At 49.9% G+C, this 67,608-nt stretch overlaps 6 protein-coding genes across 9 annotated transcripts; 3 read left to right on the top strand and 3 right to left on the bottom strand.

Moving 5' to 3' along the window:
• The first annotated feature begins 10,349 nt into the window (after window positions 1-10,349).
• On the top strand, window positions 10,350-17,564 carry LOC132083445 (uncharacterized). The gene is made up of 8 exons (XM_059488136.1): window positions 10,350-10,469; window positions 12,055-12,393; window positions 12,691-12,975; window positions 13,499-13,825; window positions 13,983-14,046; window positions 14,874-14,983; window positions 15,967-16,016; window positions 16,619-17,564. Exons 1-8 carry the CDS (start codon window positions 10,427-10,429, stop codon window positions 16,817-16,819), a joined length of 1,419 nt encoding a protein of 472 aa, XP_059344119.1. The 5' UTR covers window positions 10,350-10,426; the 3' UTR covers window positions 16,820-17,564.
• Window positions 17,565-18,439: 875 nt separating this feature from the next.
• TREM2 (triggering receptor expressed on myeloid cells 2) lies at window positions 18,440-24,473 on the top strand. Its single transcript, XM_059488137.1, is given in 5 exon segments — window positions 18,440-19,023; window positions 19,025-19,122; window positions 21,518-21,856; window positions 23,094-23,148; window positions 23,267-24,473. Coding segments are annotated over 5 exon segments (798 nt in total). The 5' UTR covers window positions 18,440-18,931; the 3' UTR covers window positions 23,481-24,473.
• Window positions 24,474-26,313: 1,840 nt separating this feature from the next.
• NFYA (nuclear transcription factor Y subunit alpha) lies at window positions 26,314-42,708 on the bottom strand. Of its 3 annotated transcripts, XM_059487954.1 has the most exons (10): window positions 42,609-42,689; window positions 40,450-40,536; window positions 38,085-38,168; window positions 35,895-36,041; window positions 34,167-34,298; window positions 33,431-33,536; window positions 32,847-33,013; window positions 31,132-31,305; window positions 30,109-30,210; window positions 26,314-29,327 (listed from the first exon to the last, which is right to left on the bottom strand). In XM_059487954.1, the coding sequence occupies exons 2-10, from the start codon at window positions 40,522-40,524 to the stop codon at window positions 29,274-29,276; spliced, it is 1,041 nt and encodes a 346-aa protein (XP_059343937.1). In that variant the 5' UTR covers window positions 40,525-40,536; window positions 42,609-42,689; the 3' UTR covers window positions 26,314-29,273. The 3 variants fall into 3 exon arrangements, with proteins under 3 accessions (XP_059343937.1, XP_059343935.1, XP_059343936.1); XM_059487952.1 differs by lacking the exon at window positions 34,167-34,298; XM_059487953.1 differs by lacking the exons at window positions 34,167-34,298; window positions 38,085-38,168 and having other exon boundaries at window positions 42,609-42,708.
• Window positions 42,709-43,192: 484 nt separating this feature from the next.
• OARD1 (O-acyl-ADP-ribose deacylase 1) lies at window positions 43,193-46,306 on the top strand. Its single transcript, XM_059488005.1, has 6 exons — window positions 43,193-43,292; window positions 43,593-43,657; window positions 44,363-44,507; window positions 44,616-44,674; window positions 45,326-45,438; window positions 45,719-46,306. The coding sequence occupies exons 1-6, from the start codon at window positions 43,217-43,219 to the stop codon at window positions 45,819-45,821; spliced, it is 561 nt and encodes a 186-aa protein (XP_059343988.1). The 5' UTR covers window positions 43,193-43,216; the 3' UTR covers window positions 45,822-46,306.
• Window positions 46,307-47,228: 922 nt separating this feature from the next.
• APOBEC2 (apolipoprotein B mRNA editing enzyme catalytic subunit 2) lies at window positions 47,229-52,937 on the bottom strand. Its single transcript, XM_059488004.1, has 3 exons — window positions 52,616-52,937; window positions 48,158-48,705; window positions 47,229-47,762 (listed from the first exon to the last, which is right to left on the bottom strand). Exons 1-2 carry the CDS (start codon window positions 52,738-52,740, stop codon window positions 48,165-48,167), a joined length of 666 nt encoding a protein of 221 aa, XP_059343987.1. The 5' UTR covers window positions 52,741-52,937; the 3' UTR covers window positions 47,229-47,762; window positions 48,158-48,164.
• A 7,897-nt stretch (window positions 52,938-60,834) lies between these two features.
• Window positions 60,835-64,992, bottom strand: TSPO2 (translocator protein 2). Of its 2 annotated transcripts, none has more exons than XM_059488087.1 (4): window positions 64,859-64,986; window positions 63,375-63,578; window positions 62,563-62,701; window positions 60,835-61,418 (listed from the first exon to the last, which is right to left on the bottom strand). In XM_059488087.1, the coding sequence occupies exons 2-4, from the start codon at window positions 63,545-63,547 to the stop codon at window positions 61,236-61,238; spliced, it is 495 nt and encodes a 164-aa protein (XP_059344070.1). In that variant the 5' UTR covers window positions 63,548-63,578; window positions 64,859-64,986; the 3' UTR covers window positions 60,835-61,235. The 2 variants fall into 2 exon arrangements, with proteins under 2 accessions (XP_059344070.1, XP_059344069.1); XM_059488086.1 differs by having other exon boundaries at window positions 60,836-61,418; window positions 63,375-63,583; window positions 64,859-64,992.
• Window positions 64,993-67,608: the final 2,616 nt, after the last annotated feature.

The raw sequence follows: 67,608 nt of genomic DNA, 5'->3' as shown, positions 1-67,608 counted from the left end.
GAGAGAGGTTTGAGACTGACCTGTCAAACGCACCCTCTTTAAAAATGTATAATATATTTTAAACATTTTTTTCCAGAGGTACTTAAAGGTTAAAGATGTGCCAAAGAAGGAGGATGGATTTTTTTTTTTCTTCTCCCCCTTTTCGCTGAAGCTTTTTAAAACAATTAAAACCAAAAAAAAAAAAAAAAAAAGAAGGAGAGGGAGGAAAAAAAAATTTGAAATTAGGGATCATCAGTGTAAAAAATCCCCTGAAGATCAAAAGGAACACATTAGAATCACATTAATTCTGATTTAGGAAAAAAAAGAAAGGAAAAAAAAAGAGAATAAATCCCCTCTTTGAATGGGAAGAGAAACTTGGAGGACATTTAAATGGTGTTTCCATTGTCAGGATGTGCAGGAAGGTGGAGCAGAGTGTCAGGGAGAGATGGAGCCACGGGCAGAGCTGGAGCCTGGTGACACTCCGGGATATTCCTGGGCTTTTTAAAGCTTGCCTTTTTTTCGTGTTTCAAAATAGGGAAAGAAGGAGAGGAGAATATTTTTCCCAAGTAACCAAACAAAAGGAGCCATTTCCACGGGGGGGTTTCCAAGGAGCCACAAACAAACAATTCCCAGTCATTTTTTGACCAAATATAGATGGCAGAGAGCAGCTGGACATGGCCAGAGGCTCGTCCATGGTGCCACCACCCGGGCACGTGGCTGTGTCCCCACACACCCCTTGTCACTCCACAGGGACACAGGGGCTGGGAGCTGCAGGAATGCCAGGCTGGCATTTGGGAGTGCAGGATTTGGGTGTTTGTGGGGTCACAAGATGGGTTGGGTTGGGTTAAAAATCATTTTATCCCCCCCACTGCCATGGGCAGGGACACTTCCACTATCCCAGGGTGCTCCAAGCCCTGCCCAGCCTGGCCTTGGGCACTTCCAGGGATCCAGGGGCAGCCACAGCTTCCATGGACAACCTGTGCCAGGCTGTAAAAAACTATAAAAAAATTCCTCACTGTAAAAAAATCCCATTATTTATCCTGCTGCGAGTCAGGAGTGAGACCCCCACATACAAGGAGTCAGTCCCCATGGGACTGTGATTTCCCACCTGACAGAAACCAAGTGGGAGCATGTCCAGGTCCATCATCCACCTCCATCCCACCCCAGCAAACTGGGAATTGGAACTGGGATCTCTCAGCCCTGCAGAGTTTTTGGAGTCTTCATCTGCTGCTTGTCCAAGGAGCCAGGTGGGTTTTCCTCCCTCCTGAACTGGGATCTGCTCCTTGCCAGCCATGCCTTGGTGGATGGGTGACAGGTTGGTGGCTTTGGGACAAAAGGCTTGTGAAATAACATCTCTCCCTGTCCCACCTGCCATTGGAGGTCATTCCCATCATGGTTCCTCTCCCAAACTCACCAGGAAAAAATGGGAATTTCATCCAGGCTCTCAGCTGATCCTTCCAACCAAAGGCTGTGTGAAAGTCACAAACTAAAATCTAGTTAGGACTTTTAGAGCCAAAGGACAAAACCTTGGGGATTTTCCCAAATTGCTGATGACCAAATAGTCCCAATCCAGCAGCACCTGCAGACTTGCATCACCTGCACGGCTGGGCTGATGTTTCAGGCTTTAAAGAGCTTGGAAACAGCCCCTGATTTCCTTGGATTTATCCAAACACCAAGGCTGAGGGCACACCCAGTAAATCCACCCTGAATGGTATCAGCACAATCCAAGATAACCTGGCACCAGGCTGATAAGGGGCAGGAAAATCAACCCACCCCTGTGCCAAATTCCTGCCTTTCTAGCCCTCCTCATCCTGTGTTTCCAGGTGGGTGGGGAAATCGAGGAGTTTTGCAGCAGCAAAAATGTCAGATATGGAACTTGGGAATGGGGGGAAGTTGTGTGCTTATCTTCAATATTTAATAGATATCAACCTCTGAGCTGGGGGTGACCAAACTGAAAGAAAAATTAAAAAAAAAAAAACAAAACAGGGATGGGGACCTCCTTAAAGCATCCTGGCAAATGGATTTGGGAAGTGTCACAGCCCTGAGTGCCTGGGACCTGCAGGGTGACAGGGCTTTTGGGATTGCTCACTGAGAGTGAGAGCCAAACTGGACTCCTGCCCCAGGAATGCTGCCAGATTCCTGCTCTGAAAGGAACGATGAACCTTTGGGATGCTGCTCCTGTGACTGTGCACAAGCAGGGATCACAGCTCCTCATGCAATGGCTCCAGTCCTGCTTCCCTTCCATCAGAGGGGTCTTCCCAGAACCCAGTGACACCAAGGTGTGCTCCTGATGGCTCATCCCAAGGCTCCCAGGAGCTCTTCCTCTCATGGATGTCCTTCCAGGAAGACAACAAAGCCTTTCCCATCCTTTCCATCCCAAATTCTCCTCAGTCTGCCTCAGCCTTTCCAGAGGTGAGGTGGTGGTGGGGCTTTCCCTGGTGCCACCAGGAGCAGGATCTGGATCTCCTTGGAAAAATCCTTGTGCCAAAGCTGAATTCCTTATGGAAAACTCCTAAATTCCTTGTGGAAAGCAGCCCCCTTCCATCAGAAGGGTCTTCTCTGAGGAGCTGGCCTAGAACCCAGCAGTGACACCAAGGTGTTCTCCTGATGGCTCATCCCAAGGCTCCCAGGAGCTCTTCCTCTCATGGATGTCCTCCCAGGAAGACAACAAAGCCTTTCCCATCCTTTCCATCCCAAATTCTCCTCAGTCTGCCTCAGCCTTTCCAGGGATGGGGCTTTCCCTGGTGCCACCAGGAGCAGGATCTGGGTCTGCTTGGAAAAATCCTTGTGCCAAAGCTGAATTGCTTGTGGGAAGCTGCCAGGATTCTGCCCACAGATGAATCCAAACTCATGTGCTTTGTACAACTTCCTCTTAATCCAGCCTATTTTCCAGCTCATCTTGTCTGGTTTGGGATGAGTTTGGAAGGATTTGTCTCTCTCAGCCAGGGACAGCACCAAGAGGGCTGCAGGTGTTGGGAGGGAATTCCAGCAGTGAAAATCATGGATGTAGCTCTGAGGAGATAGTGGGGAGTGAGACACTGTGAGTGTCACCTGGTGAGGGGACAGCGTGTGACAAAGGGGACACAGATTCCAGGAGCTCCCATCCAAAGGGGAAAGGGAATCAGCAGGAGAAACCCCAAGAAATCTCAGATAAACCCATCCACGTGTGGATTTATCCTGTTAAAATCACAGAATGGCTGATCCAGACCACGGGGAGCAGCTTTTCCAGGGTTTTCTCAGGAGGGGAATTCTGCAGGGGGTGTGAGGCTGGTGGTGCCAGTGCCACCCTGTCCTGGGTGTCCCCACACTGATGGAGCTGCCCCAGGCTGGGCAGGGCTCTGGCACCGTTCCTGTCCCCAGCTGGGCCCCCCTCAGTGCTCAGCTCTGGTTTGCTTTGATTGATTTTGTAATTGCTCCTTTAATTGAACAGTTACAGCAACACTACCAGGGAAAGGTTCCAGGGCTGGGAGGGGAGGTGGGAGGGTGTGGGGGTGGAAGGGGAATTGGAGCTGGGGAAAGAGCAAAATGGGTTTTTCCCTGTTTCTCCAGATGAAAACACAGGGAAGAGGCAGGGGATGAGTTCCTTCAGCAGGAGCTGAGGAGGAGGAGGAGGAGGAGAGCCGAAAACAATAAATTACAGGAGGAGAAGAAGAAAAATGAGAAGTGGGTTGAAAAGTGTGGCAGGGCCAGAGGGTCCCAGGGACTGCTCAGCCTCCAACTGACATCGGCTTCCTGAGGGCTGGGAGTGCCGGCTGAGGAAAATGGGCCACAGGCAAGGAAAGGGGGAAATGGGAGAGCTGGGAGGGGGAACCAGCAGGACAAGGTGGGAAAAGATCTCAGCAAAACGTGCAGGAGCAACGTGGGGAGGAAGGGAAAAGGAAGGGAAAGGCATCCCTGTGTCTGAGGAGCCGCAGAGGGGAGGGAGAACAGGTGAGATCAGGGCTGTGCTGCAGAGGGATTTCTGACAGGGAAAAGGACAATGGCACAATGGGACAATGGGAAGGCATTGTTCCATGTGAGGGTGGGCATGCCCTGGCACAGAATTCCCAGAGAACTGTGGCTGCCCCATCCCTGGAAATCCCCAAGGCCAGGCTGGACAGGGTTTGGAGCACGCTGGCATGGTGCAAGTGTCTCTGCCATGGCTGGGGGTGATATTTAAGGTCCCTCCAACCCAAACCATTCCACAATTCCATGATTCCTTGATGTAAGCCCACACTGTGCCCGGCTGTGGGGCAGGCACAGTGAGCCTGGAGCTCACCAGGAGCGTGTCAGGAAAAGGACAGGAGAATCCAGACGGGGTCAGGGGGGAAGGTGCACGCAGAGGCCACGGAGCAGCTCCACAGAGGAGCAGCTCAGGTTTCAGGAGAGCCTGGAGCTGCAGGGGGACAGGAGGTGGGCTCTGCATTCCCTGGCAGGCAGCACAAGGCAGGTTTAAAGAATATCCTTCCATTTAGGAATTTGTTTATTATTCTTAACTGAGCGGCTCAGACAGGCAGCACGGCATCCACGCTGGCTGCCCAGGAAGGCAGGGAAGGGAGGGACAGGAAGGCACATTTCCACACTGGGGGCAGAGGGATTTGTGCCCTGCTGGGCCAGGGAAGGGGCAAAAAGCTTTGCCAGCTCTGTGGGAGAAGGGTGGAACGGACTCAGCTGGGGTGGGATCCAACTGAGTGCCCAGAGGGGTCAGAGCTGAGCTGCTGTCCCCAAACCCAGCAGCACCTTTGGGGTGGCTGCTCCTGTGACACTTCAGACCTTGAGATTTGAGATCTTGACTTGAGATTTTAATTCGAAATTCCTCAGACTCTGTAGCAGAATTGTTTTCTAGGGAGGAGGGAGAAGCGATCTCTCTGCTGGTAAAATCCACTCATTCTGTGAGGAGTCACGAGGCACCAGGACATTGGTGGTCATAGGAATCCCCTCACCTGGCAGGTGTGTCCATACTGGGGGGTCAGGGCACATCTCCCACCTCTGCATTTTGAATTTCTGGACTGTCTGGAATGCTTTCAGCTGGTGCAGGGAGGGCCAAGAACACAGCAACCCAGGCCAGGCTGGACATTTCCCTTTGTGAGGGTGGTGAGGCACAGGGTGCCCAGAGAAGCTGTGGCTGCCCCTGGATCCCTGGAAGTGTCCAAGGCCAGCCTGGAGCAGCCTAGGATGGTGGGAGGTGTCCCATGGTAGGGTGTGGAAGTGGAAAAGCTGTGTTTTTCATCCCAAATCTGCCAATATCTCTGACCCTGGTGTGCAGGGTGCTGCAGATTTGGGTGCTGGACACCCACCCTGGTGTGAGCACCAGCAGGACAGTGAGGGAAGGACAAACTGCCCTCCCCCAGTGCCCTGTGTGCTGGAAATGAGGGTGAGGAAGGTCATTCAGGATAAACCAAGGAGGGGAGTGGAGTGGGAGCCAGGGAGCTCTCAGCAGTGGGAGGCGGTGCAGGAGGAGAGAGCGGGAATGCCACACGTGGGGGAGCAGAAAATGCCAGGAATGGGAGCAGGGAAACGGTGGCAGGCAGAACAGGAGGCAGGAAAGGTCCCTCATCCTGGCCATAAGCAGGGCTGGGTGTTAACTCCCGGGATTATCCTGCCCCGGAGGCAGGAGGGCTCCACACCTCTGACAGGAAACCCTGCTGGGAACTCGGTGCAGAATGTCTCAGTGCTGGGAGAAATTCCTTCCCCGTCCTGGAACATTCCTGTTCCCATCCCTGGAACGTTCCTGGGAGCAGAGCAGCAGGTAGGGGAGCTCCCACCTGGCCTCCACAGCAGGGAGCAGAGAGCTGCCTGGTTAGAAATTTGTTCCCCATCCCTGGAACATCCCAGGATTATCCTGCCCCAGAGGCAGGAGGGTTCCGCACCTCTGACAGGAAACTCCGCTCTGGAAATTGCTGGTGCTGGGTGCAGAATGTCTCAGTGCTGGTCGAAATTCCTTCCCCATCCCTGGAACATTGCTGGGAGCAGAGCAGCAGGTAGGGGAGCTCCCACCTGTCCCCATAGCATGGAGCAGAGAGCTGCCTGATAGAAATTCCTTCTCCATCCCTGGAACATTGCTGGGAGCAGAGCAGCAGGTAGGGGGGCTCCCACCTGGCCCCCATAGCACGGAGCAGAGAGCTGCCTGACAGAAATTCATTCTCCATCTCTGGAACATTGCTGGGAGCAGAGCACCAGGCAGGAGCTCCCACCTGGCCCCCCCAGCTGCCTGTCATCCCCTGGCAGCCCCCAGCCCACCTTTCACCACCTCCCCTGCCACCTGTCCCCTCTCTCCCATTTTGCTCCCATTCTCCACTTCCCTTTCATCCCTTTTATTTCCCCTAGCAGTGACTCTCTCATCTCCAGGCCTCCCAAACTCATCTCACCTGTGCCCCATCAGCAGAGCTCAGCACTTTCTCCTGTGGCTCCAAAAGCCTTTCAGTGGTCAGTCCTCCCCCAGCACTCCCTGGACAGAGTCTCCCTCTCTCCCTGCTCCCTTCCCCCTCCTCTTTCTCTCCCTCCCATAATATTTTCCATATGAAGAAGCCTTCCTGAAGCCTCACACTGCCCTCTTGGCGAGTCTGAGGCGGGTTAGAGGAGACCCTGGGAGCCTTTAATCCTCTCTCTCTCTCTCTCTTGCTTTCATCCTCAGCCACAGCTGGACGCCCCATTGATGTGGAACAGACCAAACACCAGGCCCCTCACTAAGCTGCTGCTCTGGGGCCTCTCCTCCTCCCCAGGAGCCCTGAGCAGTGTCCAGCTCCTGAGCAGGGTCCAGCAGCCCCTCCACACCCAGCCTGGGGGTCCCAGCTCCCCCCTCTCACTGCCCCTGCTCCTTCCTGAGCCATCTTGTAGCATTTTATTCTGAGAGTTTCCCTCATCCCATTATCCCCCTTTGCCAGGACTGTTTGGGGTCGATTCCCCCCAGGCCCTGCAGAGCTGGGTGAGGGTGAGGAGCTGCTCTGTGTTGATGTAACTTGTGGTTATGTCCCAGGGAGGGCCTGGTGGGCTCCCCCAGCTCAGCACTCGGGTGTTCAGCCTGCAATCAGCTCAGACTTTTGGAGAAAAGCATTTTGTAAAGCCCACTGCAGGTGAGGCAAGGATATCTTGGAATTGAGGGATGGTTTGGGTTGGAGGGGGTGTGAAAGATCACCCAGTGCCACAGACACTGGGACAGGGATCCCTGGGGGTGTCCCAGGCCACGCTGGACGGGGCTTGGAGCCACCTGGGCTGTGGGAGGCGTCCCTGCCATGGCAGGGTGGCACTGGGGGCTGTGGCAGGGGTCCCAGGTGGCACCGAGGGTGGCACTGGGGTCTCAGTGCCATCCCAGGTGGTACCGGGGGCTGTGTTGGGGGTCTCAGGGTGGCACTGGGGATCGCAATGGGAGCTCGGGGTGGTCCCGGCGTGGCACTGGGGGCTGTGGGAGGTGTCCCTGCCATGGCAGGGTGGCACTGGGGGCTTTGTCAGGGGTCCGGGGCTGGCACAAGGGGCTCGGGGCGGTTCTAGGGTGGCCCTGGGGGCTGTGTCGAGGGTCCCGGGGTGGCACTGGGGGTGTCATTGGGGGTGTCACTGGGGGCAGTGTCGGGGGTCCCAGGGTGGTCCCGGGGTCTCGGTGCCGTCCCCGGCCCGGGGACACTCTCGGGGCTCATTCCTGAGCCTCCCCCGCCCCCTGGCGGCCGCGCTCCGCCACTGCAGCCCCCTCTGCTCTAAAAACCCCCAAACACCCCAAATCCCCGATATTTTCAGAAAAGTCTAACCCAGACACGCTTCTGTGGGTGTGACACAACCAGAGTGAATCAGCTGCGATCAGCTGCAGCTCCAGGGTTTGCTGGAAGGCAGCAGAGAGGGGATGGCTCCATCCTTAAGCTCCAAAGGAACTTTGGGGAATCCAAGAAGACAGGGAAGAGGTGGATTGATAACAGAGTTCAGAGAAAGGGCGGGGGGGAAATGATCCGAGTTGTCAGGAACACAGCTGAGGAGGGAAAATCAAAATATTTGGGATGCAACCATCTGGAGTCAGTCTGGAGTGGAAGGACTGAGGGGAGAATGGGAATGGGAATGATCTGATCTGATCTCTGAGGTCACAGTGGGTATAACGGCATTAAAGTGGAGCAAGGCATCAAAGCCAGGGAGAGGCAGAGCTGGGAGGAGTGTTCAGATGGCGCTGGTGCCTCACTGGAACAGGAAAATGCTGCAGCCTCAGCTGCTTAAAGAAATCTTTAGAGATGCCATGGACAGGCCTGATCCTGCTGTGTCACTGGGCTGGCTGAAGTGACCTCCTGAGACAGCATTCATCTCCTCCCCTGGGATTCTGTCATTAAAATCACATTGATCCTCTGCCAGACATGCAGCAAAAGGCCCAACTTCATCACATTCCTGCTGCTCCAAGATGCCAGGCCCTGGATGGGCATCTCCTCATGGCCTGTCCTGCCCCACAGAGCCTCTCCCCTGGGGCAGGACCTCCCATGGATGCAGCAAACACCGTGGGAAGGGCTGAGGAGCAGCTCTTGGCTCAGTTTGGAGGCAACCAGTTGCGGGAACTGAACTAATTGCAGCCTCCTGGGATTTGTTCAGCAGAGCCCGAGCGTGTTCCCCCTTCTCGTTACCGAGCATCAAGTGCCTGATGAGAGAGGGATTTGGGGACAAGACAATGCAGAGATATCTAGCACAAAATGATTAGCCAGAATGTATTGTTAATAAGCTGCTTATTCATATAATTGGAAATTCTTTGCAGCTGGGGTGTCAGTGGAGGCTGAGTGTGCTGCTCTGCTGGAGCGGGGCAGGTACCGGCCCAGGGGACGCCGTGCTGGCACAGCAGCTCCTGCTCCTCCTTCAAGGGCAGGGAAGGACACAGGGAGGTGAAGGAGAGGCAGAAAGGCTCAGCCAAGCCCTGCTGGTGAGGGGCACAATTCCCAGTGTGGAAGCACGGGGTGTCTGGGAGCAGGGAGAAGCACAGACCTTCTCCTTACAGCACCCAGAGAGAGAAGGGGCAGCTGCTGGGGAAGATGGAACAGGAAAGCCTTATAAATATGATTGTCTAGCAAAAATTTTTGAGAATATAGAAACTATGAGATGGAAATGAAAGCAAGCTTTGAGATCCCTCAGTTACTGAACAACTGGAAAACAATGGTGTGGCCACTGAAGGTGATCCCCTTTTGATGGAACAACACCCTCTGCTTGCAGACAGGCCCAAGGGTCAGAGCAGACCCTACAGCTTGGCAGAAGGGCCCAAAGAGGAGTTTTTAGGGTTTAAAATGTAACACAGTGTGGTAATGTAATGATTCTTATAGGCTGTATGGAAATGCTATAGAATTTGTATCTTGTACTAGATTGGTTAGTGAGAATCAGAATATTCAGCACAGAAGATGATTTATTGTATTGTAATGGGAACCTCTTACTCTCTTACCCTCTCATCCTCTTTCTCATCCTCTGTCCCCCTTCTCTTCTCTCAGTCCTGCTCTGAGCTGTGTTTGGCAGCTCCCAGCAGGGCCCTGCACCCAGGCCCTTTGCAATAAACCCCAAGTTCCAAGCCCAGAAGAAGATTTATTGTATTGTAACGGGAGCCTTGCCCTCTGATCCTCTCTTTTACTCTCCCATTCTCTCTTTACCACGCTCTTGCCTTCTTTCTCTTTACCTCTCCCTGTTTGGGGCCTGCTCTGGGCTGTGTTTGGCAGCTCCCAGCAGGGCCCTGCACTTGACCCTTTGCAATAAACCCCAAAATCCAAGCCCTGGCTTCAGAGATCTCTCATCTCCATCCACCCCCACCATCCCACCCCCTGACTCTCCTACATCCAGGGAAGCAGATCAGCCCTGACACTGCTCCTGCTTCCCCAAGCAGCTGTTTGGGACAGAACCAGCTGTGGGAGATCATGGGGGAGCCCCCCAGAGCTGCCCCCAGAGGGGGCTGTGGTTGTGGGATGCACACACAGCAGCTCCAGCACTCACCTGGAGCACTGCACAGCAGCTTTGTGTGGGTTTGCAGAGTTCCTCAGAGGGGCTGGGGGAAAGGAGGGAAAGAAGCCATTCCCCATTCCCCCTGTTAGCCCTGCAAAGCACCTGGGTGCAGAATCAGCTGCAGGAAACTCATGTGAAATTCAAACTCCAAATTTGGAATTTCAGATTTCAAACCCTGGAACATTTCCCTCCCACCAGCCAGGGAGGAAGAGGAGCCAGGTGTGCCGACCTCACCACGGGCCGGGGGGACAGGAGGGTGACAAAACCAATGCCACCAGCCAGGCAAGAGCAGCAGCAGCCTCTGGTACCAGGAGAGGCTGCGTGCTGGGCACAGCCACTTCCCCAAAAGCACCCCGAGATTGCTGTAATATTAATTTTGTAACAAAACATGGGGAGGTGTTTCCGCTTGAGGCAAGAGCGAGAACTCAGCACTTCCCCCCGAGCTGTGTCACTGCCAGGCAGGAGAGGCCAGGAGCACCCAGGCTGGCACGGGACACGCTGGGCAGCCCCCAGTGATGCCCCTTCCCTGGCCATGGAGCTGAGAGCCCTGTTCCTGCTGCCACTCTGCTTCCCAGGTAGGAGAAGGGCTCGGGGGACAGGGAGAACCGTTCCCACCTCCTTCCTGCTGCCCTGGGAGCTCCTGCAGCACCAGCACCAGGCTCTGGGCTGGGCAGTGGGCGGCAGGGAAGGGCAGTGGGCGGCAGGGAAGGGCAGCCCCAGTTCCCTGGCTGTAGGAGCATCGGGGGTGGGATGGTTGGGATGGATGGAGAGGAGAGATCTCTGAAGCCAGGGCTTGGAACTTGGGGTTTATTGCAAAGGGCCAAGTGCAGGGCCCTGCTGGGAGCTGCCATTTTAAACCCTAAAAACTCCTCTTTGGGCCCCTCCTGCCAAGCTGCAGGGTCTGCTCTGACCCTTGGAGCTGTCTGCAAGCAGAGGGTGTTGTTCCATCAAAAGGGGATCACCTGCAGTGGCCACACCGTGGTTTTCCTGTTGTTCAGTAACTGAGGGATCTCAAAGCTTGCTTACATTTTCATCTCGCTTATAGTTTCTATATTTTCAAAATCTTTTGCCAGACAATCATATTTATAAGGCTTTCCTGTTCCATCTTCCCCAACACCTGGCTACTCCAGGTTTCCAGGATGGTCCATGCTGGGTGCACAGAGCCTTTCCCACCACTCTGGCCCTGCTCAGCTCCTCTGAGGGCAGCCCTGGGTCAGGGCAGTGTCTGTGCTCACAGGGGTCCCAGGATGAAGGAAGAGATGAGGATTTGACTCCATGTTTCAGAAGGCTGATTTATTATTTTATGATATATATTATATTAAAACTATACTAAAAGAATAGAAGAAAGGATTTCATCAGAAGGTTGGCTAAGAATAGAAGAGGAAAGAATGAATAACAAAGGCTTGTGACTGACCAGACAATCCGAGCCAGCTGACTATGATTGGCCATTAATTAAAAACAACCACCTGAGACCAATCCCAGATGCACCTGTTGCATTCCACAGCAGCAGATAACCATTGTTTACATTTTGTTCCTGAGGCCTCTCAGATTCTCAGGAGAAAAGATCCTAAGGAAAGGATTTTCCATAAAACATGTCTGTGACACAGGGCAGGGGTGCTGTGGTCAGGGCATGGTCCCCATTTGGCTGCAAGGACGAGGGGACAGCTGCAGCCTCTGTGCCACACGTGGCTTGGAGGGTCAGCACCTTGAGCACCCTGTGAGATCGAATCCCCCGCTCAAATCTCAATGCTGCCCTTCCCATTTCCAAGCAGGTGGATTCAGCATGGAGAGGGATTTTGGGGTTTGGAGTCCTTCCAGCCACCGGTGTCCACGGGGGAGGTTGGAGGCAGTTTCCCTGTGTGCCTTGAGGGGCAGCCCTGCACCTTCACAGAAACGGTGATGGGGAAGGGAAAGGGCTGCCCAGGGAGCTGGGGGAGTCACCACCCCTGCAGGTGTGCAACAACAGACTGGAGGTGGCACTGAGTGCCATGGGCTGGGTGACAGGGTGGCGTGAGGACATGGAAGGGGCTTGCTGATCTCAAAGGTCTTGGTGATCTCAAAGGTCTTTTCCAGCCTTGTTGATTCTGTGATTCTGTTGTGCTGTGATCCTGTGATTCTGTGGTCAGCTCCCCTCTCCCTCACCACATCTGATCCTTCCAGGTCTCCAAGGCCAGGACCCAGAAGCCTACAGACGACGGGAAGGGGACACTCTGTACATCCAGTGTCCTTATGCAGTGGGGACTACTGACTCTGAGATAAAATACTGGTGCCTCCCCCAGGGAAGGGCGGGATGTAAAGAAGTCCTGCACACATACTCATATGAAGAAACCAGATCCCAGGATGGGAGAATTAAAATTAGGGATAACAAAGCTAGTAAGACTGTTTCTGTCACCATGAGTGGCCTCAAGGCAGAGGACTCAGGCACATATTTCTGTGCCGTTTATAGTTCTTACTACACATATCCACGGCTAAAGACGATCTCACTGATTGTTTTCAGGGGTGAGTACCTGTACCCCACCGAAAGCCAAGCCTTGTCAGGAGGCAGCATCACTCCTTCCCCTGCTCTACCCCCCTCTCCCCCACAGCTGAGCAGCTTCCCCTGGTCCCCCCAGCCCCATCCCCAGCCTCGCTCCCTGCTTTCCCTCCCACATAGGGAGAGAAGGAGCCCCACAGCCCTGCCTGGTCCTGCTGGCTCCCACCTCCCCTGCCCTGAGGGAGTTGCCCCAGGGCATGGTCTGTCCCAGGTGCCCCTGTGCCCAGTACTGACTGGGCAGTGCCACCTTTGGTGTTTCACAGAGCTGCTCCAGTGGGAGCTGGACACCCTGACAGTGCGGTGCCCAGAGGGGAGTAATGCCTGGTGCCAAGCTGGGTCCAAATGCACAGCCTCTAGGACGGGACGAACACCTTCAGCACGCAGTGAAATGAAATCCCTGCAGGACAGAGTATCAGTGCAGTATACTGCTCAAAGGGCTCTCATTGTCACCATGAAGAACCTGCAGATCCAGGACTCTGGTGTGTACTGGTGTGCACTGGACTTTGGGCACACCCAGAAAATGGAGTTTGTGCTCTCTGTGTTCAAGAGTGAGTACCTGCCATGTTCTCTATGAGTACCTGTCATGTTCTCTGTGTCCCCATGAGTACCTGCCATGTTCTCTATGAGTATCTGCCATGTTCTCTGTGTCCAAGAGTGAGTACCTGCCATGTTCTCTGTGTCCCCATGAGTACCTGCCATGTTCTCTATGAGTATCTGCCATGTTCTCTGTGTCCAAGAGTGAGTACTTGTCATGTTTGCTGTGTCTCTATGAGTACCTGCCATGTTCTCTGTGTCCCTATGAGTACCTGCCATGTTCTCTGTGTTCAAGAGTGAGTGCCTGCCATGTTCTCTGTGTCTCCATGAGTACCTGCCATGTTCTCAGTGTTTAAGAGAAAGTACCTGCCATGTTCTCTGTTTCCCTGTGAGTACCTGCCATGTTCTCTGTGTTTCTAAGAGTACCTGTCATGTTCTCTGTTTTGCAGGGATCCAGAGGTACTGCAGTGCTGGGGAGGGGGTGCTGCTGTGGGACCCCTCTTTGGGGTCTCAGCACACATCCTGGCTGTTTTGCAGGGACACAGAAGCTCACAGCCAAGGAGTCAGCCAACATCACTGTCGAGTGTCACTACAAGATCGCAGACTACAGCACTGTCAGCAAAGCCTGGTGCAAAAGGGAAGAGGGAAAAACATGCAAAGTGCTGGTCACCACCAAGCCAGAGTCCCCAGCAGCAAACAGCACAGCTTTGGAGCGTGTCAGGATCCAGGATGACACCCAGCAGGGCATTGTGACCATCACCATGGAGCAGCTGCAGGTGCAGGACTCGGGTGTGTACTGGTGTGCGCTGCAGGACGGCTCCGGGCTGCTCCGCATGGAGGAGATCACACTCAACATTTCCATGGGTGAGTATTGGTATTTTTACCAATATGGCTGGACAGGACATGCCTGAGCTTGTCTGGCCCTTGCTGCTGAACCAAATAGTGACAACTGTGGTGTTTCACTGCTGAATGCAGAGCAGCCCCACAGTGACCATTCCTCCCCTCGTGTCTGTGATTGCAGCGTTGCGTCGAGGACGTGTTTCATACTCTGAAAACCAAAGTCAAGAAACTCTTCTGGGTGACAGGTAAGGCCTAAATGAATCTCTGAGCCTGAGCACTCACAGGTTACTCGTGTTATACACTTGTGGCAGGCAGGCCCTGGGCACTCTGCCTCCTGCCTGTAGAGGAATTGGATATGACAGGATCCTCACCAAAGGTGGCCTCTCCTCCTCCAGCTCCTGCCCTAATCCTAAATCCAAAGAGGCAGATTGGTAAAATTGTGGCACAGCCTTCTGCAAGTGCTCTTCTCTTCTCTTCTCTTCTCTTCTCTTCTCTTCTCTTCTCTTCTCTTCTCTTCTCTTCTCTTCTCTTCTCTTCTCTCTACTGCACTTCACATGAACAGAACCCCCAAATTCTCCCCCTCAGCCTCAAATTTGTTTCCTCCTGAGTACTTAACAATGGGACAGTCCTTGGCGGCTCTTATTCCATTTACCAGTTAAACGTAATGGATTTTTCTCCCTTTGTACATCTGCTGTCATCATTGCCACAGCAGCACCTAAGAGCAGAACCATCCCTGCTCCGGAGAGCCTGGAATTGTGCTCGGAGCTCTGAACTCTGAGCTTTGTTTCTGAAGCCTGGAGAATGGTTTAGGAAAAGCTCAGAAAATACGGCCAAGTAGAAAAATCAAGAATCAGGAAGCAGGAAAGGTCCCCAGTGTCTCCTTCCCCTTCTGAATCAGCAGGGACTTGCCCAGGCTCACAGAGGGAGGACCCTGCAGTTTCTGCAGGAGAACCAGACCCTCCTTCCAACTGAGCACATAAAACCTGTCCCTGTCCCTCTTTTGGCCCCCGTTTGGTGATGGGCTGTTAAATCATCCCACCCTGGTAACTGCCTTCCTCTCCTCTACCTGCAGTGAGAACACCTTCCTCATCCTGTCCGTGGTGCTGCTCATCCTGCTGCTCCTGGCCCTGCTCAGCTGCACAGCCCTGGCTGTCAGGCACTACAGGCTGCTCCTGAGAACAGGTACGTGGGGCTGGGGCTGTCCCAGGTGAGCTCAGAGCCCTGGGAAGGTCAGTGCCTTGGTTTGGAAAGCCAGGTGTCTGCTAAGGAAAGAGCCTCCCCTGAAATGGAGAATGTGAACCCTCCCCACCCCTCTGAATTGCTGTAAATTTTAAATTAAAGGGCTCTCAGGCAAAAAATATGGGAGCAGGAAATAACAGTTCTTTAATAGGGAAAGGAAAAAAATAAACAATGCAGTACACTAGAACAATGCAGTACACTGCCAGAGTCAGAACCCAACCTGACACCCTGTGGGTCAGGGTGTTGGCAGCAGCCCCATTGGAATTGTGGCTCAGCCCTCCTGCAGTGTCAGGGCTGGTTCTGCTGGAGCAGGGATCCTGGAGAAAAAGGGTGTAGTATTGCTCTGAAGATGCAGTGGAAGAAGAGGCAGCTGCTGTTGCTCTGGGGAATCCCGTGGAGAAGCCGTGCTGGTGTTCCAGAATCTCCAGATTATATCCGGGTAGGAATGTTTGAAATCTCAAGATTATATCCAGGTAGCAATGCTTGGCTCCTCCCCCTGGGCGGAGCATCTCCCCGTGGGATGCTGTAGTTCTTATCAGCCATGCAGTGACATTCCATAGCTGTTATCAGCAGATGTCCCGTGTCAAGGGAGGAGTGATGTTGGTCACTCAGAGAGATAAGACAAGCTGCCCACTTGACCAAGGTAATCTGTTTTACAGATGGCAATTGAAAACATCTTGCATTGCAATCTGGAAGTCAGGTTGGAGGTCTCAAGGCAGGCTCGTCCCTGCCTCCCCTCTGAATAAATCAAACCCAGGTTCCTCCAGAGGTGCAAACACTTTAGAGGAGCAGTAAAGAGAGCAAAAAGTGTTCCCCAACCCCAGAGCAGAGGCACATCCCATCATGGGCAGTCCCAAACCTCCTCAGGCAGAGCTTTTCATGGATTTCTCCTCATCTAAACCCTCTGATTTTGCCTCATTCTAAAGGTAACAGAGAAGCAGAGGACACCAGTGACCGAGCAGAGGGCACAGCACAGGTAAGGAAAATGAAACATTTCCCACACGGTGCCAGACCCCTGACCAGCAGCCTGGGAGGAGCTGTCAGACCCAGCTGGTGAGGAGCTTGGAGCTCAGTTTGGTTATAAACAGGAGGGAAATTGTATTTAATGGCAGCAGAGAGAGGAATATTCATAACTGGAGAGAAAGGGGGGTAATTAATGCAAGGAAACTCCAGCAGGAGCAAACCCAGTGGAGCAAATTCTGGTAACCCTTGAGAAGAGACTCAAGGAGTAGCAAGCAGGGTCAGAGCATGAGGCTCCACCTGTATCCAGGAGAGGTGGGGAAGAAAAGAGTTCCCTGTTCCTTCACCTCTGTCATGACCAGAGATAAAATTGGACACAGCTTCTCCTTTCCTTGGGAAGGAAAACCAGAGGTAAAATTGGACACAGCTTCTCCTTTCCTTGGGAAGGAAAATTAGAGGTGAAATTTGACACAGTTTCTCTCTTTCCTTGGGAAGGAAAATAAGAGGTAAAATTGGACACAGCTTCTCTTTTCCTTGTGGGAAAATCTCCTTCTCCTGGCAGCAGCTGTGCCCTGGCACTGACTCATGCTAACAAGTGTTTTCCCTTTCTTTTCCCAGCCTGGCAGCTCTGGGAGGAGGGAAAGTTCTCAGGATGGCAGCAAAGGTCCAGCATACATCCACCTGGATGTGCAATCCCACCCCAGCCCTGAGGATCCTCTTTACTGCAATGTGGAACCCAGCCAGGCTCCCAGGAACCCCCAGCACGTGGAATATGCCATCATTGCCTTCAACCAGGCCCCAAGGACCAGCAAGGAATGAAGCACAGAACCCCAAACAAGCCAGAAATGGGAGGAAGGAACTGGGATACACAGTGGGAGTGAGGACAGGAGGTGTGTGGACGGACAAGCTGAGCTTTGCTGCTGTGTGTGTGGTGTTTGCTGAGCATTTTCAGCCCTCCCTGTTGCTTTAGAAAGCAGAGGTTTTGCCACTCTTGTGGCAGGCAGAGCTGTGGAGGCATTCCCAGGATCTCTTGTACATCTGCTTTTCCAATCCCATTAAAGTGCAGAACCTTGGAGAGGCAGGTGTGCAGAGGAGCAGTGTGGACATGGCTGGGTGGGATATCCACCCCAAATCCTGCCCCGGTCCCAAGAATTCAGCTCCTGTGGCCAAGCAAACTCATTCCAGTGCTGCAGGGATCAAACCTCACTGTGGCTGGGTTCATTTCCATGGAATGGGCTGGGGACGTGAGTGCTGGATTCCAAGAAAAAGCAGAACCAGCTCCTGCACTTCCCTGTCTCTGCTGGAAACGCTCCAAATGACACATTTCGTTTAACAGTCATGTGGGCAGCAACGTGAAATGAGTTTTTGGGGCTCAGTTTTTGGATTGCAGAGATCCATTTTAGGTCTTCTTCTAGTCAAGCTGAAAGAACTTAATCGTTTTTAGTTTACAATTCACTTACAATTGTTGAAATTATTGTATAAAAGGCTCAGCCAGGACAAAGTCCTCACAAGAGCCTATTTTTAAATTTACTTCTGTTTTATCATTACTGATGATCTCACAAAAGTGTTTGCCTGTGACTTTTTCTTCACTAGAAATAGATTTCCACAAATACCACTCCTGATTTCCCTGCCCAAGCCCTGCTGGAAGTGACAGACCAAAGGGGCCTGACCCAGCCCTCATTCACATCCAACAGGCTCCTTTTGCCAGGGCTGCACCAGGGAGGCTGATGGAAATTTTTGAGATTTTTCAGAGTTGACCTGACAGAAAAAAAAAAAAAAAAGAAAATGGTTTTGGAAATGGTCCGTTCAAGCCCAACATTCCCCCAAAAATTTGCTCTTCATGGGTCAAGCTGTGGAAGAGTAATAGCAAAAAACACTGGAGTGGAAGAGAGGCATTTTTTGGGAAGATTATTGAGGAGAATCCAGGTTTGTGCTCACTGGAATGAGAAGGAACAAAAGCTGCAATCAGCCACCTGACAGAGAATTTCTGGTCACTGTGAGGGACCATTTTCTTGACTACTAACTCGAGGAAAGGCACATTTAGGAATGGCCAGGCCTGCAGGTTTAGCACCACACCCGTTTCAGAGCCAGGGTCTGTTTGTACTTCCATGGAAATAAATCACCTCAAAAATTAAAATCCAGCAGGCCACCCCCATCAGTCTGCTGATATTCTGGGGGGTCCTTGGCTGCATTTCTGAGCCCCTCCAGCTCTGTGGCATTGGCTGGCTCAGAATCCCAGCACAGATCCTGTGCCCTTTGTGCCAGGTACAGAACAAGGTGGGTGCTGGGCTTGTTTAAAGCACCCACAGCTTCTCCTGTGGCCCTGCCCTGCTGTGTGTGCTTGGCTTTCACACAGGGATGCTCCCACAGGTTCTTCTTTCTCCTGGAAATCCAGGGGATGATGTCCTTGTCTTCTTTACCCTCAGAATGCTGCCAGAGCCACCAGGAGATCCTCCCTTTCATCTTTCCAGAAATTCCCCCCATGCACAGCTCCTGTAAATAATTTATTTGGAATTTATGATTTATCTCCATCGTGCTTGGAGTGCCAGGATGAGGGGGTGGATTCCCACCACCACAGGGATTTTGGGAAGGAATTTTTCCCTGCAAGGGTGGGCAGGCCCTGGCACAGGGTGCCCAGAGCAGCTGTGGCTGCCCATGGATCCCTGGAAGTGCCCAAGGCCAGGTTGGATGGGACTTGGAGCAGCCTGGGATGGTGGAAGGTGTCCCTGCCCCATGGCTGGGGTGGAGCTGGATGAGCTTTAAGGTCCTTGCAACCCAAACCACTCTGTGATTCCATGATTTCTTTAAATACTGCTCCATGATTCCATGAAATCCTGCTCTGGTGGGGGCAGACACCCAGCCTGTGGCCCCAGCCTGCCACGTGCTGCTCCCTCCCAGTGCTGATGCCTGAATTTTCAGCCCACGAGGGCAATGCCTGTTCCTGGAGCATTGCTCAATGTGCAGGATGAAGAGGATGCCAAGTTCCTGTGCTCCTTCCTTCCGTCACAGCAAGCAGGGGGAGAGGAGCTGCCCCTGGGCTGAGCCAGCTCGCTCCTCTCCTGCTCCTTCTCTGCTCAGCCCCATGGAGAAGCTCCTGAACCTCACCTTGCTCTTCCTGTCAGGTAAGATCCCCACGTGGTTTTGGGGTCAGGTAAAGGGGGAAGGATTAAGGCAAAGCTTTGTCTCAGTCCGAAGGCTCCATCCTCACTTTTCCCTTTATTTACCAAACCACCCATCAAAGGGTGATCCCAGAGCTCCCAGGTTTCCTCACAGGGATCCTTTTGAGTCAGAACAGGAACTGCTGATGAGAGAAGTCCTGTGTGCAACGTGAAATTGCAAAATTCTGGGCTGTTTGCATTAGCAAATGGGATTTACATAGATGCAAATGGTCACAGGTGGGGCTCAGGGGCAGGGAAATGAAAGCCAGTGAAGGGCGCAGCTCTGAAATCCCACACACCTGGGTTTTCCAGCTTGGAAAGGAATGAAATGAGGTGCAGGGCCCAGCTGGGGCTCTCTGCAGCATTTTGGGAGCCCAGATCTCACAGCAGAGCAGGGAAAGGCAACAGACTCAGGCTGTGGGAGCACAGGAACCTGTCCCAAAAATTGGGGTGAGTTTGGGAAAAGTTCACTGTGCTTTGCACCCGAGAAAAGAGGAGGAGCATCAATAGTTTATGATCTGTCAGCAGAGTTGGTTGAAAAGAGAATGACACAACATTTTCCAGGGAATCTGTCAGTGATTCTGTTGGAGAGATGTTTTGCAGTGCTGTGGGAATTCTGGGGCTGGGGGAAGGAAGGGGAAATGGGAGAAGCAGTTAAAGAGTTTTGGAGGGGTTGAACAGGACTGGGCTGGATATTCCATGAGGTAAATTATGTTTACATGGAACAACACATCAAGATAAAGCCCTGTAGGTGTTGGATTGCAGAGATCCATTTTAGGTCTTCTTCCAGTCAAGCTGAAAGAACTTCATAGTTTTCAGTTTACAATTCACTTACAAATGTTGAAATTATTGTAAGAAGTGTTATTAAAAGGCTCAGCCAGCACAAAGTCATCACAAGAGCCTATTTTTAAATTTCCTTGTGTTTTATCATTACTGATGATCTCACAGAAGCATTTGCCTGTGAGTTTTTTTCACTAGAAATAGATTTCCACAAATACCACACTGCACTTCTCTCTGGAAGTATGAATAGCTCAGACTGTCCCCTCTGCCTGTCACAAAGAGGAATGGAAATTAGAAATAAGGAACCCAGACAATTAAAAAAAAAAACTCAAGCAGACAAAAACCAGTTGTCAACATGGTTAAAATTAGTAAGGTATTAAAAGATAGGGTGGAAAAAAAAGGTTAAACTGGATTTGATAAGTGGGATTCAGAAGGAACAGGGCACTGGTTTGGGGGTGTCACTGGGACCAATTCCAGAATATCTGAGCCAAGATCTGAGCACAGTGGGTTGGTCATGGGGAAAGTGGATGGGTGACATCCTACAGGTGACAACGCTGAGGGTGACAGCCATCTACAGGTGACAACCCTGAGGGTGACAGACAGTCCTTCAGGTGACAACCTATGGGTGACAACCCTACAGAGACACACCTGCAGGTGATAACCCCACAGGTGACACTCCTACAGGTGATAACCCCAGAGGTGACATTCCACAGGTGACAGCCCTATGGGTGGCAGCACTACAGGTGAGGCACTATGGGTGACAGTTCCACTAGTGACAGCTCTACAGGTGACAGCCTCATAGGTGACATCTCTATCGGTGACAGCCCTACAAGTGACACTCCTAGAGATGCTAACTCCACAGGTGACACTCCACAGGTGACACTCCTACAGGTGACAGCACTACAGGTGATGCCCTATGGATGACAGTTCACAAGTGACACCCCTACAGGTGACATCCTACAGGTGACATCCCTATGGCTGACAGTCCTACAGGTGACACCCTATGGGTGACAGTTCCACAAGTGACAGCCCTACAGGTGACATCCTTATAGGGAGACATAGTCCTACAGGTGACATCCCTATATCTGACAGTCCTACAGGTGATAGCCCTACAGGTGACACCCTGTGGGTGACTGTTCCACAAGTGACATAGTCCTACAGGTGACATCCCTACGGGTGACATCACTAGAGGATGAAAAGGGCGTTCGACATCTCAGCAATGAGGGATAGACCTGGAAGAACCTTGGCTCACCTGTCCCTCTGTCCCTCCATCCCTCTGTTCCTCCATCTCTCCATCCTTCCATCTCTCCATCCCTGCATCCCTCCATCCCTCCGTATTTCCGTCTTTCCGTCCCTCCATCTCTCCATCCCTCTGTCCCTCCATCCTTCTGTCCCTCCGTCCCTCTGTCCCTCCATCCCTCCATCCTTCATCCCTCCATCCCTCCGTCCCTCCATCCCTCCGTCCCTCCATCCCTCCATCCCTCCATCCTCCATCCCTCCGTCCCTCTGTCCCTCCATCCCTCTGTCCCTCCATCCTCCATCCTCCATCCCTCCATCCCTCCGTCCCTCTGTCCCGCAGCATCCTGCGCTGCCGAGAACGTCACCGTGGTGGCCGTGGAGGGCGACACCATTTCCATCAACTGCTCGTACGACGCGCGGCAGTGGTGGCGGGACAAGAGCTGGTGCCGCCAGCTGGGCCGGGGGCGCTGCCAGCCCGTGGTGAGCGCACCGCCCGCCTGGCTGCCCCTGCCCAGGCCCAGCCGGGGCAGCACCTCCATCAGGGACGACGCCCGCGCCGGGCTGCTCACCGTCACCATGCGGGGCCTGCGCCGGCGCGACGCGGGGCTCTACCAGTGCCAGACGGGGTTCCTGGGCCACACGCGGAGCCTCAGGAGGGTGCGGGTGGAGGTGCTGGCAGGTGCGTGATGGGGGCTCCGAGTTTGGAGGGTTCCTCGTGGAATTTCAGGGCTTCCTACCTGGAATTTCACAGGTTCCTCGTGGAATTTCAGGGGTTCATATTGGAATTTCTCGTGTCCTTACTGAAATTTCATGGGTTCCTATTGGAATTTCATGGGTTCCTATTGGAATTTAATGGGTTCCTGTTGGAATTTCACAGGTTTCTACTGGAATTTCACGGGTTCCTACTGGAATTTCACGGGTTCCTACTGGAATTTAATGGGTTCCTGTTGGAATTTAATGGGTTCCTGTTGGAATTTCACAGGTTTCTACTGGAATTTCACGGGTTCCTACTGGAATTTCACGGGTTCCTACTGGAATTTAATGGGTTCCTGTTGGAATTTCACAGGTTCCTACTGGAATTTCATGTGTCTCTTTTGGAATTTCATGTGTCCTTATTGGAATTTCACAGGTTCCTATTGGAATTTTACATGTCCCTACTGGAATTTCACGTGTCCCTATTGGAATTTCACAGGTTCCTACCGGGATTTCATGTGTCCCTATTGGAATTTAATGGGTTCCTGTTGGAATTTCACAGGTTCCTATTGGAATTTCACTTGTCTCTATTGGAATTTCACGGGTTCCTACTGGAATTTCACATGTTCCTACTGGAATTTCATAGGTTCCTATTGAAATTTCACAGGTTTGTACTGGGATTTCACGTGTCTCTATTGGAATTTCACGAGTTCCTACTGGAATTTCACGAGTTCCTACTGGAATTTCGTGAGTTCCTACTGGAATTTCATGGGTTCCTACTGGAATTTCACATTTTCCTACCGGAATTTCACGTGTTCCTATTGGAATTTTATGGGTTCCTGTTGGAATTTCATAGGTTCCTACTGGAATTTCACAGGTTCCTCTTGGAAGTTTACAGGTTCCTATTGGAATTTCATGTGTCCATACTGGAATTTTATGGGTTCCTGTTGGAATTTCACGGGTTCCTATTGGTATTTCATGGGTGTCTGCAGCTGCCAAGGACCCACTTGAGTCAACATCTACTTTTGTCTTGCTCTAAGGAGGTTCTGTGTTTCATGGGCCTCTCTTTATTCCTGATTTACAGCAGCGTGGCGTCACTGTTAGAGGGTATCTGAAATATCACCTCCTTATTGCTCCCAGTGCCCCATCTCACCTGGGTTACCTGTCCAGCTAACATCACCCAGAAACATCTGCAGACTAAACTGTTGTGTTTCCATCAGCAGCTGACCTGGTGACCCACGTGCCAGAGGAGCCCAGAGCTGTGCAGAGCATCTCCAGGTGAGCCCAAAACTCCTCGTGCTGAGATCTCTCATCTTCCTAGGACTAAGGCAGCACCACAAGAGATTTTTTTCAAGGTTGGACCATCCCCTTCATGGCTGTTTCTGCTTCCCCACAGGTCCCCTCCTGAAGTGGATTTCACTGTTTTCTACATCCTGGCTGGATTCCTGGTGGCCAAGTTCATGGTGGCTGTGCTGGTCGGTGCTGTTGCCCACAGCAGGAAGAACAGGGAGAGAGGGCAGAACCCAGAACTGGGTGAGCAGCAGGAGCTCCCAGTCCCTGCTGACCTTGGACATGATGGAATCGGCCTCTCCTGGGAGAGCTCTGCATGAGCCAAGCCAAAGGAATCCATGGAAAAGGCAAATCCATGGAAAAGGCAAATCCATGGAAAAGGCCACCTGCCATAAGGAAAGGACCACTACTAAACACAGGTCTGGAAGAACCTGTCACTCTGGAGAGGTTCCCATTTTCTTCATCACCTCTTCCCCTTGGTGTCTCATCCCCAGGCAGTTATTCCAGACCTCATTCCCAGGACCATTCCATCATGCTCTGAACTGACACCCATCAGCTTCCTGTCACCTCAGGTGACAAATTCTGTCTTTCCAAGGGGAGGAAGAGCAGCTCCCAAAAGCTGCTTTGGACAGTGGGGATGGTTGGAGAAAACCCCTGTTGGAAAGGGGTGAGGAACTGCAGGACACACCAGGACAGGGATGGGGTCTCCTTGACCTCTGAGGCAGCTTCTCCCATCTGAAGGGACTTTGTGAACACAGGAATTGTCTCTCTGTTGTTCTCCCTGTGCTTTCTCCCAGGCTCCCGAACCCGTGGGCACTCACGTTTCTTTTTCCCTGCAAAACTGAATAAAATCCAGCTGATTCTCTGGGTTGGTGTGGATTCCTGCAGGACACCAGGTGACAGAACAGAGGTGATGGTTGGGACACCCTGGAGTATTCAGAACATCCAGGAACACTCAGAGCCTGCAGGACAGGCTGGAACATCCAGAGGCAGCAGAAACAGCAGCTCAGAGCCCAACCTCTCATTGCCCACAGAAGCAATGACCGAAATTTGCTTAATTACACTTTTGGGTTCTCATTTTTAGAGTAGTTCTGTGTTTTGTCCAGAAATTGAAATTCATGGTGGGACATCTGGCAACCTTTGTCCTTCTGAGGTCTTTCCCTCCTACCACTGCGAGGTTCTCAGTTTTAAATCAGCAACTTTTGAGGAAAAAATTCTGTGTTGGTTACTGTCTTCTGTCTAGACAGTGACTTGTATGACTGCATCCACAGAGAGGAATTTGCCATCTGAAATAAAAAGAAATTAATCAATAACTTTCTGATTACCCTCAAAACCAATGAATGTAATTTGGTAGGATTGTATTAATCAAAAGCAAATGGGTTTGGGGCAGAAACATTTCTTGGGCTGGTTCTGTCCTTCCCCTGTTCCCTCTGTGCTGACGTTGGCTCTGTGATCTGGACAGGATTTGTTTTTTCCTCTCTTCCCCCTCAATGAATCACAACTCGAGGTTCATCAGAACTTTTGGGGCTGTTTGCAAAAAAAAAAAAAAACAACAAAAAAAGGAACTCCCTGTCCCTCATTGCTCCCATCCTGTGAGGGCCAGCAGGAAACTCCAGCCCTGTGTTTGGTGCAAAATGCTGCCCCAAATTCAAGGTAACTCTGATCAAAGCCCCATTAGAGCTCACATTCCCTTTCACCACACATCCCCTCTGCTCTTCCCCAATTTCGTGAGGCAAGGAGGAAATATTTGCAGCTGTGGATTGAACCAGGGCTGATGTCCTCAAACCAAAACCACTTCAGTTAAAACCACCCAGCTCGGTTTGAACCCAGCTGCTGAGGGTGGGCATGGGGTGAGGGAAAAGAAAGAAGCAGAATTCTGGAAAATAATTGCACTTTTCTAACAGCACAGGTGGGCAAACCCAGAGGAAAGCTGGGGTGCATTTCATTTCCAAGTTACTCTATTTTTTAAATAGCAGGGAGCTATTTCCCAAATAGAGGAAACTGCTCGTGTCTGGCAGCAGCTGATAGAGCACCACAGCCAGGCCAAGTGAGCTCCTTCCTCTGGACTTAAATATTCACCAAAAAAGTATCAATTACTGCCCATTCTGATGAGATTCAGCAGAGTGGTAAAAAAATCTGCTTTATTTTAAACCTATGAGATTTTTCCTGGGCTTCAGAGAGACAAGGAATGCGTTTGACATGTTCTAATAAACAAGGGGCTGCTTGGAAAATATTTGTCAATTTTATAGTATCAATTGTCATCAGCTTGAGCTCCTGGGGTGAAATTTACTCTCCAGTGTAGTGATTTGTTTTCCAAAGAAATAACTCTGTATTTCCCTGTTTGTTGTTTATTAACACACACCTGTCCTCCAGGATAAATCCAGCTTGACTTTATTACAAATTACACCCCTGTTGATCCAACTGCAGAATCCTGTGATCGTGGTGAAATGAGCAAAACATCCCTCAGGGATTATGGATAAATCCCCAAACTCAGCTGACTGAGATTTTCCTCTTAATTCCATGAGCTAGAGACCGAGGATGCTGAACAGGGCACAAAAATGGGTTCAATTTTTGGATATCAAGATTTCAGGAAGATTCCAGCCTGGATAGGGGGTGGCAGGGGAGGGAAGGAAGGTGGGAAGGCAGGGATTGGATCCTGGATTGGATAAACTCTGCTCTCCGAGTGATCCTGCAGCTCTGAAGGTGAGGGTGAGAGAGAAAAGTGAATTCTTGTTGATTGCTTTGATGTGGCCACAAAAGTTTTTTTTACCATTATATCCAAGATTATTTTATAATTCTACTGCAAATTGTCTGGGAAAAAAAACACCCCAAAACCTAGAAAATTAAATCATAATAGCTGAAGAAACTGATTTCTGACTTCCTAAACAGGCTTGCGTGATTGTTCTCCTCATTTCCTGCCCAGCTTCCCATTCTCTGATCTTACACGCTGTCATTTCCTTTTTTTTTTTTCTGTTTGTTTGTTTGCATTAGGGTTTTATTTTGTGTGATCATCATTGTGTTGACCAATTCTGGGAAGAATTCATGACTGCCAGTTTTGTGCTGCGGGGGTTTTGAGATGGTGAAATGTTGGTGTGGAGTTTGTGCTGCCCTCCCCTGGCCCATCACAAAATTCCCAAAACAAAGAGCAAAAACTTCTCAGTTTATAAATTTTATTAGCTGGAGAGTGTACACAGTACTTACAATTGCATCTATTAAAGACCAAAATACACCTGAAAAAATGCATCATATAAAAAAAATTAAAAACTGTGAACTATGTACAAACTTTGCCTGACGTTACGTTAAGCTCAGGACCCTCCCACAAAGAAAAGTTGATTTTTCAGCTCTTTTTAACATGCATTTAGCATCACTTGAGGACCATTTTCTTCCAAATCCTGATCTTTACACTCCTAAAAATCTGGGTTTTGATGGGTTTGATGCTTCACTGCTCTGGGTCAATCAAACACATTTTTCCCCAAACTTCTTCTTTCATCCTTACTCCAAAAGTGAAATTTAGAATGTTAAACTCACTCCTAAAGTGAAGTTTTTACTCAAGTGTAGCCAATCTATAAAGAATTTTAATTACTAGGGAGGTTTGAACTGGACATTTCTCCAGTTTTCACAGATTTGCCTGGAAAATAAAGCAAATATTTTTGGTACCGTGGTGTTGACTGCTGGCTCCAACCTCACCAAATAAACACAACTTTCAGCAGTGATACACAGAACACAAAACAAATTAAAAAAAAATAATAGGAGCACTTGGGCTTTCACATCACTATTTAAAATATTAACAGTAAGACTTTCTAGAACACAAATCCATATTTCTTCACACACAACCTACAACAGCAGATCAGAGAACCTAGATATGAAGGGATATTGGGAAAAAAAGTTTACAAGTTCTTTAAGAAAAGTAAATTATTTCTTTAAAAAAATGAAACAAAATCTATGTCAGAGCAACAATCTTGCTTCCTGAATTTCCAGCTCTCAAAAAGATGTTTCAGGGCAGATTTAGCATCAACTGAAGAGCAAAAAATATCATGGAGAGGGTTTTACTCCAGCAAATATTCCACCAACAAAATGTACAGATGCTCAAAAAAAATATTTACAGTAATGCTGCAAATTCAACTAAAATCCCTTAAGGAGAGCCCAGGAAGTGCTGGGTGAGCTTCAGGTGCCAGCTGAGCAAAACCAGTGCTGGAACTGGGCAAGGGTTTAAGGCAGAGGCAACCAGAGGCCCTGAGGATGCCATCCATGCTAAAAACGCCCTTGGAATGATTAGAAATAAATCCTAATTAAGAGCTGTGAGCAGAGTGTCAGATTGCTCATCTGACTTGGGATGAAAACTGAAAGAAAGGAGATTTATTTGCCTGCCAGGAGCCAGGGCAGCTGCAGATGTCCCCGAGTGTCCTCACAGGAGCAGGATCACAGCAAGGAGCTCAGCTGCTTTTGGAGATCCAACCCCAAACCCCTCTGAGGCTCCTCCTGCCCTTCCCCCTGAACAGGCTCCCTCCTCCCCAGCACTGCCTGCTCACAACAAGCATCCAACTTTCCTCCTCTCTCAGGTTTAGGATTTTCATTTCATCCAAAGGAAATGGCATTTTCCACGCTCTGTTCTTTTGTATCCTCTTGATTTGTCCTCCACTTTGTCTTTAGCCATGAGCTTCCAGTAAATTGGAAATTATATTTCCTTCCATCTTTTCCCAGCTGCATTTCCTTGTCACTTCAATTCAGCACTCACTGGATTTGACACAGTCTCAGCCATCCTTGGCAGCTTTTCCTCACTCTTCAGCTGCACCTGGCCAGGTTCCCATTCACCCAGCACATTCCCAACCCCAAATTTCACTGCTGTGATCCAGTTTGAGCTACAGGACACAAAAACCTGGAAATTCTGGGACTCCAGCAGAGCAGCTGTGTAACTCATCAAGGTGAGCAGTGCACTGGTGAGAAATCACCTGTTAAATGCTTGTAACTACTGCTCCCATCACCAAAATTCAAATTATAATAGAGCAGGCTTAGAATCTAAATTAAAACTGTTCTGGGGAGATGCTCAGACAAAGCCAGCTGTAGGTCATGGGAAAATCCTATTTTTTAATAATGTAAGTATTGCTCCTTTGCTAAGTGCCACTTCTGTTTGGTTTTTAAGAGCTTAATTTATAAAAAGCATGAAAGGTTCAGTATCTGCTGAGTCCTTCAGGGAGCTCAGGCTGAGCTGCCCCAGCTGCTGCTGTCCTGAATCATCCCTTGGAATTGCAGAAATGATTTAGGCACCAGAAACTCCATCCCAGCCACGGCCAAGTGCCACCTCTGTGACACTGAGGGCTCCACATCTCTTGGAGGAACCATGGATTTCACTGGCAGGTGAGAAAAATAAAATAAAAAATAAAAAAAAAATCCTTTGGAAGAGAGTCACTGAAAAGTTTCAATCCTTTCTACACTCGCATCCAGTTTTCTTCCAAAGCAAAAGGACTGGCAATGAACATCCAAACCCAGCCAGAGACTGATTCACTGACCCAATCCCCCCCACATCTCCCTCTCCCACCCCACTTGCAACAGAGACACAACACATCAAGTCCTGCAGGAATCTTGACTATTTCTAGCATTGATTGGATGGCTGAACCTTTCCCAGAGAAGAGCTTCTTTACACATTTACAGGGTGGAATTGAAAAGAATCCCCTTCAGTTTCTGCCAGGGCCAGAAGTGCAACAGCAATGCCCAGCTCAGGGAAAACCCAGTCCAGAGGGGTGAGGAGTGGATGGAATAACAAATCTCAAGCCCAGCCCTGCTCAGTGCTGCTGGAGGAGCTGGAATCTGTCCCTGGACAGGGCTGAGCTGCACCAGCCACAGGGACTGAGGTGGGAAAATGAGGAAAAACCAGAGATGAGCACTCGCACTCTGAATTCCCTGTGCTGGATCAGGAGAGGGCACCAAGGAGGTCTGAAAGGTTCTGGTGGAAGAGTTGAAACCTCAAGCACGTCCTCAACACGTGGTGCTTGCTCTGGGGAAAAGGACAGGCTGTGGCATGGAGATTGTCCCACTCCAAGGGTCACTGGGCACTCTGGGCAGGCTGGCAGGAGGGATGGGAATTCCCTTCAGGTGTTTTGCCCTGGAAGCAGGGGTTAGGAGACCCTGATCATCTGTGTCATTGCTTCTTCATTGCTTTGAGATGGATCCTGCAGACACAAAAGGGTGGAAATTTCACATTTTTCCATGAAGCAGAGAGACCCACACACAACCATCAGGAGGAGACACTCCTGCAGTTCCCGGGAGCCCCAAAACTGTCCTGGTTTTCCTGGGTTTTACAGGCCACAAAAATCCTAAATACCTTCCAGGAATTTGTTGTTTCTGGTATTTAGGACCAGTACTTAGGAATGATTTTGGTTCAAAATAAGAAACACTCCCTAAGGGCACAGGACTGCTCTAAAGCACTGAGCAACCACAGAACCTGTTCATTCTACTCCATTAAGTCCCCTCCTTTGAAAAATGCCTTGCACCTTTTATGCAAATCAAGATGCAGCTAAGAATCAGATATTCCCATTTTTTAATTTTCCATCAGATGCAAAGATAAGGAGTCTCTACCTTTAATTGATGTCCTGAAAGAACAGCCCAGTCCCCAGGCAGAAAGGCTGTTTTACAAACACACGATGTTTGTGTGCATTTATCCTAAGAACTACAAAGTGAACACACTTCTATCCACATTACTGTCATTTGATTCCTCAGGGCAAACATCCCTTGCTCTCCACAAGCAGTGACAGGAGGGTTTATTCCCAGGTTTTATTTATTTTATGCTTGGAATAAATCTAAAGGCAGGGAGGGCCAAGGGGCAGCAGATAAAATATTCAGAGGGAGGGAGGGACAAGCAGCAAAGCCCAAAACCCCAAACAAAGCAGCACAGACACCTCTGGTGTGTGTCCTGAAGGGTTAAACAGGGGATTTGCCCCCAGCCCCACTCACCTGCATGTGAGGGCTGTCCTTTTCCTTGGGGGAGAAGAAGCGCCCGCCCTCTCCGCGTTTCCTGGCCATGGCGTGCCGGTGCCGCGACTCGTGCAGGTATTTCTGCAGGGAGGGAGGGAGGGAGAGCAGCTCAGGGAGAGCCACTCCTCCCATCCCATCCCATCCCATCCCTGCCTTCCCAGGGGAAATTCCAGTCCCCATCCATCCATCCTCTGCCCCACAACCCTGCCAGTCACTGCCTTCCCAGAGGAAATTCCCAGTCATGGGTTTTCCAGGGGAAATTCCAATCCACATCTGTCCTCTGCCTTACATATTTCCAGTCTCTGCTTTCCCAGAGGAAATTCCCAGTCCCCCTCCATCCATCCATCCATCCATCCATCCATCCATCCAATTATCCATCCATCCAATTATCCATCCATCCAATTATCCATCCATCCATCCATCCATCCATCCATCCATCCATCCATCCATCCATCCATCCAATTATCCATCCAATTATCCATCCATCCAATTATCCATCCATCCATCCATCCATCCATCCATCCATCCCCCTACATATTCCCAGTCACTGCTTTCTTTTCCAGGGCAAATTCCCAGTCCCCATCCATCCCCCACCCCACAGACTCCCAGTCACTGCTTTCCCCAGAAGAAATTCCCAGTCACTGCTTTCCCAGAGGAAATTCCCAGTCCCCATCCATCTTCTATCCCACAGATTCCCAGTCATTGCCTTCCTAGAAGAAATTCCCAGTCACTGCCTCCCCAAAGGAAATTCCAGTCCCCATCCAGCCCCTGCCCCACAGACACTGTGCTGACAATCAGTACATGCTCACACACACCTCCAAACACTCCCAAAACCCAAAATAAGCAAAGCACTTAAAAATTTACTCTGATGCAGCACATCAACAACCAAACCACTGTAAAACAGAGGAACACCAAGATTCCAACCCTCATTTTGCAGCCCAGCTGGGATTCTGTGCCTTTGCCACAGAGCAATTTTGTGTTGAATCTGAGTTTTATCCTCACCCTTCTCTCTTTGGGGATTTTTCCCTCTGCTTCCAGCTTGGCCCGTGCCTGCCTCCTCTTCAGGATGCGGTGGTACTGCTTGGCATTGACGTACAGGGGCTCCTCTTCCAGCATCTCTGCTCCAGGCAAGGGGATCCTCTGGATGGCTGGGACTGAGCCAGCCCCAGGCACCATCTGTACACACAGGGGGGTTTAGTGCTTGCAGCTCAGCACACAAACTCAACAAAAAATGGCATTCAAAAGCTCAATATTGAAATAGAATGTGGGTGTTGCTCGGGTAATGCGGCTGCTTAAATGAAAAGGAGCAATGAAGCTGCTCTCAAACTGCAAATACACCTAAAACCAATCTAAACCTATGCAAAACCAATCCAAACCTATGCAAAACCAATCCAAACCTATGCAAAACCAATCCAAACCTATGCAAAACCAATCCAAACCTATGCAAAACCAACCCACACCAACAATTCCTCATCAGTCCTGCTGGCTTTTCCTGATAAAGTGTGGTGATGTTCACAGGGGTCCCAGGATGAGGGAAGAGATGAGAGTCTTGACTCCATGTTTCAGAAGGATGGTATATTATATTATATTATATTATATTATATTATATTATATTATATTATATTATATTATATTATATTATAATTATATTAATATTAAAACTATACTAAAAGAATAGAAGAAAGGATTTCATCAGAAGGCTTGAAAGGAATGGAATGATAATAAAATCTTGTGTCTGACCAGAGTCTGAGCCAGCTGGGCTGTGACTGGCCATTAATTGAAAACAACCACATGAGACCAATCACAGATGCACCTGTTGCATTCCACAGCAGCAGATAACCATTGTTTACATTTTGTTCCTGAAGCCTCTCAGCTTCTTAAGAGAAATAATCCTAGCAAAAGGATTTTTCATAAAATGTGTCTGTGATAATAAAGGTAACATTTCAATACAATTCCTTGTGTTGCTGCTTCTTGGACCATTAAACAAACAGGACATGGCTGGTGCTTCCCTTTCTTTTGGGTATCTTTTATTTCAATGATTTCATTTCAGAGCATCACTGCAGAGCTGCTGACATCTAGTGGGGGCCAGCAACATTCAAGAGGTTCACACCACAAAGAAACAGGAACTGGCAGGAAAAACCTCTATAAATGATGGAAACAAATCCTAAGGGATCCTCAAGAAAATCAGAAGTGAATAAATATATTTAAACCTTTGCTCATCAGCTCACAGCTCAGTTTGGATTTCAGTTTCTACATTTCTGAGCTGCTGTGGGAGAAAGTCCAGAGCAAAGATCACAGCAGGATCCAGTCCTTTGGAGCTGAAAACTTTTGTTGTTTAAACTTTAAACTAATGGAACTTACAGAGAGGACTGAGCATGGTATCTCAATCTCAGACAAAAGTTTATCACAGAACCAGGGAATCACAGGATGGTTTGGGGTGGAAGGGATCTTTAGGATCCCCCAATTCCAACCTTCAGGGACACTTTTCACTCTCCCAGGGTGCTCCAGGCAGGGATGGAGCAGCCACAGCTGCTCTGGGGTCCTCAGGACCTCCCCACCCTGCAGGGAGAAATTCCTCCCCAACATCCCACCCACCCCTGCCCTCCTTCCCCTTCAAGCCATTCCCACTACCCCATCCCTACCCTTGTGAAAAGATTTGAGTACAAAACACCTCAAAGCTCAGCCTGCAGAGGCAGCAGTGGGGATTTCACACCTACCATGACCATTCCCCCTGAATTGACCACGTTGCCAGCCACTGGCAGTGTCACTGTCACCGTCCCCTGGCCACTGCTGGTGGTGTTGGTGTTGGCTCCTGTCTGGACAATCTGGGCTCCAGCCAGGCTGGCTGCAGGAATGGTGATCATGCCTGTAACAGGGACTGTAACTTTAAGGAAGTAGAAAACAAAAGGAAAGGGAAAAAAAAAAAAAAAAAAGAAAAAAAAGAGAGAGAGAGAGGAAAAAAGAAACAGAAACACGCACACAAAAAGAAGGGAACAGCATTAGTCCCACTTCTGTGTTTTACTCATTCATCCTTCCAAATCATGCAGAGAGTCAGGAAAGTGCTACAGTGAGGGATTAAATTCCATCAGAATTCCATCAGGTTTTTGCATTTGTAACCTCACTGTGAGTAACCACGTACTCTTGAGGTGGAAAAGCAAAATTCAGGGGTTTTATTCTACCAGGCCTTGCCAGAGACAAGGAGATTTTCTGTTTCTGGAGTGAATTCCTGCAGAGCACACAAACACCTCAATAAATAAAAAGCCTCTCCAGGAGGTGCCCTGGCTCCTCCCAGCCCTCCTACCTTGCTGCAGGATGGTGCCATCAGCATTCACAGGCTGGTACACGATGGTCTGGCCCTCAGCAGCCTGGGCAACCTGCTGGCCTTGCACTGCAATCTGCTGCTGGGTCTGAACACAACAAAGAGCACAAAAACGTCACTAATTGCCTATTTTTCCCAGTGTTTACAATTCCTGAATGAACACATGGTGCTTGAGGTGTTCCAGGTGTCTATTTCTGCTGCCTCATTAGCAGCAGTAAGAAACAGGCTGGAGCACAGAGCAAACACCTGGAGATCAAACACCTGAAGCACATGTAAGATGCATTTTTCAACAGTTCAATAATGAAAAAAACCCCAAATTCTAAGTTTCCTGACTCACTATGAAGATGTGAAAAGAAGAACTGTTCTGCTCCAAAATTTAATTTTGGTCCTAACTCAAAGCATCAGCAGAAACCCCAGGTGTGACTGGACTACTGCACACAATGGCCCAAGTATGGAATTAGCAATGCTTCATGTTTTCAAAATTCAACAGAGAGACAAAAACGACCACGAACCAATAAAATACAGAAACACGATGGAGAAAAACATGCAATCTGATTTTTCTGCCCCAGAGTCATGTATGAAACACTACAGAAACATGACACTTATTCTCAAGTTCTCCTCAATATTAATAATTCCTTTTTTTTTTTACTTAACCACATCTTTAAAAGTTTCTCTTCCTGTTCCTCTGCAGAAAAGCCTTTCATGCTGGTGCAGTTACCTGTGTCTGGCCAGCAGTAACTGCAGTCTGGGGCTGCTGTATAATGATCTGCTGGGTCTGGCCCTGCTGCCCCTGTACCTGCACAGCCTGCCCACCTTGAATCTGAATCTGACCTGGCTGGACCAACTGAATCTGTGGAAGAAAGAGTCAGAAAGGAACATTAACTATGCCTCTGATTTCTCCCTCCTCAGCCTCAGCATGACCAAGTCATCTCTGAGGGTGATTTGCTGTTGCACAGAAAAAGGAAGCAGGGAGTCTTCTCTTTTTCCAGTTGAGAATGAGGAGTTTGAATGGATTGCCACACAGGGCAGAGGGAGCAGAGTGCTGTGTCACCGTGCTCCAGCAGCTCTGCACTGCTTGCACAATAAATCACCCAGGAGAAATCAATTATTCACATCCACTGGGAACAAACAGGCAGGTGGAAGAGGAGGACTAAGATTTAAGACATCTGAGGGGTGTTCATTATCCAGCACTCAGAAGTGTTTCTGGGATTTATAAAGTTGTCCTCAGCTTTGCACAGTCTTTCCACCACTGTGGAACATTCTTAGATTGAAAAAGAAGAGCTGGAATATGGTTTGAAGTTTGTGTTTAAAAACACAGTTATGGACTTTCCTCCACCAACCAGACTGAGAAAACCTCATACAAATTACAGTGGTTTGCAACAAAGGAAATGTTAAATAAACCTCTCAAAACACCAAGACATCATTTGCCTTCCTGGACTGTGCTGGGTTCCTAAATCATCAGGGCACTTTCATTATGCCATGGTCACAGTTCTTCTCTTTGCTTTTCAGCAACACTTCAACCACCTCCTTAAATTTACCAACTGTCTTTTAAACAAGTAATTACTTCCAAAAAATTCAATTTTCTGTACCTCCTTCACTATTGCCTTCTGTGCAACAGGGATGTTTAAATCCCCCTTCAGCCATCACACATTAGAGGGGCTCAAGCACAAATTACCTTCTAAAAGCTTTCTTAAATATTTTTTTTTTTAAATCCTCTTTCTAAGCCATAAATTGAACCGGCACCAGATTCTCAACTACATTGCAAGGGCCAGATAAAATATCCCAAGAGACAAAAATCCTGCTCTGTGGGAAGGTATCCCACATGACAGATATCCCTATTCCCATAGGAAAGTATCCCTCCTATGGCAGGAAGGTGCAACTGGATGAGCTTCAAGATCTCACCCAACTCAAATCATTCCATGATGAAAAACCCCAAACCAACCCAGCTGTGTTTTAGCACTGACCTAAAATCTTTGCACCAAGCCACAAACCATAAAAACTGAGCTCATAAAGGACTTCCGCTCATTCCCACTGTGCCAGAGCCACCAAGCACCACCTCAGCCTGCTTTTGCTCAACAAAAACCCTGCTCTGTGGGAAGGTATCCCACATCATAGGTACCCTTATCACAGGTATCCTTATCAGAGGTACCCCTATCCCCACAGGAAGGTGTCCCTGCCTATGCCAGGAAGGTGCAACTGGATGAGCTTTAAGATCCCATCCAACCCAAATCATTCCATGATGAAAAACCCCAAACCAACCCAGCTGTGTTTCAGCACTAAAATCTTTGCACCAGGCCATAACAAACCAGTTCATAAAGGACTTTTACTCATTGCCACTGTCCCAGAGGCACCCAGCACCAGCTCAGGCTGGGTTTGGGGTGCTGAGCAGAGCCCTGTGTGGCAGTGGCAGCACCCCAGAGCTGTGCAGTGTCCCCAGGTGTCTCACCTGCTGCAGGCCCTGTGTGCCAGACACGGGCACCTGCATGATGGTCTGGCCCTGGCCCCCGGGCACGGCCTGCACCATGATGGGCTGGCCCGTGGAGGTGATGAGCTGCCCCCCGCTCACCTGCACCATCAGAGGCTGCCCCTGCACCTGCAACAACAAAACAACAATGAAAAACCCACCAGAGCTGCCCCAGAGCCCAGCCCTGCCCGCCCTGTCTGTGGGGAACGGGCACTGAGCTGCTTCAAACCAGCTCTGGCTTAGTGAGTTATCTGCTTCTCTTGCAGTCTGGTTGTTATAAAGCAAGAAAATCCCATTTTCCAGCCACATTTCTCATGCACAGCCCAAGAGCAAAGTGGGATAAAAAACTTCATTATTCACCTCATAACTACTGAATCTTAGTTGAGGTTCCTATTGAGATTTGTTAGGTTTTCTAGTTGAGGTTCCTATTGAGAGAACTCTTCTGACATGGAGGTTCTGAGGTGGCTCTCTTCAATTTTATGCCTACAACATTCTCATTTTCCAAACTGACACGGATGGAGCATGGGATGTGCTGGAGAAGAAATTCTCCATGGTTATTGAGGCAAATTGTAACTGGAGCAACACAAAATGGAGTTCAGGGAGGAAAAATCAAAGTGGATGGGCAGCAGCCACTTCTGGGCCTAAAAAGGTTTAGATTGGATAAATATAAATATAAATATAAATATAAATATAAATATAAATATAAATATAAATATAAATATAAATATAAATATAAATATAAATATAAATATAAATGTCCAAGGCCAGGCTGGACAGGGTTTGGAGCACCCTGGGGTAGGGGAAGGTGTTGAGGTGGGAACTGGGTGAGCTTTAAGCTCCCTTCCCACCCAAACCACTCTGGGATTCTGAGGTAACTTCGGGCTGAGAATCTCTGGACTCTTGGACCTGGTCTCTCTCTGGCCACTGGGAAAAAGGCCCATGAAAACAAAAAAACGGGGAAAACCTCTCTGTTTGAACCCTCTCACCTGCCAAGCCCCCAAATTCCCCACACACATCTTGGAAAATACTCTACCTCCACAGCCTAAATGCAAAATGAATCTCATGAACTCGGGGATCACAAAATCTGATTTGTTTAGGAACAAGAACATCACAATGTGGTAAAGCCACCAAAGTTTCACACCCCAGAGGGTGAGGAGCCAAATCCTGCCCTGGGAATTGGAGTTTGCAGGTCCCCACTCTGTCCCTCAGCCTGTCCCTGTCCCATCCAAAGCCCTCAGCCCCTGGGCTGGGTCACACAGGGAGGAGCATGCTCAGGTCAGCACAGAGAAGCACAGGCAGCAGCACAATGTCCAAGAAGCAGAAAGGAAAACAAGAGACATTCCAGGATTTTTGTTAATGAATCACAGCAAGGCAAACTAGGAAAAAAAAAAAAAAAAAAAAAAGGTGGGAAGAACATAACAACAACCAGAGGTCCCAGTGAGCCCAGCAATCCAAGTGAGGCAGCATCTGAGAGTTGAACTCTGAACATAAAAAATGCTGTGTTGATTCTGCAGCTGGCAGGGCCATCCCAGCCCCTTGGAACCACCCTGCTCTGAAGAATCACAAACCAAACAAAACCAAAATCCTGAGTGCAAAACTGCCACAGCTGCCCAGGGTCTGTCAACTGCTCTACAAAGAGCTCCTGGAAAGCCTGGGTGAGTTAAGGAAGACACTTCACACTGAAAGCAATTTCTTTCCAAGCTGGGATGTATTTGCTGTATGGCTCCTGGATTATTCACAGGTAAATAAGAAATTGGATCTCTCAGTGCCACAGAGGCCAATGTTGTCCCCAGGTGCCCTCTGAGTCCCAGCTGAGAAGGTTCCACTGTCCAAGCTCAGCTCTGGCACCAGCTCTGTGTGGTGAAGGCAGAGCCCTCCTCAGGGAAGAGCTCAGAACCTTCATTTCCTCGGAATTACAGGAAATCTTTGGGTTTTATCCCAACTGCTCCTTCCTCATTTTGCTGTTTAGAACTTTAAAATCTCCCTGGACTTTATTCCTGCCATGCACCAGTGGGAACAGCTCCAATGCCAAGCCCAGAGGCAGCACCCAGCAGAAATTCCTGCTCCACATCCCCCTGCCCCTCCTGGAAGCCCTGGGAAAACACAGCATTAGATATGTGCTGCTGGGGAGGGGCATGCAGTGCTCAGAAACACAATCAGAGAGGTCACCACTACCTGGAGGGTCTGGACTTGCTGGCCTGAGGCCGATGCCACCTGGGCCTCAGTCTGCAGCTGGACAGCTGTGACACCTCCCTGCTGATGGGAACAGGAACAGGGAGAGCTTGAAACATGGAAATGCACAACACACTGCTGCCACAGGGGAGGGGATCACACACACTGCTCCAGGAACACCAGGAATGGGAGTTTTAGCAAAACTCAGGATGGAGTTCCCTGGAACTGCACTGCCAGGTTCAATATTCCAACTCACAGGGAACAGGACAGGGCATTTTGCAGGATTTCAAGCTCAATTTCAGGGGTTTAGTTTTGAAGTTTCAGGCTTCAATATTCCAACTGACAGGGAACAGCATGGGTCATTTTACAGAATTTCAAACTCAGTTTCAGGGGTTTAGTTTTGAAACTTCAGGTTCAATATTCCAACTCACAGGGAACAGGACAGGTGATTTTGCAGGATTTCAAGCTCAGTTTCAGGGGTTCAGTTTTGAAACTTCAGGTTCAATATTCCAACTCACAGGGAACAGGACAGGGCATTTTGCAGGATTTCAAGCTCAGTTTCAGGGGTTTAGTTTTGAAGTTCCAGGTTTAAATATTCCAATAACAGGGAACAGGGCAGGTGATTTTGCAGGATTTCAAGCACAGTTTCAGGGGTTTAGTTTTGAGGTTTCAGGTTTAAATATTCCAACTCACAGGAATTGGTGATTTTGGGCAGGTGATTTTGTAGGATTTCAAGCTCAGTTTCAGGGTTTCAGTCTGCTCACTGCCCAGGTTTTGGCACAGTGAAAGGTTCCAGATTTTGGGCACACTTGTTTGTCCCAACAAAGCCCTTCCTGAGCTCATCTCTGCCACCCCTGTGTTGGTGGCTGCCCACCAGTGACCCTGAGGGACAGTCTGGAGGCTGCAGGAGCAGTCAGAGCTAAAAGCCTTTTCTATCTTTAGCCTCTTAGCAAAGAGTCCCAAAATAATCCCAGTAACTGTGTTAGCATGGGGAGATGGAGGACAGCTCCCTCCCAAGTGCTGTAACAGCCTGGTAAAACAACTGATTTTAGCAAAATGTTCCACATCAGACACAGGCTTTAAGAAGTTGTACTGAAAATGAAAGCCAAGAGTTGTGTTTATCTCCTTTTCACCTAGAAAATGTCAATAAACCAATTATATCTTTGGTTATCTGCTGCAAACAGCTATTTCAGATAATCCTTAATATAAAATGTCTTAATCTCAAGTGCAATCTTGTTCTGGCTGGAAAAATCAACTCCAGCTAAACCCAGGGGAAGGATTTGGTCCCTCCTGAGGACAAAGCAAAGCAGAGCTCCCTGAAAACATCATCCAGTGGCTCTGCCCTTTGCATGGCAAACTACCAAACCTCCCCAAACTAGAGCAGAAGGTGCAAGAAAAATTCAGCAGCAGCTGGCAAAACACCCCCACATCTGGATATGGAAAGCTGAACAGCCAAAATCAGTAAACCCTCCAAACTCAGCCCTGGTGTTTCCACACTGAAATGTGAATTTCTTTGTGAGATAGATGAGTTCATCCAAAGCTCCTTGGTTGGTTGAATTCCTGTTCTGTGTTTGTTTTGATCCACCTGTTGTTCTGAAACAAAGAATCTCTATAAATGTTCATTTGATAAAGCTGGAGGAAACCTCTGTGGGCTTGAACAAAACCTATTTCAACTTTGGGGGAATTTTTCTTGTGGACAACTGATTGTTCCTGTTAATATTCTGTGTCCTCCATTTTCAGAGATGTGTTAATATATTTTTATATTTTACTTTCCCCATGTCACTACCGGTTTACAAACTTCCTGCTACACTCAAATTTGGTCACTTGTACACCTGCATTTTCATTTTAATTTTATATACATTTTTGTATTTAAAGAAAATTTTATAATTTTTATTTCATTTTAAATATATATATTTACTTTTAATATTTAATTTTAAATAAATATATATTATATGATTTTAATATTTAATTTTTAAAACCACATTTACTCTGACTTCCAGGCAGATGCCATCAGTGACAGAAGTCAGGTGAGCAGGTACCCAGGAGGATCAGGATTGTGCTGCTGAAACCAAGTTCTTTCCAAGCTGGGATGTATTTGCTGTTTGGATCCACATGGCTCCTGGGTTACTCACAGGTAAATAAGAAATTGGATCTCTCAGCGCCACAGAGGCCATTGCTGTCCCCAGGTGCCCTTTCACTCCCAGCTGAGAATGTTCCACTGTCCAAGCTCAGGCTCTGGCACCACCTCCCCTCAGGGAACAGTTCAGATCCCTCATTTCCTTGGAATTACAGGAAATCTTTGGTGTTTATCCCAACTGTTCCATCTTAGGGGTGCACAGGACTCCCCCATTCCCCCATTCCATACCTGCTGCTGGATCTGCCCTGCCTGCACCACGATCTGCTCCGTGGAGCTGCTGCTGTTGGCTGTGTACTGCTCCATGGTGCCTCAGCCCTGCAGGGAAAACAAAAATCAGGTGATCTGCTGTCCCCAGGCCTGGCAATCCCCACTGTCCCCAGGCCTGGCAATCCCCACTGTCCCCAGGTTTGGCAATTCCTGATGTCCCCAGGCCTGGCAATCCCTGCTGTCCCCAGCAGCTGCCAAGCCAAGCAAACCAGGAGCTGCCCCAGGGATTTTCTGTTGCTCCATCTCAGCAATAAACAGAAGAAACCCTTCAGGCCCATCCAACCTGAGGGAGCAGCAAAACCACCTCAATTCTGGCCCAAATTTCATGGATTTCACCAGTTCTGTGAGTCTGCACAGCCTGGTGCCCACACGGGGAGTGGCACTGCTGGGAAAGCTCAGGAAATGCAAAACCTCCAGGTGTGAAATTGAACTGCACCTCAAGAATTCAGCAGAGCTGTGAAGGTTTCTCTCCTTGTTGTTGTTTTTCTGCCCTCTCCTGCTCTCATGGGATGGTTTGGGTGGGAAGGGGCATGGGCAGGGACATCTTCCACCATGCCAACCTGGCCTTGGACATTTCCAGGGATCCAGGGGCAGCCACAGCTCCTAATCCTCACCTTCACAGGGAGGAATTTCTTCTCTAAACAAATATTTCTATACTCAAATACATCCTTCATGGATTTTGGGAAGCAGATTTCCCAGCACCTCCATCCTCTCACTGCCCCTCATTTCTTGGCCCTTTCCCTGCACACATATGTGCTGAAATAAAACATCTTTTCCCTGCCACTGCTTCTCTCCTCACTGGCCCAACAGCAGCAGAATTCCTGCCTTAGTGAGGTGTTTGATTTATGCCACGACTGAACAAGGTCCTGCTACACTGCTGAATGAAACCACAGCCGGGAACTTTAATTTTCCAAGGCTAAAGCAACAAAACCTCTGGCCCCCTCCATTTTTCAAGGAATGCTGACAGGATTAAGTCACAGACTCTCTGTACCCGTTGCTGTGGTTACTGCTGCTGTTTGAGTCCCATCCTTTGCCCATTTCCTGAGACTTTTTCAAAGCCAGAGTAAAAGAAGATAGAATATTCTTTCTGAAAATGCTGCTGTCAGGTTCCCATTTCAATTTCACACTGGATTCTTCATTTCTGCTCTAAATTAATTTTTTTTAATTAAAACATTAACTGTTCCATAATCCCAACACTCTGCAGCAGCTGCCTGAAGTTCTGGACAAGGTTTTGGATCCTCACCATCCAAGGGATTATCTCATCCCATTCGTTAAACACAGAGCAGCCAAATTAAATATTAATGATCAGGGATCAATCAATGGCAGAGGATGGATGGCAGCTCCTCCCCCAGTGAACTCATGGGCAGCTCGTCCTCACCAGGAATGCTCTGGGAACCAGGGAGTGTTGCAGTCCCAGCAGCAGAGATATATATGTAATTATGCATTAAATATATAAAAATAATTATACATAAATATATAAAAATATATTATATATAAAGACATATTTATGGACATAATATATAAATATATATATATTTTACATAACTAATATATATACAACCAACCCACACCAAGAGCGAACCAGTGCCACGAACAGCCCGAGAGCTCCGGAGCATCGCTCGAGCCGTGTCCCCGAGCTCCGTTCCGCGGGATCCACCGCTCCCGGGACACCGCACGCCCACACCGGAGCGGGATTTGGGATTTAACACGGGGGCGGGCGGAGCACGACATGCGGAGCCCGGGCTGTGGAAGCCAGGGATGAGCCGGGGCTGTTGTGGCACTGCGGGAAGCCCCGGCCCGGGGCTCTCCCGGTGTGCTCGAGCCCCCGGCCCTGCCGCCGGACACATCAGGGCAGCAGCACCGCGCACACCGGCACCGGACGGGGGAGGCTCCCGGGGCGGAGCGCGCCGGGGGAACAGGCCGGGCCCCCCTGCGGCGCCGGGCCCCGCGCCCCCCGCCCGGCCGCGGAGTACCCGACCCCGCTGCTCGCGGCCCCGCTCGCCCCGCGGCCCCGGCGCGGCCGCACCGAGCCCGGCCCCGGTTCCCCCCTCAGCCCCTGAGTGGCCGCGGCCCCGCCAATCCCGGCGCGCGGGGGCTCCATATTGGCCGCTCGCGCTCACCGTGCCGCGCTGCCCGGTCCGCGCCCCGCGCTGATTGGCTCCGCCGCGGGGCCCCGAAACCCAATCAGCGCCCGCACTCGCCCGCCGCGCAAAATGGCGCCCAACCGCGGACAAAGGGGGCGAGGGGCGGGGCCCCGCCCGGCCGCGGCCGCCCAACCGCGCGCCTCGCCCTGCCCGCCGCCGCTGCGCCTGCGCGGGGACCGTGGCGCGCGCGCGCGCGGGGCGGGCCACGCCCAGCTCTAAGCTCCGCCCCCTGCCCGGAATGTTCTGGGCTGGGACCGTGGAGCGGGTCCGCCCGCGCGCGCCGCCGCCATGTTGTGTGGGGCGGGGCTGCCATGTTGTGTGCGGCAATACCCCCGTGTTGTGTGAGGCGATACCGCCGTGTTGTGTGCGGCAATACCCCCGTGTTGTGTGAGGCGATACCGCCGCGTGGGCTGAGAAGGATCCGCCAACTCTCCGGCGAGGCGGATCCGCCATTTCGCCGTGAGGCGGAGCCGCTGAGGCTGAGGCGGTACCGCCAATGTCCCCCTGAGGCGGAGCCGCCGTGCCGGCTGAGGCGGGGCGCTGTGGCCGTGAGGCGGGGCCGCCCTTGCGGCTCGGCCGGAGCGATGTGGGCGGCGCTGGGCAGGCTCGGCGTGGCGCAGGCCGTGGGCCCGGCCCGGTTGATCGCTGTGCGCCCCGCGGGTGCGGCGGCCGAGTGGCGCTGAGGGGGGGGAGGGGAAGGAGGAGGAGGAGGGTGATGATGGTGATGAGGGTGATGAGAAGGAGGGCGGCAGCCTGGGGGTGCTCATTGTGCGGTGACCCAGGGCTGGGGCCTCCTCCCGGGCCGGAGCTGTAGGCGCAGGGGGACCGGGCCAGAGGCACCGGCATCTGTCATAGACGTCCCGCTGTCACAGATCAGTTAGGCTTAGTCTCGCCCCCTCTAACACACTCTTACTGCCTAGCTTGAGGTTCCTAATAATTGTTTTTCTCTCATCTTTCCAGCCGCAGGAGCCTTCTCCATACCCCACGTTACCATGGCCACCCACTTGTCTAAGGATCAGGAGAGAGTGCGTAGGAAATGGGTTACATGGGATATTATTGTCTGTGCAAAGAGGCTTTCCTCTCATTACAGCCCTGACAGCACGGCAGTGGCTGCATCCTGCAGCTTCTGAGAGCTGCCAGTGCTGAAATCCGTGTGCTTTTTGTGTGTAATGTCAGTGGGGCAGGTGCTGTGCAGCAGCACAGAGCTCACCTGCCTGCCTGAGCACCTCGGTGCTGCTGGAGGGGTTTCACTAATCCAGCTGTGCTCCCTGTCACATAATTACCCTTTTAAGCTTTGATTTTGTAAGATTACCTGCTGAGCTGGCACATGATGCTCATAAATTATCTTGTTGAGGAGGTGTAGTGGGTTTGTAATTCTGTGTACGGGGTGTGTAATTCTCTGTAGTGGGTTTGCAATTCTCTGTAGTGGCATTGTAATTCTCTGTATTGGCATTGTAATTCGATGTATTTGGTTTGTAATTCTCTATAATGGGTTTGTTAGTCTCTGGATTGAGGTTGTAATGCTGTGAATTTGGTTTGTAGTTCTGTCTGTGGAGTTTGTAATTCCACACATGGGGTTTGTAATTCCCTCCCTTGGGTTTGTAGCCTGTGCCAGCTCAAACGCTTACACCCCACACAACAAACTCAAACCCTGCCCCTCTTGCTGCCCATTCCCTGGTTACCAGAGCCCTGTGTGCCCTCTGAGGAGGTGTTGTTGCCCTGCCCTGCAGATCAGGTGTGTCAAGGGGGACCTGTTCTCGTGCCCGAGCACGGATGCCCTGGCTCACTGCATCAGCGAGGATTGCCGCATGGGCGCCGGCATCGCCGTGCTCTTCAAGAAGAAGTTTGGAGGCGTCCAGGAGCTCCTGGATCAAAGTGAGTGGTGCCTGAAGGAGCTCCTGATTTCCAGCAGGGAGGGTGTTGGAGCTGTGTGGGGCTATGGAGTGTGGCTGTTGTAAAAACACCTTGGTTTTTGTGCTTTAGAGAAGAAGACGGGGGAGGTGGCGGTTCTGCAGAGGGATGACCGCTACATTTACTACCTGGTAAGGGCTGGGGTGGCACTGGGGCACCTCCCTGGAGCTAAACTGTCGCATTAATAGATAGGGGGGTTTTGGTTGTGTTCATGGAATCAGGGAATCACAGAATGGTGGGGTGGGAAGGGACCTTAAAGCTCATCCTGGGCAGGGACACCTTCCCCTATCCCGTCCAGCCTGGCCATGGACACCTCCAGGGATGAGACAGCCACAACTGCTCTGGGCAGCCTGTGCCAGGGCTTCACCACCCTCATAGGGAACAATTCTTTCCCAATATCCCATCTAACCCAGCTCTCTGGCAATGTGTAGCCATTCCTGTTGTCCTGTCACTCTAGGCCCTTGTGAATAAATATTCTCTGTCCTGTTGGCTCCCATCGAGCACTGGAATGTTCCTCTCAATAAGAGGTGTGTCCTTAAGCATTGTCTGTGAGGAGCAGCCAAGCTGTTGTGTGCATCTGCATTTCACCGTTACATGGACAGAGCTGGCTGCTAAATTAGAGTGTTTTAAGATGTGAAATGTTCTTTACTCAGGTCTTTCCACAGAGGCAAGTCTGGGTGTGGAGTTTTGGGATATCAAGGAATGTGTTTTGTATTTATAACAGACAGAGGTTTGCAGGGGTGATGCCCAAGGCACAGCTGAGCTTTTCCATTTTTCTGTAGATTACAAAGCAGAAGGTTTCTCACAAGCCCACCTATGAGAGCATGCAGAAGAGTTTGGAAGCCATGAGAGCTCACTGCCTGAACAACGGAGTCACCGACATCTCCATGCCCAGGTGAGGGGCTCAGCAGCTGATAGCAATGTTGGGAGTTTCATTTCTAGAAGGATGTCTGAGGGATGATCTTCTGCTGTGAAATAAGAATTCAAGCGTCCACCTCTATCCAACTCCTCTGTTCAACTGGGCAAATCTAATTTGCATTTCCCTGTGCATTTGTTTCCTTGTTCTCCCCACATTCTGTGGGTTTATGGGGAGCTGTGGCAGGGCCACCCCAAACTGCAGCTGGTTGGGCACAGCACAAGGCCCAAAGAGGCTTTTTTGGTGCTTTGTTTTCCAGGATTGGATGTGGACTCGATGGCCTGCAGTGGGAAAAGGTGTCAGCCATCCTTGAGGAGGTGTTTGAGAACACTGACATCAAGATCACAGTGTACACCCTGTGAGCAGAGCAGTCCAAGATCCCCATTTCCCCCAGTTTTGGGAGCAGAACCTGTGAACGGACAAGAGGGGACCTGTGTGTGGAGCACGTTCTGCATTTGGGTGTCACTGACTCGTGTGACAGTGACAGGGCCTTCCAGCAGCAGCAAGCTCCAGAGAAGTTCATTTGGGCTGTTAATTAGCAGGAGGCAGCGGCGCTGTGCAAAGCCTGGGGGGCTCCCGGTGTGTCCCTGCAGCCACCAGGTGTCACTGGGGCTCCACACACTGAAACGGAGCCGCTGCCCTTGGGGACTCGGGGTTTCTGTTGGGGCTGGCACCTCTGCTTCGTTCTGTTTGCCATGCCCTGCCTGGCACGGGGTCACTCACCTGTCCTCACACGTGGAACGGTTTCATTTCTCCCTTCCTGCCACAAATTGGGTTTGCTGAGGTGGTGCTCACTCAGGATCATGGTGTGATGTGAAATAAACACTGCCCTGCTGTTGGATTTATACCTGTGGCTCTTTGGGGACAGGCTGGGGGTGCAGGGAATGCTGGAGGGGGGTAAATACACCTGGTGGGTGTGTTTTATACATCTCTATAATTTATAGTCTGCAGAGCTCTGTTTGATGAGGATCCAAACAGGCTGATGTGCTCTAAAAACTCACAGGATGGGGTTTAAGGTGGGGTTTTCACATTTCTTTGTTTGGTGCATTTGTAGTCCAGGTGTTACACAGAGGTTGGTGTTTGTCACTCAAAACAAAAACAAATCAATACCACCCCTGCTTCTGAGATCCATGGAAAACTCCTGATTTGGCAGAGTTAGTTTGTACCAGAAGTGAGGAACTGCCACAGACCTTCCCTTTGTGTTTGGTTTTTAAGTTCTCCCACAAATAACAAATCTTTTGGACTTGTGTTGCTCTGCATGCCCAGAAAAGTGCCAGGTGTGTTAAAGAAATAGAAAAAATGGGACATAAGAGTTGGGAATTTTGTAGCATGACAGGGTTCTTGATTGGATTCCTTGGGAAGGGACTGGGTTACTCAATTCTGTTTGTCTTTATCCTTACTCTCCTTGTTCCTTGCCCATATTTTGTAGACCAGTTTGGTGGGGAATTGCTCCAAAAGAGGAATTTGGAGCAATGAGCTGATCCAGAACAGGCATGGAGGCTGCTCATGGATTCAGTCTTTCCCCTTATTTGTGTCTGGGTTTTTGTTCTGGTTCCTTACTCGTGGCATCCCTGTGAGCTTTGTTGTACATGGAAAATGATCCTGCTCTCCAGCACTTGTGTGTACTCTGGAAATTTTTTTGGCATTTAGTTCTCCCTTCCCAGCTACAAAATATTCCCTGTGTGGCTGTCCTGGGATGTCCTTGAACTCAGACCTGTCAGGTTCAATTTAGGACTTCTTGCAAGTAGAGAAGAAGGAATAAACAGTGCTTTGGCTTTTGCAGTGGCTTCCCATTTTATTTCACTCTGCTTTTCCCAGGTTTATATCCCAAATGACATTGTTTGATATCGAGTGCTTGGGGTCCATCATGATTTGGAAGAGAGCTGTTGGCCCTGAATTAAATCACAGCTCTGACTATAGAGGAGAACAGAGGGAGAAAACTTCTTTTTCACCTTTAAATCAATTTCTTTTCCTCTTTCTAATGTATTTATCTAACCAGCGGCTTTGTTCTAAGGTCTCTTCCCATGAAATATTCCCAGAATGTGATCCCACAGCCTGCCTGTGGATCACTGCCATCCCTTTCACCACAGAACGGGTTTGGTTGGGGCAGGGAGGGGGAGGAACAAAAAACACCCAAAAAATCCCAAACACCAGAGGTCTGTGTTGTGTGTGTGTGTTTGGAGTCCCACAGGGCCTTGTCTCCCACAGGCTGGTTCTCCATCCTGCTGGAATCAAAGCTTTGGGAAGCAGGACTGTCCCAGGTGTCCAGGTCTGTCACATCTCTTCACGGATCCTTTCTGACCCTGGGGAGGGAAAAGAGACATCCCAGAGACTCAGAGGTGACTCTTCAGTACCCCATGGAGAAGGGAATTCTGCAACCACTGGGATTTCCTTTATTGGTGTTTTTTAGACTTTGGGGTGTGAGTAAAATCCCTTTCAGTCTCCATCCTCTCCCTTTTGTCCTGAACATCATCCCTGTGGGGAACAGGGGGGTGTTCTGGTGGCCCTGGAACCTTTTTATTCTTTATTCCCGAAGGAGAAGACAGAGAAGCACTAAATCCCTTGGGAATGTGCTGTGGGGGAACCCCTGGAAGGGGAATCCCACTGCCTGGCATTGTTAGCAATATTCAGCTGACAATAAGAGAAATTGGCACCCAAATTAAAGAGAGCAGAGTTAATGAGTGACCCCCTCACTCACCTGAGCCTCAGTGCAAAATCTCCGCCAGCTTCTCCTCGTAGTACTGAAAATTCTCCTGAATATCCTCCCAGGGCACAAAGGACTTGGCCTCCTCCCCTTCCTCCTGCTCCACAAAGTTCTTCCAGACATACTCAAAGTCTTGAGGCTTCATAATCCTCAGCTTGCAGCCGGCCTCCTTCATGCTCCTGAGGGCCGCCTGCATCTCGGGCTCCTCCCACATGAAGAGCCTGCCCACCATGATGGTGAGGCGCAGCCCCTTGTTCTTGCGCAGGGCCTCGCAGATCCTCTGGGCGCAGGTGACGCAGGGGCTGGAGGACACGTACCAGGTGACGTCGTGGCGGGCACCGGGCTGGCACGTGGGCAGGATGGTGTTGAAGAAAGCCATCTCGGCGTGGGCGGCCGCGTGCTCGTCCTCCAGGTAGCCCCGGCTGGTCACCGGCTCCTTGCCCTGCGTCTCCACCACGTAGCACAGGAAGGTTTTGTTCCTGCCCGAGCTGTACTCCACGTTCCTGAACTGGAATTTGAAGAAGATGGCTGGGAGACGTTCCCTGGGAGAAGAAAGCAGAGAGGAGGCTCAGATTTAGATGAGGGTCACACTTCTGGGTCACCTCTACCCATGGGCAAATCACTGCATCACCTCTGATTTCTCTGTGATCCAAGGTTTAGGCTGGGAGGTGTTCCCTGGGAGAGGAGAGCAGAGAGCAAGCTCAGAAGCAGATTTAGGTGAGGAGAGCAGAGAGGAGGCTCAGAGGCAGATTTAGGTGATGGTCACACTTTTGGGTCACCTCTACCCATGGGCAAATCACTGCATCACGTCTGATTTCTCTGTGTTCCAAGGTTTAGGCTGGGAGGTGTTCCCTGAGAGGACAGGAGAGCAGAGAGGAGGCTCAGAGGGAGATTTAGGTAAGGATCACTCTTTGGGTCACCTCCACCCATCACCCAATCCCTGCATCACCCCAGATTTTTCTGTGTTACAAGGTTTAGGTTGAGAGGTGTTCCCTGGGAGAGGAGAGCAGAGAGGAGGCTCAGAGGCAGATTTAGGTGAGGGTCACACTTTTGGGTCACCTCTACCCATCACCCAAATCTCATGGGCAAATCACTGCATCACCCTTTGATTTCTGTGTTCCAAGGTATAGGCTGGGAGATGTTCCCTGGGTGAGGAGAGGAGAGAGCAGACAGGAGGCTCAGATTTAGGTCAGGGTAACGCTTTTGGGTCTCCTCTACCCATGACCCAAAACCCATGGGCAAATCTCTACATCACCCCTGATTTCTGTGTTCCAAGGTTTAGGCTGAGAGAGGAGGCTCAGAGGCAGATTTAGGTGAGGGTCACACTTTTGGGTCACCTCTACCCATGACCCAAATCACTGCATTGCCTCTGATTTCTCTGTGTTCCAAGGTTTATGGTAGAAAATATCCAGGATCAAATCCAACTTTGCTGTTGAAATGTGGATTTCCTGCTGGAGTGCCTACTGATAAACTTCACCTACTCTTTTAATTTATTGTCCACATCTTCCCTTCTGTGACTCCGAGATCACCTGGTGGTGGAACATCTCATGGGATGGCTCTGGAGGTGGGAAGGGAAAGGGATGGAAAAGTAGGAAAAAAAATCCATGTGCTCCCAAGAATAGCACATTTCCTGCTTGGCATCCTGGACAATGAGTGCTTCTTTGGCTGAGGATTCTTTATTTGATGATTTTTTGAAGGGCAGACATGAGGCACCCATTCCAGAGCAATGCCTGCAACAAGTGATTTCCCAATAACATCAGGTTTTTAAATACATCAGAGGCACAGGGAATTTCATCCCTGATTTAACTCCCTGACAGCAAAGGGGTCACAGCAGTGACGAGGTTGGCTCTGCTTTTCATGGAACAGCTGAAGCAGCAGCGACCTGCTCCAGATGGATTGACTCAGGCTGGATTGACTGGGAGCTGCATTTAGCCAGCCCTTCCTGATGGATTTTCTTGCTTATCTCAGCGTGTGCCTGGGCTTAACTGGGATGTTCACTTCCATTCTGCTCCCAGCACTTTGGAATCTGCATTAGTTCAATTAATAACATTCCAAGAAGGAATAGAAACAACACTCAGAGTCTATTCCAGTGCCTGGCAACTCTTGCCATGAAGAAATTCCCCCTGATGTCCTCCCCTGGCACAATCTGAGGCCATTTCCCCTCATCCTGTTGTCTGGGAGAAGAGGCTGATCCCCACCTGGCTCCAGCCTGCTGGAGAGTGAAAATGTTTATGGAAATAATTTAAAAACTATTCACAAACTCTGAATTTCCCAATATTCTCAATATAAACCCCTGCTCTGACACCAGGCTGGGGTGGCACAGCTCAACTGAGGAGAGGAAAGGTCAAAATGGAAACCACCACTGAAAAGCATCATTAAATGATATTTTTTTAGGGATTTCTAAATGCTCCAACCTAATTTATCAGTTTTTCCTGGGTGGCAAAGTGATAGATCATATTGAGACCAAAAAAAAATATTGAATTTTGAGGCAGAATCTTCAATCTGGGGTTGAAGTTGCTGAAATCAGGTGGGCTGGAGGAAAGAGCAGCTACCCAGTGTGACCCTGGCACTGTCACACAGGAGAGAAGAAAACATCTAATAAGGAAATAAAAACGGGGATTATCTAAAAGAGTAACAAGGAATTATTCCTACAAGAAGCCTCATTTACACCTGGGGAAAGTGGAAATAAACGTGGCAGGAAATGCTCCCAGATTGGGATTACAGGCTGTGTTCAGCCAAAAAATAAAAGGGATAATATTCTTAAAGAGTAATTGGCTTCCCAGGGATTCCTGGAACCAGACTCCTCCTGAAGCTGTGGGCAGCAGAGAGAACTTGGCTGGGAGTCCTGAGATGCCCCTAATCCAAGGGCTAAAGCTGAAATGCAATTTAATTGGGTTTAAGTGCTTCTTCCCTGGCTGCCCTTGTGTTTCCTCATCACTCCCATGACTGCCTTGATTGGCTGGGAATTTGTAAATCACTGCAAAAACCCTGGTGGTGATCCCAGGTCAAAGCCTGGCCTGATCTCCTGGCGTCCTCCTTAAAATGAAACTAAAAAATTCCCTGGGGTTTCTCTACGTCTTTGGGGCTCCTTTAGGATTTTTGTTTCATTTCCTCACTGTGCCCTTTGCAGGGTGGAAAATCCTGTCAAATCCTGGAACATCCATGGCATTCCAATAAAGGATTTAACTGCAGGATGGTGCTGAGGGACTTTTCCAGCCATGGTTAGCCCAGAGTCTTGGGTTTAGCAGGGAAGTTTGGACATCCTGCTCGGTCCCTCAGCATTTCTAACTGCAGGCTGAGTGCTCCGAGGCTAGAAAACCCCATTTCCTCATTCAAATTCATTTTAGGACATGTCTTAAGTGTTCAGAAGTTGGCCCAGTGGTTTATATTCACAATTTAGCTCCATTCCTAGCAGAGGGATGTTCTTTCCTTAAAAGCCACTGCTAATCATTTATTTCTGTGATTATGTGTGACAGAGACTGCCCCAAGAAGGGATTTTTTTTCACATTTTGAGAAGAGAATGGAGATTTTTCCTCTCCTGAGAAGGAATGGAACCCAATTTTGTGGCAGGGCTGCTGTCCTGCCTCATTCATCCTGGTTGGAACAAGCAGCCAAATTTCACCTGCAGGGCCCGTGGCACAGCCAGAAGGATTCCAGGGGATATTTTGGAGGCCTGAGTTTTAAGCTTTAAGTTTAATTTTTAGTTTTAAGGAGCTGGAAGAAATCCTGCATTTGGTTTATTTGCTGGGACACTTCTTTGGTGATGAGGGAAATATGAGGGGAGAAGGATTCATCCTGCTGCTCCTCCAGGGACAGACACCCAGGGCTTTTCCTACTTGCAGCTGTCAATTATGGCTGAGTTCAGCTTCCACCAGAGCCCTGGGATATCCTGCTTTTCCAAAGGCCAGGCTCCCTGCTGCCTTCAAAACTGCCTCTTGTTTTGGAGCTTTTCTGCTGGTTGGGCTTTTTGGTTTCTTTATGAAAGTCAGGTTCCAGCTGTGGCTGTGGAGCTCTTGAAAATGTGAACCTTTAGGTCTCTTGAAAAATCTGTCCCTCAGGCCCATCAAGCCAATCAGCCATAGCAGGGGTGTTTTTCCTGATCCACAGGTGGAGAAACTCTCAGACAAGAGCCATTGATCACAGCAAGAAATCAATACTGAGCTCTCATCAAAGGCAGCACCTCCATCCCCATCCTGTCAGTGGGGCTGGGGGGGAACCAGCACTGCAGAAACAGAGTTGTTCTATAAAACAAGTGCACTTTTCTGCCTGCCTGGTGGGAGCCCTTCCTCTAAAAGTCAGCAAAACTTGGAGCAAAATCCCACAATAAATCCAAACCATTTCAGATTCTTCCAAAACACGCTGCAGAAGATGCTGCTTGTGTTGGCCGACCTAAAAGCTGAGACAGAGCTCACTGAACTCCCCCAATTCCATATTTAAATCCCAGTCTCTTACCCTGTGACAATCTCAAAGGGTGGCAGGTCCTCCCTCTTCACCTTCTTCTTCTTCCCCTCGCCCTCCTCGGCATTGTCGGGCTCCCCGTTCTGGGCATTGCTGGGCTCCTCCTGCTTCTCTGCCATCTTCCCCAGGACACTGGGACCGAGCTGTGGCCACTGGGAGAGAGAAAGAGCAATTTCTGAGAGCTCTGGGAGCCGAGGGAGGAGGGAAAACAGAGCTGGGAGTTCCTGCCCCAGGCACAGTTGTCAGGAACTAAATATGGAACAAAGCGGCGCCGGTGGCAGGGGCTGGACAGGCTTGGGTGACCCAGGGCTCTCAGGTGTCACCTCCTTCCCCTGCTCTCTCCAGCTCCTTTCAGCAGCCCCTTTTGCTCCCCTTTTTAATTTCAAACCAAGTGACAACTCCTCAGTGGGTGGGAGGAGCCCAAATTTCCCTGATGGAAAATCCTGGAAGCTCTGGGGTGTATTTATCCCGAGGGGTGACGGGTGGCTGGCACGGGGCACCCCCTGCTCTCACAGCCCTCTCCCTCCTCTGCCAGAGGATTCCACAGCTGACCTTGAGGGACCAGCTCAGCCTGGCTTGGCTCAGGCAAGAGGGGAAAGGGTCGTGGTCATTTTGCTGGAAAATCTCTGGTTTTGGTGGGTTTGGCTTCCTGGATCACCTGGAGCATCCTGTGGTTCCTCCCACCCTGCTCATGCAGGGGGAAATCTCCTGGTGGGAGCTGTAAATCCAAGCCAGAACCTTCTCCCAGATATTTGGAATTCCAGCTGGAATTCCCAGTGGGCAGTAGTGCTGCTTCTCCCATTGTTCTGCATTTTCCTCCTGAGTGTTCCAGAAGTTCGCAGTGCACTGGGTGTATCTGGGCTGGAGGGGCTTTTCCTTCTCTCTTTTGTTCCCTTCAGGATTATATGAAACTCTCCCAGCATCTCACTCTCAATTTCAATAATTTACAGTTTGTACCAATCCTGCCTGAGCTGAGTTTAATTAAAAACCTGGGTGAGGTTTTCCCAGGGACCAATCCTGGCCATGCCATGGGGCAAAGGAGGGGTGAAAAGTGTGGCTGGGCAGGATTTTGGAATCAAAGCACACTGGAAATCAAACCTGTGGGCTCTGCTCAGGACCCCCAGCAGTAAACTTTGAGTAAATGTGGAATATTCAGCTGTATTTGATGGAGTATTCAGTCAGTATTCGTGGAAAAACCTGCTCTTAGTTTGAGGAGGAGAGGAGGAATTCCATAAAAATCAAATCACTGGGAATATCTGCTTTGGAGCCAAGTCAGCCTTTGTGATCCTGTTAAATTCAGCTCTTTACAGCCTTGGCAGGAGGCTGCACCATCACAAAGTGAAATAAATCCGCACCACCAGGCAGGCCATTTATTATCAGAGAAAATTAATAACAAATTATCACAGATAATTAATTCTGGCTGCTTTTCCCAGCCCCCTTGCCATCACCCTGCCTTTGCTGGGCTGGATATCCTTCGTAGCTTTCCCCAGTGCCACCATGGATGCAGTTTTTGGGGACTTTGAAGAGTTGTTGTTTGGGTGGTGTTGTTTGGGTGACAGAGCTGGCAGTGGTGACAGCCCAAGCAAGGATTTGACAAATTTCAAGACATCCTATCCATGGAACATATATCTTCCACGGTGCAGGATTTTATTTATTTTTAAGCCTAGAATACTTTCCTGCAGGGCTGGGGTGGTGTTTTGCCTCCTGTGTGGTGACAACGCTCAGATTCCACCTCCCCTGTCCAATTGCTGTCACCTCTGACATTTCAGGGGCTGCTTTTAGGGTGGGAATCCTCTCCCAATGACTGACAGCTCATTTCTTCCTAATCCTGGTATTTTCAAGCAGCATCTCAGCCCCTCTGCAGTCCCTCTGACCCACTCTGCTTTATTTTTGGAAGCTCTTTATGGCTGGGGTCCCAGTTTTGCTGCAGCTTTGGCCTGGCCCCTGCGAGGGCTGAGCTCTAATCTTATCTGGGGAATGTGGCACCGAGGCTCCCCCTGTCTCCAGCCCTTCCCAGCTGCTCCCCAGCTCCTTCTAGGGCAGTGCTTGGAGCAGCCATGATCCAACCCCCACTGCAGCCAAAAATATAAAAGGGCACCATGGAGCTGCTGCGTCCGAGCTGGGGGTGGGTGAGGGCTCTGGGGGCTGCCTGTGACCCCAAATGTGTCCCCAGGGGCTCAGGGAACCCCAAATTGCAGAGTTTGTGTTGAGGCTCCTCTCCACCTGTCCCTCTCCCCACTGATTTTATATTTTACCCACTTGGCTCTGAATTTGTTCATAAAACCCCTCTGGGATCATCAATCCCCACCCTGAGCACTCAGTGCCACCTCCAGGGATGGGCACTCCAAACCCCCCTGGGCAGCCCCTTCCAGCCCTTTCCATGAGGAAATTCCTGCTCATGTCCAACCTGAGCCTCCCCAGCCCAGCCTGAGGCCGTTCCCTCTCCTCCTGTCCCAGTTCCCTGGGATAAGATCCCAAATCCCCCCCGGCTGTGCCCTCCTGGCAGGAGTTGTGCAGAGCCAGGAATTCCCCCTGAGCCTCCTTTGCTCCAGGCTGAGCCCCTGCCCAGCTCCCTCAGGACTCTCCAAACCCTTCCCAGCTCCCTCAGGATTCTCCAAACCCTTCCCAGCTCCCTCAGGATTCTCTCCAAACCCTTCCCAGCTCCCTCAGGATTCTCTCCAAACCCTTCCCAGCTCCCTCAGGACTCTCCAAACCTTTCCCAGCTCTCCAAACCTTCTCAGCACCCTCAGGATTCTCCAAACCCTTCCCAGCTCCCTCAGAACTCTCCAAACCCTCCCCAGCTCCCTCAGGACTCTCCAAACCCTTCCCAGCTCCCTCAGGACTCTCCAAACCTTTCCCAGCTCCCTCAAGTTTCTCCAAACCCTTCCCAGCTCCCTCAGGACTCTCCAAACCCTCCCCAGCTCCCTCAAGTTTCTCCAAACCCTTCCCAGGTTTCTCCAAACCCTCCCCAGCTCCCTCAGCCCTCCCATGGGATCACAGTTCACCCACAGGGGACACCAGGACAGGCCTCGGGGACAGCCTGTGCTGGGAGAAGCTTCCAGGCTCTGCTGGAGTTTTGGATTTTGAGGATCCTGCATCCATCCAAGTCCCGAGCAGCTTCTTCAGTGGCTTTAGAGGCACCTCTGAGCACTCTGAGGGCTTTTGTCCCCAAACAGGGGTCTCTGCAGCCCTGTGTCCCCTGCAGGCTGTCACCCTGATTAAGTTTTTCTAAGCCTTCTGATGTTTACATTCCTGTAACAAACTTCCTCACACACTTTCTGTAAATAACTGATTGTTTTATGGAGGAGGAGAAATTTGATGGACTGTTGGTTTGTCCAGTGTCATTGGAGAGGTGGCACTGTCACCCTCCAATCCACTGTCACTTTTGGAAATCTAGAATTGTTGGAGTCAGAAATGAAATCTAAATCTATAAACTAAATCTATAAACGTTGGAAATCTAGAAAAGTTGCAGTCAGAAATGAAATCTAAATCTATAAACATGGGAAATCTAGTAAAGTTGCAGTCAGAAATGAAATATTCTCTTTTTACCCTTGAGAGAGCTGCGTGTCCGTGTCATTTCGTGCCCCACAGTGACAGCTGTCCCTGTCCCTGCAGCAGCAATCCCTGGAGTTAACCTGGCTGTCCCCATCACCCACACCTGCCTGCCACAGCCGCTGCCAGGAACAGGCAGCTTTTATGGCATTGTGGGGGCCACAGGAACATTTTGGGATGGATGGGAGAGTGAAATGAGAGCCTGGCTGGGTGAGTCATGGCTCAGCCCTGCTCTCCATGCCGAGGGACAGCTGGTGGCACTAACAAATGTCTCCCTGGAGACACTGCCTGGCACCAGCCCCCTCCTGCTTTTTCCAGCTGTAACTACGGGACAAATAAATAAATAAACACTGACGGCTTCCCTTCCTTCCTCCCTTCCTTTGGCCCTATTCCCTCCTGCCTTTCAGAACCCAGGAAATTCCTCTGGATGCCCTGGAGGGCTCCAGCCCCTGCCCAGGGGGCTCAGAGAACTTGGCCCAGCTCCCAAGACCCCTGTGCCTTTGATTTAGCCCTTGGAAGAATCAATTAGCAACCTTTATATGAAGAATTACAAGTGAAGAAAGTTTAAGTAGAATTATAGTTTGTTATAGGGTGAAAAATAAATTTTGAGGTTTTTAGAATGGGGGCTCAGGATCCCTGTGTCCTTGATTTTGACCCATGGAAAGAACAATGAGCAACGTTTATATGAAGAATTAAAAGCCAAGAAAGTTTAAGTGGAATGATAGTGAATTTATCACAAGGTGAAAAATAGATTTTTGAGGTTTTTAGAATGGGGGCTCGGGGCTCCAAGAGGGAGGAATTTGGGTGTGCCTTGTCCTTTTTCCTTCTTCTTCTTGGCCCTCCATCTTCTGGGTGATGTTGGCACTTTTAGATTGGTTTAGAGTAGAAGCTAACATAGGTATAGAGTCTAACACACGTGATGGGTATTGGGAAGTTATTGTAAATAGTGTATATGTAGTTTTTTAGTATCAAAAGATAACCACCAACCCGACCTGCCAGACAGACCTCGGCGGGTGGGAGAAGGAATTTTATAGATAAGAAAACAATAAACAACCTTGAGAATGAGAACTGAAGAGTTCTGACTCTTCTTGGACTGCCAGCCTGGGAAAAGAGATTTCTAACACATCTCAGGGTCACTGTGAGCAGCAGAGATTCTGAGACTGCCTCAGCACCAAAAGGGCTTCAGGGAGGGCTGGAAATGCTCCTGTCCCACCTGGACAGTGCCCAAATCCTGCTGCAAGGTGCTCCAGGGATGCTCTCACCTGGGCTCCTGCCTCACCTTCATCCCCACCCTCCTGGCTCCCATTCCCAGCCTGGCGCTGCAGGAGCCTTGGCAGGAGCTGCTGCCTCCCCAATTAATTGCCAGCCCAAGTGGGATTAATGACAGCTCCCAGCAGGGCTGCAGCTCCTGCTCTGCTGCAAGGAGAGCTCCAGGCACAGGGATTGGTGTCCTGCAGCACCAGAGATGTGTCACCTGCACGGAGGTGACAAACCCTGGCTGGCACCTGGGGTGGGGGCTTGGACAGAGCCAGGCAGGGAAATCAGGGAGAGCTGGAGCAGGGGTGGGAGAGATGAGGGAGAGAGGAGGGAGAGGGGAAAGGGGAGAGGAAAATGGGGGAGAGGAAAAAGGGGGAAGGAGAAAAGGGGAAAGGGGGAAGGAAAAGAAGGAGAGGGAAAAGAAAAGAAGGAGAGGGAAAAGGGGAAAGGGGAAGGGAAAAAAAAAGGGAAAGGAAAAGGGGGAATAGGAAAATGGGGGAGGAAAAAGAGGGAAGGGAAAAGGGAGAAGGAAAAAGGAAAGGAAAGGAAAGGAAAGGAAAGGAAAGGAAAGGAAAGGAAAGGAAAGGAAAGGAAAGGAAAGGAAAGGAAAGGAAAGGAAAGGAAAGGAAAGGAAAGGAAAGGAAAGGAAAGGAGAAAGGAAAGGAAAGGAAAGGAAAGGAAAGGAAGGAAAGGAAAGGAAAGGAAAGGAAAGGAAAAGGAAAGGAAAGGAAAGGAAAGGAAAGGAAAGGAAAGGGAAAGGAAAGGAAAGGAAAGGAAAGGAAAGGAAGGAAGGAAAGGAAAGGAAAGGAAAGGAAAGGAAAGGAAAGGAGTAAAAAGAAAGAAAGGAAAGGATTTGCCCATTCCAAAGAGGCTGTACAAACAAGGGCTTGGACCAACCTGGGACAGTGGGAGAGGTCCCTGCCCCTGCCAGGGGTGAGATGGGATGTTCCTTTAGTTCCCTTCCATCCCAAACCATTCCAGAATTCCAGGGTTCTGTGGAGCCAAGCTGCTTTGGGGCTGTGCTGCACAGTCTGGGCAAGAAACCCTCCAGATGACTTTGAAATGTCATTAAAGTTATTTTTATGCAAGGGGGTTCAGTGTATCTGTTTAAACAGCAAATGCACCAAATGATGCTTTAAATATTAATACGGGAGGGTGTCTCATTGAATTTAATTTTCCCAATTGATTTCAAGTTGCCCTGGATAACACAGGGAGGAATATTTGCTATTTTTGCTGCCTGTGAGAAGAGGCAGGAGGCAAAGAAAATCTCTTTCTGCATTTACAGGTGGCTGGGAGGAGGAGAAACTGGAAGGAAAACAAGAACAAGGCAGTCAGTCCCAGCAGCTGGGAAAAAATCTATTAATCTTCATTTCAGATTTTCCTTTGCCTGCAGAAAAAGTGGGAAGAGGAAATCGACCCAATTTATGAAACCTGATCAAATATGCATTCATCTATTTAATTGGAAATGTTATTAAAGAGTCGCAGGTATGAGCCAGATCTAGAGCCATCAATTTAAATGAGATTTAAATAATTCTCTTCCCTTTCCAAAAGGAGATAAAGGCTCCTTTAATCCCTCCTGCCTTCTCTGCATGGCCCTGCTCATCCCTGTTCCCTGAAATCAGCCTGAACTCCCCCAAATCCAACCTTCAGCCAGAGCCCACCTTCATTTGTGGGAAAAATAATTTACATTTGTCCTTTGGCATGAGGGACTTGCTGGGAGACACAGGAGCTGTAAATACGAGCAGTGGTATCGCAGAAAAGAAAGCCCTGAAGTGTTATAGGATTTATTTTTTTATTTCTTGTTTTTTTCCAGCAGTTTTTGATGTCACCAGTGCTGCATCAAAAACCCTCCCAGCCTTTTCCTGCAGCTCCTCCTCGGGACACACAGCCCTGGGGGGAGAAATCCTGAGCCAGGGGGGAAAATAATGGATCAAAGTGACAGAATCACCAAATTTTTGCTGGGCTGGTGGCACAGAGGAGCCTGTGACAGGGATGTCCCCAAGGAGGGACCTTGGGCACCTTTTGGGTTCCAAACCTGCCCCAGGAATGAGTCCACCTCTGGAGCCTCCCCAAATCCCATCCCTGGAGCCCTTTTGGGAGCCTCACCCCAAACCAGTCCAGCAATAAGAACTCGGATTTATTTATTTGTTCTCCAAAGAGCCAACGGCTCGTTTTATTTGAAGCAAATACAATTTATTACAATTTTACAGCCCCGGCTGAGCCCCCCCACCCCCAATTACAGCCCCAATTAATTACAGCCCCAATTAATTACAGCCAGTGCCAGGATAAGATCCACGTGCCCCTTCTCTTTACATTTAGTGCTTTTAGCAGTTTAAAACGATGTAAATTCTGTCTGCAGACACCAGAGCTTTTCCAGGGAAAAGGGGAAAACAAGGATGAGTCCCTTGTGTCTGATCCCATCCCATTCCTTTGGAATTCCTGTTGTTTTAACCTTTCCTGATTAATAATTGCACAGAAACGCTCCAGGATGAGGCACTTGCACCGCACCTGACAGATTCTGCTTTTTGCCAATCATATAATTAATTATATTATTAATTATAACAATCTTTGAGGCAGTGGGAGCAGACTCACCAATTTTACACACTCTCATGTGTCTGTACTTAAAAAAAAAGAACAAAATGAAGTTTTCTTCAAAGGCACTGCTGTGAGGTTTTCAGTTCTGCTCAAGAATGGCACATGGAGGTGGAAAAAAGGAATTTCCTCTCGGGGGAAGCATTTGGGTGCTGCTCATTGCTGCTTTATCCCCCAAACAGGAGGCAGAGCCCAATCTCCAGCCAGCGGCAGAGCAAGACCCAGCCCTGCTGGCAGATAAAGAGCTGAAACACAAATTGGGGCACACAGAACATGGAGCAACAGCACAAAGAGCAAAACAAAAAATAAAAAGGAGAATTTTTTTTTTAATAATCAAATATTTTCTAAAAAAATCAAGTAATTAAAAAACAAGAAATTTCTTTTAAAAAATCAAGTAATCTCTTTCTAAAAAATCAAGTAAGATATATCTTTTTAAAAATCAAGTAATTTCTTTAAAAAATCAAGTAATTTCTTTAAAAAAAATCAAGTAATCTCTTTCTAAAAAATCAAGTAATATATATCTTTTTAAAAATCAAGTAATTTCTTCAAAAAAATCAAGTAATTTCTTTCTAAAAAATCAAGTCATATATATTTTTAAAAATCAAGAAATTTCTTTTAAAAAATCAAGTAATCTCTTTCTAAAAAATCAAGTAAGATATATCTTTTTAAAAATCAAGTAATTTCTTTAAAAAATCAAGTAATTTCTTTAAAAAAATCAAGTAATCTCTTTCTAAAAAATCAAGTAATATATATCTTTTTAAAAATCAAGTAATTTCTTCAAAAAATCAAGTAATTTCTTTAAAAAATCAAGTAATCTCTTTCTTAAAAATCAAGTAATATATATCTTTTTAAAAATCAAGTAATTTCTTCAAAAAAATCAAGTAATTTCTTTCTAAAAAATCAAGTCATATATATCTTTTTAAAAATCAAGTAATTTCTTCAAAAAATCAAGTAACCTCTTTCTAAAAATCAAGTAATATATATCTTTTTAAAAATCAAGTAATTTCTTTTAAAAAATCAAGTAATTTCTTTAAAAAATCAAGTTTTTATAGATATATATATAGATATAGATATATATATATGTGTGTGTATATATAAGATAAATTCAAATGCATCATTTCTCTCTCCCCCTCATTGGAAAAGGAAGTGAACACGCTGTTTTCCCCTGTAAATTCGGCACACCTCAGGCCAGTTAAGGACACAAGAAGGGATTTTAGTCGCTCTTGCCCGGTTTCAGCTGGGGGTTGTCCTTCCAGATGCGGATGGTGAGGCAGGTGGCCATGGCCAGCCAGCCCAGGTAGGGCAGCAGCAGCAGCGCTGCCAGCCGGTTGATGCGGTACCAGGAGCAGAACGTGCCCAGGGCCAGCCCGTCCAGGCACAGCACGTCGATCACAGCCTGCGGGGACAGAGGGGTGACACAGGGCTGGGGAACGCGGCACGGACCGACCCGGGACCAAGGAGGGATGGGGGGCTGGCACTGGAGAGACCCTGACCCCAAATATTGTCCCTGGGCTCTCATCAGTGACACCTGTGTAACGCCACCAGTAATTAATGTGCTCTGCTCATGAAGGAATCCCCCAGATGAACACCCTGCTCTTAGCCCCTTTGCTGACAGAACCTGCTCCTGGCAGCGGCCACTGAACAAACTCTGCAAAATACCCAGGTACAGGTGGGGAAGTGGGACAGGGATGGGGGGCTGGCACTGGAGAAACCCTGACCCAAATATTGTCCCTGGGCTCTGATCAGTGACATATGAGTGTGTCACACCATGAGTAATTAATGTGCTCATCTCTGCTCATGATGGAATCCTGCAGATGAGCACCCTGCTCGTGGCCAGTGTCCTCTTTGCTGACACAACCTGCTTGTGCTGGTGGCCACTGAACAAACTTTCCAAAATACCCAGGTGCAGGTGGGGAAGTGGGACAGGGATGGGTGGCTGGCGCTGGAGAGACCCCAACCCCCAGGGCGCTGTCCCTGGGCTCCCATCAGTGACCCCTGAGTGTGTGACACCATGAATAATTAATGTGCTCTTCTCTGCTCATTATGGAATCCCACCCTGCTCATGGCCAGTGTCCCCTTTGCTGACACAACCTGCTCCTGACAGTGGCCACTGAACAAACCCCCCAACTGCACCTTTCACCCCCAGAGTGACAAAATCCAGGTGAAAACGCCAATTCCCAGCTGTGCCTCTGCCACCTCGGGCCTTGGCACCTGAGGCACAGCCTGGTGGCCCTGCCTGGGTGTGGCACTGCCCAGCCCCGCCCTGGCTGTGCCCGATAAGCCCCCAGAGCTGCTCCCCTCAGGGATGTGACAGTGCTGTTGTCACCCAGGGTGTGACCCCACAAAGGGCTTTATCTCCCAGCCCCGACCCTTAACTGGGGCTGCAGCCCTGGCAGTGCCCAGCCCCGCTCCCCACCCCGGCTATCACAGCGAGCCTGCAGGGGCTGACACCCTGCGTGTGGCTGCAGCCCCAAATTCCCACATCACTCCCCTCAGCACAGCCCCAAAGCGCCCCAAAGCCGGCAGGGAAGCCTCATTACCATGTTGAGGTTGTGGGCACCGAAGAACAAGGGTGGCCATGCCCAGTTGAGCAGCAGCTGAGCCCCATAGAGCCCCATGGGGACGATGGCCTTGTTGCTGCAGCCCCCCAGGTCGTTCCACACCAGGTAGGAGGCGTAGCTGTGGGGAGGGACAGCTGTTAGTGCCACCCTGGGCAGGGACAGAGCCCCTCCTGCCCCTGTGTGTGCCCCAGCAGAGACTGGCAGCACTGCAGGATGCAGGAGCAGGGACAGGGGACGGCTCTGGGCTGGGTTAGGTTGGAAATCAGGGAATGATTTTCCCTCAGAGGTGCTGGCACTGCCCAGGGATGGGCACAGCCCTGAGGTTTCCAGAGCTCCAGAGAGTTTGGACAGTGCTCCAGGGATGCCCAGGGTGGGATTTTGGGATCACCCATGTGCACTGGATGATCCCCTTGCAGCTGGGGCTGTTCCATGATTCCATTCCACAATTCCCTGTCCCTCCCTGCTCCCAAACCTCCCCTGTCCCACCAAAGTGGCTCCTGGCCCCTGCCCAGTGCCATGGCTGGTGGTGGCATCCCCAAGGCTGTGGCAGTGCCTGCAGCATGCCAGGATCACACCTGGCTGGGACAGGGTCACACCTGGCTGGGACAGGGTCACATCTGGCAGGGTCACACCTGGCTGGGACAGGGTCACATCTGGCAGGGTCACACCTGGTAGGACAGGCTCACACTTGGCAGGGTCAGGACACCCCAAAGCTGGGACAGAGTCTGGCAGGGTCACTCTGGCTGTGCCAGGGGCAGCAGGACAGCAGGACAGCAGGACAGGACACTCACCCCATGCCCGTGTACAGCATGGTCCAGGCCACGGGGAACACTCTGCGGGACGGGCACCACGAAGGCTTTTTCAGCTTCTCGTACCACGCTGGGATCTCCTTCCTGTTCAGGAACCAGCCAAGGAACCCTCCCACGTGGGGCAGGACGGTGAAGCCCACGGTGTAAGCCCACATCCTCCCTCAGGGGCTTGCAATTGCTCTTTTTCTGCTCTAAGTTAAAAGCAAAATCACAGCATCACTTTTAAAGGATGGGTTTTTTCCCTGCTTCCATCCTCTAATTCCATGTCCCATTTCAGTCCCTAAGGCAGGTGGAAATGATTTAATGTGTTCAGCCCTCTCTGAAATGGGGATTATTCCTGTCTGGGATGTTTCCCCCCTGATTTTTCCACTCTTTCACTGCAATGTTCTGGTGTTTGGGCTGTCCCCATCCCTGCTCCTGGGGCTGGCAGGCTCTGAGATCCCTCCTGGAGCTGCTCCCCCTTCTCTGCTGCCCTCAGGATGAAAACCCAAACTCCATCCAGACTTCCCCATGATTTTTCAACGTGGGTTTCTATTTTAATTTCTATTTTAAAAGAGGTCTGTGACAGAAAAAAATCCTTCCAGCAGCTCCAGGAAACCACAGCAGAGAGAACTCTCACCTTTGCACAGGGGGAGGTTCTGAATTTGTTCACGGAGTTCCTTTTGTATAAAAGCAGGGGAAATTTTTCTTTAATAATAAAAATGTTCCCACACAATGCAGGGTAAGACCAGGACACATCCAGAATTCAGTGTCTGTCCTGCATCTTCCCCTGCAGAGCTCCAAACCTGCCACTCTTCCATCGTCCCCAAATTCCCCTTCCCTCAGGATCCGTGCAGGAATTAAACCCTGATTAACATTTCTCGGGAATTCTGGGCAGGAGCTGCCAGCAGAGCAGTTCTGAGCTGTCAGCACGGGCACACAATGCACCTGGGAGGGTTTGGGATTTAGGAATGCAGGAGGAGCAGCCCCTGAACCGGGGAAATGGGGAATAGGGGATGGGACCGAGCTGCACAGGCTCTGCTTGGCTTTCAGCTCACAATTAACACTCTGCTAATTAGCTCGCTGTTATTGTTGTCACCACACCGGGCTTGGGAGTGCCAAATTCCCACCTCACCGAGGAACAAACACCCCGAACACCACCTTGAGCAACAATTTCTTCACCTGACAATTCATGGCGCTCTCGAAGTACCCACAGAACCAGGAAACAGCTGAAAACCGACCCAATTTCTGTTCTGAAAACCAACCCAAATTCAGTTCTGAAAACCAACCCAAATTCAGTTCTGAAAACCGACCCAAATTCAGTTCTGCTTTAAATGTGACCCAGTCCTGCCACATTCTGCTCCCCACACACCCCACAGGAACAGAATATGGGAAAACACTGAATTTCCCCAATTCCTTTGGGGCTGCAGAGGGGAAGGAGGGTTGGAAGACTTTCTTTTGGTTTTTCTCAGGTGCCTGAGCCTTACCTGGGTCAGCGCCTCGCTGTGCCTGGCCGAGGGAAGGGCTGGGACATCCAGGATGGGCTGTCCCTGTCACTGGTGATCCCCGAGTGCTGCAGCTGCAGCCGCGTTTTACCCAAACGGCCCCAAACGGCCCCAAACTGGGCGGGGAGCTGGGGCTGGGGCTGATTAAACTGGGAGCTGCTGCTGGGGACAGGCACTGCGAGTTTGGTGTGGTGGAGCTTGGGGACAATCGCTGGGAGTTGGGGGTAATGGAGTTTGGGGACAAACGCTGGGAATTTGGGGTGGTGGAACCTGGGGACAATGACTGGGAATTTGGGATGGTGGAGCCTGGGGACAATCATTGGGAATTTGGGGTGGTGGAACCTGGGGACAATGACTGGGAATTTGGGATGGTGGAGCCTGGGGACAGTTGCTGGGAGTTTGAGGCGGTGGAGCCTTGGGATAATCATTGGGAATTCAGGATGATGGAGCCTGGGGACAGTCGTTGGGAGTTTGGGATGCTGGAGCTTGGGGACAATTGCCAGGAATTTGAGGTGCTGGAATCCAGGGACAATCACTGGGAATTCAGGATGATGAAACCTTAGGGTTGACCTCTGAGAATTTGGGATGCTGGAGCCCTGGGACAATCATTGGGAATTTGGGATCCTGGAGCCCTGGGGACAATTATTGGGAATTCAGGATGGTGGAGCCTGGAATTTGGGGTGCTGGGGCCCCAGGACAATCTCTGGGAGTTTGGGATGGTGGAGCCCAGGGACAATCACTGGGAATTTAGCATGGTGGAGCCTGGGGACAATCATTGGGAGTTGGGGATGTTGGAGCCCAGAATTTGGGGTGCTGGAGCCCCAGGACAATCTTCCGGAATTTGGGGTGCTGGAACCCAGGGACAATCACTGGGAATTTGGGATGATGGAACCCAGTGACAATCATTGGTAATTTGGGATGCTGGAGCCCCAGGACAATCTCTGGGAGTTTGCAATGGTGGAACCTGGGGACAGTCATTGGGAATTTGGGGTAGTGGAGCTTGTAGACAATCACTGGGAATTTGGGATGGTGGAGCCCACCCTCCCCCAGGCCCTCATTAACACCCCAATAATTAACCAGGTGTTTCCCAGGGCCACCTGTGCGTCCCTTTGGCCGAAATTTCCCTGGCAGGTAAAACAAAGCTGTTCCAGGGCTGTGTAAAATGGCAGAGGGAGAAGCCAGAAATCAATTTCCATTAGGGAGCTGTCTGGCAGGGCTGGCAAAATGAAACACTAATTCCCAGCAGTTCTGGGTCATTACCTGGATTTCATGGAGGCAGGAGCAGGGCTGGCTCCTCACACGCTGCAACAGGAATCAGGAAAATCTCTTTCACTGAGCTCCCAAGGAAATTATTCTTTTCATGGGAGGAGAAAGAAAGAGAGGGGAAAATCTGCTGTAAAAAGCCAGATTTTCAGCCAGCCTGAATGCTGCCCTGCCATGGGTTGGTCCAGTGGAATTCCCAGTTCCGGTGACAGATGCAGAGCTCGTTAATCACAGCCCTGCATCTCCTCCCTGAGCCTGTTGCTATTTGTGACTGGAGATTTGTGTCATGGAACCATGCAGCTCTAAAAGATCCTGAATGGTTTCCATCCCAGTCAGCCCCTGCTGCCCCCACCAGCTCTGGCAAAAAAAAAGCACCAAATTGGACAATTTTCAGCGGGAGATTTTTGTCCCCCTGGGCACAAGCCCAATCCCACAGGTTTGGCAGGAGTGTGCCCAGGCTGGTTTGGCATGGAATGTGCTGGAAGGTGGAGAAGCTGAGGGTCAAACCCCAGGGATCAGTGGTTGTGTGAGGCTGGGAATGCTGCTGGTGATGGGGGAACAGAAAATGGGAGGAGGGAAAAAACAACAGGGGCAGTTCCAGGCCTAAAAGTTCCTCCTGTCCTGGGCACGTGCTGGAGCAGGAAACAGCCCTGGGAATGATCTGGAAAAAGGGGATTTGTGGGGATGGAGATGGGGAGATTTGTGGGATGGAGATGGGGAATTGGTGGGGATGGAGAGGGAGAGATTTGTGGGGTGGAGATGGGGAATCTATGGGGATGGAAGATGGGAGATTTTGGGGATGGAGAGGGGAATTTGGGGATGTGGGGATGGTTTCCTCCTCTTCCCATGGATTTCCACCTGGATATTCCAGCTTTGGATGCTTTCTCAGCAGCTGAGGCTGAGCTGAGGCTGCTCTGCAGTGGAACTGTGTCCATCCCAGGGCTGGGAAAGAGCAGGATCAGGTTTGGGAAGAGCTTTGGAACTCCAGTGCTGGAACCAGGGTGGGTTTATGTGGCATAAATCCATGCCCAGCCACCCCAAGGGATGTGTGTGATGCCCTTGGGGTTCCTCCTGCCCTGGGCACGTGTTGGAGCAGGAAACAGCCTTGGGAATGATCTGGAAAAGGGGATTTATGGGTATGGAGAGGGGAATTTGTAGAGAGGGAGAGATTTGTGGGGTGGAGATGGGAGATTTTGGGGATGGAGATGGGGAATTTGTGGGAATGGAGAGGGGAATTTGTGGGGTTGGAAGATGGGAGATTTTGGTGATGAAGATGGGGAATTTGTGGGATGGAGATGGGGAATCTGTGGGGATGGAGACGGGGAATTTTTGGGGTTGGAAGATGGGGAATTTGTGGGGATGGAGATGGGGAATTTGGGCATGTGGGGACGGTTTCCTCATCTTCCCACGGATTTCCACCTGGATATTCCAGCTTTGGATGCTTTCTCAGCAGCCCAGGCTGGGCTGAG

The sequence above is a fragment of the Ammospiza nelsoni genome, chromosome 23 (assembly GCF_027579445.1).
Source record: "Ammospiza nelsoni isolate bAmmNel1 chromosome 23, bAmmNel1.pri, whole genome shotgun sequence".
NCBI lineage: Eukaryota > Metazoa > Chordata > Aves > Passeriformes > Passerellidae > Ammospiza > Ammospiza nelsoni.
This window is presented reverse-complemented; position numbering and strand designations above follow the sequence as displayed.

What these genes read in the sequence shown, in the direction of transcription:
- TSPO2 (XM_059488086.1), bottom strand. Translation starts at nt 63,547, where the DNA reads ATGTGGGCTTACACCGTGGGCTTCACCGTCCTGCCCCACGTGGGAGGG. An exon ending in ATGCTGTACACGGGCATGGG is followed by an intron (nt 62,702 to 63,374) that starts GTGAGTGTCCTG and finishes CCCTCCCCACAG; the next exon opens with CTACGCCTCCTACCTGGTGT. An exon ending in GTGCCCACAACCTCAACATG is followed by an intron (nt 61,419 to 62,562) that starts GTAATGAGGCTT and finishes CTGTCCCCGCAG; the next exon opens with GCTGTGATCGACGTGCTGTG.
- OARD1 (XM_059488005.1), top strand. Translation starts at nt 43,217, where the DNA reads ATGTGGGCGGCGCTGGGCAGGCTCGGCGTGGCGCAGGCCGTGGGCCCG. An exon ending in TGTCTAAGGATCAGGAGAGA is followed by an intron (nt 43,658 to 44,362) that starts GTGCGTAGGAAA and finishes CCTGCCCTGCAG; the next exon opens with ATCAGGTGTGTCAAGGGGGA. An exon ending in ACCGACATCTCCATGCCCAG is followed by an intron (nt 45,439 to 45,718) that starts GTGAGGGGCTCA and finishes TTTGTTTTCCAG; the next exon opens with GATTGGATGTGGACTCGATG.
- NFYA (XM_059487954.1), bottom strand. Translation starts at nt 40,524, where the DNA reads ATGGAGCAGTACACAGCCAACAGCAGCAGCTCCACGGAGCAGATCGTG. An exon ending in AAGTCCAGACCCTCCAGGTA is followed by an intron (nt 36,042 to 38,084) that starts GTGGTGACCTCT and finishes TTGTTGTTGCAG; the next exon opens with GTGCAGGGGCAGCCTCTGAT. An exon ending in AAATCCCCAAAGAGAGAAGG is followed by an intron (nt 30,211 to 31,131) that starts GTGAGGATAAAA and finishes CCCTCCCTGCAG; the next exon opens with AAATACCTGCACGAGTCGCG.
- LOC132083445 (XM_059488136.1), top strand. Translation starts at nt 10,427, where the DNA reads ATGGAGCTGAGAGCCCTGTTCCTGCTGCCACTCTGCTTCCCAG. An exon ending in CTCACTGATTGTTTTCAGGG is followed by an intron (nt 12,394 to 12,690) that starts GTGAGTACCTGT and finishes GGTGTTTCACAG; the next exon opens with AGCTGCTCCAGTGGGAGCTG. An exon ending in GAGCAGAGGGCACAGCACAG is followed by an intron (nt 16,017 to 16,618) that starts GTAAGGAAAATG and finishes TTCTTTTCCCAG; the next exon opens with CCTGGCAGCTCTGGGAGGAG.
- APOBEC2 (XM_059488004.1), bottom strand. Translation starts at nt 52,740, where the DNA reads ATGGCAGAGAAGCAGGAGGAGCCCAGCAATGCCCAGAACGGGGAGCCC. An exon ending in CCCTTTGAGATTGTCACAGG is followed by an intron (nt 48,706 to 52,615) that starts GTAAGAGACTGG and finishes TTCTTCTCCCAG; the next exon opens with GGAACGTCTCCCAGCCATCT.